Genomic DNA, 72,089 nt, shown 5'->3' on the forward strand with positions numbered 1-72,089 from the left:
AGCGGTCTAATGTTGTTGCGCGCAACATTGTTGCTCGGCAACATATCGCTGAGGTGGTCTATGAATGTTGCTGGCAACATTTTGCTTTGACATTGTTTAGCGTCAAAAAATTGCCTATTAACAGCTCAGAGTTTATTTTTTATCATTCACTTGTTGAATAAAGTGTTGAAAAAACAAAATATACATCAAAAAATTTATTATAAATGCTTAAAATCCAAATTTAGTGGATGTCAACAAAACGCACACTGCTGCTGTGTCATTTGATACACCCGATTACCATGACCAAGGTAAATAGAAAATGTTGCCAGACAAAAATCAAATTGGATTGAATTTGGCATGCAACAAAGTTGCGCTAGCTGTCAAAATCCATACATTTTGCCAGCAACAATGTTGCGCGCAACAAGATTAGACCAGTGCCTAACCAACAAATCGAACATGTCAAATCCCATACATTTTTCATGTGCGATGTCGTGTTCGATTGCTGCTAGAGCGCCGGGTAATATTGCGCATATATTCGTTTTATCGGTAAAAGTAAGGCTCAGCCCTCTACGTTACGCTAGCGTTACGCATAACGCCTGTTTATCACCAACCCAAGCAGCATTTTTGAACACCTGTTTTTACCGCCGTGGATGAGCAAATTAATAGATTATCATGTCTTATTATTGCTTATTTTTATATGATAATTAGAAAAGCAACAATTTTTGAACAATCATAAAAAAGAACGGCAATCGCTAATAAAGATAAAACTCATTGATACTTCATGAGTATAAATAAATTATAGTATTACTATTAGGCCATCATTTTTAACAGCAATCAGAGTTGTAATAACTTCAAGTATTATAATTAATAATAATATTATACATAAGAAAGGGTTACTTATAAAAAATGATTATTTATTTATTTTCCCAGCTGTTGATAAAGCAGGATAATGAAATACATACAAATATTTATTAACTTCATTAACCTAACTTTTAAAAAGAGCCCTTACATACTTACAAGTATTTATTAACTTCATTAACCTCATTTTAAAAAGAGCCCTTGCATCTAAAGTAATGTTTGTTCAAAATGGCCGGAACAATAGATTGAATAGGTTATAATTATATTTCATATATACAATTTATTTATAAATATTTTTAATATTTTATATTTTCTAATCATTGGATATGTTACTCCAATTGAAAGCTTTTGGGATGTTTATGAACTTCTTTCTTTCAGACTATTTTTCATAAATCATAAGTGAACAATGAAAAATATTGAACTTTTGATTTACTCGTTATTTAAAAATTAAATCTCGTAGAAATCGATTCATTTTAAAGCAATTATTTTTTTTATCGCAATTTAAAGTATTTTTTATTCAAATAATGTACACTGGTCAGTCGCCTGGATGACAAAACTGTAATAAAAATGCTGCTTGGGAATATTTCAAGGGATGTAACGCTTCTCCGATGTAACGTAGAGGGCTGAGCCTTACTTTGGTTAAAGTAAGGCTCAGCCCTGTACGTAACATTGGAGAAGCGTTACGTCCCTTAAAATATTCCCAAGCAACATTTTTATTACAGTTTTGTCATCCAAGCGACCGACCAATGTAAATTATTAGAATAAAAAACATTTTAAATTGCGATGAAAAAAAAGTTAATTGCTTTGAGATGAATCGATATCTAGGAGATTTAATTTTAAATAACAATTAAATAACAGGTTTAATATTTTTCATTGTTGCATTATGATTAATGAAAAAAAGTCTGAAAGAAGGAAGCTCATGACAACCCCAAAAGCTTTCACTTGGAGTAACATTTCCTATGATTAGAAAATATAAAATATTAAAATATTTTTAACTAAATTATATATTTATGAAATATAACTATTATCTTTTCAATCTATGTTTCTGGCCATTTTGAATAAAAATTACTTTAGATGCAAGGGCTCTTTTTAAAATGAGGTTAATGAAGTTAATAAATACTTGTAAGTATTTCATTATACTACGTTAATGAAATATTAACTGGGTAAATAAAAAAAAAACCATCTTTTTTAATATTTACATCTTTTATATATAAGATTGTTAAAATTATAATTCTTGAAGTTGTGACAACTTTTCTAATTATCAACAAAGCTTTTCTAATTATCATATAAAAGTAAACAATAATAAGACATGATTATCTATTAATTTGCTCATCCACGGCGGTTAAAACAAACGTTCAAAAATGTTGCTTGGGTTTGTGATTAACAGGCGTTACGCGTAAGGCTGGAAATAGACGAACCGAGATCATCGCGGTACCGCAAAAATCGCGTATGACTTGAGTTGTCAGTTATGTTATAAAATCTGACATATAGGCGAGATAATCGCGGTTCGTGTATGGAACCATCCGAGGTCTGGTGACGATTGAATGTGCCAAAAAGAAATATTTTTCTATCAATTTGCGAATCAAATTATTTATGTCACATAGTTTATCCAAATTAAAATACAAAACTCATTTCTCGACACAAGTTTTCACAAATATGCGCCAGAAAAAGTAAAAATAATCGGTTCGCGCTACCGCGAAAATCTCAGCAATACCGAAGATGGGTATCTCTGCGAAACAGCAGGCGCGATTGGAGGCGAGGCAGATTTGACAGCTCTACTGTTCTACAACTGTTATAAACAAGGCGCGAATTTCGCGGTACCGCGACGATCTCGGTTCGTCTATTTCCAGCCTAACGCTAGCGTAACGTAGAGGGCTGAGCCTTACTTTTACCCTTACTTTTACCGTTTTATCAAAACATATGGCATTTTGCGTAGCCAACCTTGAGCTATAAACGTCATTTCCATACAATTTCAGATTGCGCCAAGATTGCGCATAAATTTCAAGATTATATGTCCGAGATATATAAATTTTTTTTTGGCAGATAAATATATCAAACCGACCCGTTTGACAGATAATTATTTATTGATACGGTAAGATTGTAACCGTATTAATACACGATGCGCAATCTCAGATTGCGCATATATTCGTTTTATCAAAACATAAGTCATTTCGCGTAGCCAACCCTGAGCTATAAACGTCATTTCCATACATTTTCAGATTGCGCTAAGATTGCGCATAAATTTTCAAGATTATATGTCCGAGATATATATATATATTTTTTGACAGATAAATATATCAAACCGACCCGTTTGACAGATAAATATATGCGCAATCTGAGATTGCGCATCGTCTATTGCTACGGTAACTACCCGAATAACCAAGATACCTAAAACGCCACCAATTTCCTGTACTAAAAATCGATTTGCATCAAACAAAACCAAGGCACTGTCAGTTTGGTGAGTTAAACCACAGGGCCACAGATGCGGCCACTTCAATGTTGTTAAAGTAAGTTTTTATACACGGGTAATTCATTTGCTCAACATTGCTCACCCCAAAATGTGATGAATTGTGCAAGGGAAGCGATTAAACGTGTGGGTTTAAGTTCGTTTGTTGTAAAATATATTTATATGTGTTTGTTTACTTGCAAATGGACTCTTTCATTTCGCTGGTCAGTGAACAGTTTATAAATTAACAATATTGCCGAAGTTATGCTGTGATGTAAGTGAATGAGTTAAAGTAATCGATGTGTTAAAATTCTGTTAAGCATATTGACCCTAGCCCGCCCTTGATCCATCTTTTCCTTGTCAACATGTTTGGAAAAGGTGGGCCAGGCGCGGGCAAGGTCAATACATATGATCGGAACTGACAGCTCCGATTGTTCTAAAATTTGGTGGGTTAACCAAGGTGTATGGATATTAGGAGGTGAAGTGCTTCAGAGCAAATTGACATTTCACGACTTGACATAACAATACTGGGGGCTCCGGTATTAAAATCGGGGAGGGCTGGAGGGGGGTATAGAAAATTGTATGCGATTTGACAAAACAATACTCAATGATGGCGCCCGGAAAACGCGCTAACAATTCACCTCCTTAATAAAGACACCTTGGGGTTAACGACTGAATCGACCACCACTAACCCACGTGGGTTTGAAGTGGCTTTATACGGACGTCACACGAGGCGTTAACTCAAAAAGTTTACCCTTGATTCATGGACCGTAAAGATATCAGGTCAATTTATAAGTCCGTTTTGACAGCTAGGTGGAAGAAGAATCGACGAAGAAAACTGACAGTTAGTTTTCCGCTTTTGGCGAACGCTTCAAGTTCTCGAAGGAAAATTTCCATTTTAAATCACCGACTGTGTTCTAATAAACTAAAATATTCACCCAAATTGATCTCCACCAAATAGTGACCATGCAAAACGTAAACAATCCATCAATATATATACAAGCGGAAAACCATCTGTCAAAATCGGAGCCCAGGGGGGGGGGGGATCAAGGTGGATTAAAAATATCACCGTAGCAATAGACGATGCGCAATCTCAGATTGCGCATATATTTATCTGTCAAACGGGTCGGTTTGATATATTTATCGGTCAAAAAAAAAAAAATTATATATCTCGGACATATAATCTTGAAAATTTATGCGCAATCTTGGTGCAATCTGAAAATGTATGGAAATGACGTTTATAGCTCAGGGTTGGTTACGCGAAATGACTTATGTTTTGATAAAACGAATATATGCGCAATCTGAGATTGCGCATCGTGTATTAATACGGTGAACTATTTGTCGGCCATTATCATTTTTGCGCCAACACGGTCGCGTACCGGAGCTTTTTTGTCAGAAAAAGATAAACACACAAGGTGTCTTTATTAAGGAGGTGAATTGTTAGCGCGTTTTCCGGGCACCATCATTGAGTATTGTTATGTCAAATCGCATACAATTTTCTATACCCCCCCTCCAGCCCTCCCCGATTTTAATACCGGAGCCCCCAGTATTGTTATGTGAAGTCGTGAAATGTCAATTTGCTCTGAAGCACTTCACCTCCTAATATCCATACACCTTGATAAACACATACAGCGCGCTCTCTCGAACCCCGAGCAAAGCGATCGAAAACTTCTCAACCTCTCGCTCAATGTAGCTACACAGAAAACTTTTTTTACTGAACTTCAGTAAAATTTTACTGACATTTTTTTAACTGAAGTTTCAGTAATCCTTTCAGTAAAAATAATGTTTACTGAATCATTCAGTAATGTCCGGTGCTAACCAAAATGACAGGTCGTTTACTCACATCCCAGTAAAGCCATTCTCATATTACTGATTTTTCAGTAGTTGGTAGCGATTAAGAAATGACGAAATATTTCTTTTAAATTGAGATTTTACTGATGCGCAGATATTGCCATTCGCTCAGTTCATATTTATACTGTGTTCATATTTCATATTTTTTTGTTGTTCATATTTCATATTTTTTCAGTTTCAGTTCATATTTTTTGTGTTGTTTTATACAGTTTTTATACTGTATTTTGCCGCCGCAAGTGTAGATAGTTCAGTAAGCGCTCACAGACACCACGCAATTTCAGCAAGCACAGTGGATTGTAGCAAACATTTTACACACCAACACGGCTGCCAATTGTTTTAAATTAATCCCTGTCGTGATATCCACTACTCTCTTCGCCAATTACAACAATCGCCTTCTTCATTTTACCCTTCTTTTATTATCTCCTTTTTCTTTTTTTCCACTGCTGTCTCGTGCTTCAGACGCTTACGATGCTTGGTGTTATGACCGCTCTCGTCAACATTCGTCCAAAAACTGATCGCTGTGTCGTTCTCTCTCTCCGTCGTCCCCAAAGCTCTCTCCGATTTTCGTTCGTCTGTCGTGGTCATCGCTCCAATTCGTTTCTCTCCCGCTCTCGTTTCTCTGCACTTTGTGCTTCCTTTCTCTGGCTCCGTCTCTCGTCCTAGGTTGCTTATCATTTTGACACTTGCCTATACAGTAGAGCGTCGATTATCCGGGCAGCTCGGGACCGGACGATTGCCGGTTAATCGATTTGCACGGATAATGGTCCAAGAAATGTCAAACGCATATAAAACATATCAAATTCACTAGTTTTATTATTTATTCACCTAGAATCAATCGATTAATCGTTAGTAGAATATTATTTTAATCAATAACTGTAGGTTTAACAACTGTTCATGAACAAAAATGAATTTCGAAAATACCTCTAGACACTACAGAGCTGCACAAGAAACTGGTTACCCAATTGACTATCGCTGCAAACTTTCGCCGTACGTATGAATAGCTGTCAGATTTATGCGCACGGTTAAGCCGCCCGCCGGTTAATCCGTCCCCGGATAATCGACGTTCTACTGTACATTGATCTTCTATATTTTTATTATTTCTTATTCTATACTCTACATTCGCCTCTACTCCTACTCAATTGATCAATTTGATACAAAACCATATCCCTCAGCTTATTCGGCATCTTAATATCCCTTCTTGGTCTTTTTTGTGAAGCAAATTCTGGACTATCATCCGATATCTGTACTCGCCCCTCTCCAGAGTTATTTCTTTTCGAGAGTATGACCGTTGGATTTGTCTTAGGTAATGGTTGTCTTATTGCCTTCTTACAATCTGTCACGTTCCTGGTGTATTGTACGCCTCGATCGTTCTGTAGCACCACCATCGCACCCTGTCGAGCCAAAACTGTAAATTCTTCTAAGGAAAATGTAGCATCCGTCTTATTGTTCTTGGCAATTGAAATAAAAACCGTATCCCCTACGGAAATGTCAGAATCTTTTGCCCCTCGATGAGAGTCTGCATATTTTTTGCTAATCATTTTATAGAATTTATCCTGCTCACGTACGTTACATCTATCCACGTGGTTATCTAATTTGGATTCCCAAAGGCTCGGGAAGAATCCCCGATATCGCCATCCTACTAATAACTCGAAAGGTGTTATACCTAGACGGGCGTTTGGTTTCATGTTATTATGTACATGTACGTAAGAGTTTAGGGCTTCCTTCCAACTGCCTCCTTCATGTTTGGCTGCTGCAAGCGCTTTGATGATTCCGTGATTTTGTCTTTCGACGGCTCCGTTAGATTGTGGATTAAGGGGTATAGATTTGTAAACTTTTACGCCTTTCTCTTCCCAGTAAAGAGTAAATTCACTACTTTGGAACGGTGGTCCATTATCGCTCTGAATAGTTAGAGGTAAACCCCAGATAGTAAATATTTTGTTTAAGGCCATAATGGTACTCTTAGCGTCCATGTTATTCATCTCATTTACGGCTATATATCTTGAGTAAGTATCGACAACTACTAAAAACTCGCCTGTTCCACAACCAGGAATAGATAAAAAATCGATTTGGAGGACTTGCCAAGGGCCGTCAGGCAACGTACGATTCGTAAGAGGTACCGGTGGGTTCTTTCTTGATATTGCTAAACATGTGGTACATTTCTTCACAAAGATTTCAACGTCCATACTCATGTTAGGCCACAAATATTCTCTCAAAATGCGTTTCATAGCCGAGATACCTATATGACCTTTATGAGCAATTTGCAATATTTCTGATCTTAATTCAGTTGGTGGTATTACCTTATCGTCCTTGAAGATCAATGATCCCAGAGAACGAATGGATTTCCTTTCTGCTTCGTACCTTCGAATATTGTCAGGCCAACTTCCAGATCTAATAGCTATTCTTACTGCGTCAAGTTCCAAGTCCCTTTCTGACGCCTCCTCGATGTCCCTCCAAGAAACGCTAATGAGACCTCCCCCTAAAGTATACAGAACATGTTTTTCGTCATCTTCGTCGAATGGTTCATCTTCCTCTGTTTTGGCTAACAAACGCGATAAAGCATCTGCCATATTTAAGTGACCTGGAATACGCTTCACCGTAAAGTCGTAAGCTTGCAGTCTCAACGCCCAAGCTTCTGCCCTCGTAACCGCTCGCTTACTTTGCCTGCAACTTTCGCTAAAGATAAATTCATTTGCCTCGGAGTCCGTCCGAATGGTAAAAGTTTTGCTTGTTAAATAGAATGAGAATCGCTCTACTCCCCAAACTATCGCCAATGCCTCTCTCTGTGTCTGAGGATACTTTTGTTCGGTTCTAGTTAAAGCTTTTGATGCGCATGCAATTATTCGTGGCTTACTATCAGTATCGAATTGCACCAGGACCGCTCCTAAACCCACCGGAGAAGCGTCTACGTAGAGCTCAGTCTCATCTTTGTAGCTAAAGTATCCTAATCTAGAAATTGACTTCAACGCTTCGTGCTTGAGGTAAACAAATTCATCCTCCTCTGATTCTGTCCAGTAAAATGATTCCGACTTTGCTAGCTCGCGTATATGTTTCGTCTTGTCTGCTCGCATGTAAATGAAACGTTCTGAAAAAATTCATAAATCCTAAGAAACTTTTCACTTCGAGCACAGTCTCCGGTCGACGGAAGTTCCTAACTGCTTTTAGTTTTTCGTCTTCGACACGCATTCCCTTGTCTGACATAAAAAATCCTACAAACTTAACTTGGTTTTTTCCGAAGACGCATTTGTCGTTGTTAATACGTACATTATGATTTTGTAGTCGATCCAGAACTGCTTTCAGGTTTTTATCATGTTCTTCTTTCGTTTTACCGTGTATCAAAATATCATCCAAGTAACATTTTTGTCCCCTACAACCCAACAATATTTTTGTTTGTAATATTTCCTGAAAGATGTCAGGGGCGTTGCACAGACCAAATGGTAGACGTTTGAACCGGTAAGTAGCGTTTCCGGCAAAAAAATTTGTTAGATGCCGCGATTGTTTTGCGATTTCTACATGGAAGAACGCACTTGTAAGATCGATAGTAAAAAAATATTTGGCACCATGAAGGTCGGCCAGAATTTCCTCCAAATTTGGCATTCTAAAAGGTGTGCGTATAATACATTTATTAGGGCCCCTTAGATCCACTACTAGCCGAATATCGTCTTTACCTTTTGGGACGACTAGTAAAGAAGAGCAAAATGACCTATCCATTGAATCCGTAACGAGCTCTATAATCCCTGTATCTAAAAGATCCTGTAGCCTACGTTCGGTCTCCTCTCGAAATGGCAATGGAATGTTCGTAAATATTTGGCGAGATGGTGGCTTGGTAATGTCATATGACAAAATTACCTGGGGAACATTGAATTTTGGGAATTCTTTCTTTGTCGCTACTGCTAAAATTTCGCCTGGAAATCTACCAACACTACCTTGGTAATCGTCCCCACGATCGAATACGACGTTGAGTCCTAACTGCAACACACTGTACCGAAGGGCTGTATCCCTTCCAAGTAAAGGCTTGCCGCCCTTGATAATATAAAATTTTTCGAAAAAACACGGCCTTTCCTCGGAAATAAAAAGCTCTGTAACGAAAGTTCCTACAACGTTTATCTCGCCCGGGCTGGCGTACGCGCGAAGCGGTTTATCGATACCTTCCGATACACAATATATATGCTTCTTGGAAGTTTCATCATTATAAAGCTTATTAAAGATACTTTCGTTAACGGTGTTGACCTCTGCTCCTGAATCGATCAGAAAAACCACCGACGTAAAATTTGCTATACGACCGACGATGTATTTCCGTTTCGTTCCACTAGGTATTTCCGTTTCGTGACCACCATTTATAGTTACTGCCATCTGTTCGATAACCTGAACTAATAATCAAAATTATCAGATCCATGTCATAATTTCCATGTAATACACCTCTATTCAGAAATGTCATTATAGTTACTCTTGTAGATTATTCATCGAATTTATTTTATGCAAACAATTAGTAATTCAAAGAACATTAAAAACTGGAAAAAAATACGGACACCGTTTCAACTTTAATAATCACTTACGATATTTGTGTCATCTTTTCCGTCCTCCTCTTTTGCCAACGTGGCAATTCTGCCAGGTTTTGCCGAACTCTCGTCTTCTCGACTGATCAGACGCTTAAGTGTGTTAGGGATTGGCGTTACTCGACAAGCGCGTTCGATATGGCCCGTTTTATGGCAGTTACGACAAACCTTGTCCACAGCATGGCATTTAGACGACACGTGTAAACGGCTGGTGCATCTCCAACAAGGCACAATCTTTTTTACCGCCCTTGTACTAACCCGTTCATAGTTGTTTCCGTTATCTCTAAAATTTCTCCAATTTGGCCGTCCTTGGTATTCGATACTTTTTCCACGTAGACCTGCCGTGCGGAGGAAGCAGTTTCTACCCGTCCGCGTGTAACCGCCGCTACTATGGCTTCCGCTTCCGGTTGATGCGTCTTCTTGAAGATTTCTTCATTCGTTTTGTCCAACTCGTAACCTCTGATCTTATCCACAAGTGCCGTTAAAGAACCTCCCTTGCGCATAACCTTACGACCCGCTTCCCGGACTTTAGAGTTTAGTGCATGTAGTTGAAGAACTTCAGTCACGCTCTCCGTTAACTTTTATTCATCGAAATCGCACAGCTTGGCTGAAGCTATCACACGCTTTACGTATTTTAAGTCAGATTCATCTGCACCTTGAGTCAAGGATCTAAACTTTTGACGCTGTACTAGACGATATTCCCGGGATCCAAACAGATCTTTCAACCGTTTCATTGCGTTTGAGTATGGTGCAATAGCTACGTCGGGGGATGCTAGGGTTGGTGTTCCTCCCAAGGTTTCCAGTAGTAATGGTCCGGCCTTTACCTTAAAGACGTTGTTTTTGGTGTGTTCGTCTGTGATGCCGGCGAGCTCCACGGATGCCTCTAATAAATCTTTCCAAATTTTAAAAGATTTGCGATCGATCTCGTCCTTTATATCGAGCGGTTTACATTCCGGAATGCTTATAGATACCGCAGAGAGTGAGTTCATTGAAATAGCTAGTGTGGAGCTGTCATTGCTCGGTATGTCAATTGCGGTCGAGTGTCGTGGTTCCATGTCAATGCTTTCCTCAAACGGCATAGCTCTCTGCAGTCGATTGTTCTTAAACTTCATCTTCTGGAGTTTAGCGACTAGTAGCATATTTCTTTTTCTCTCCAACTTTAGCGCCTTCCGCAACTTGTTTCCTTTATTGGGCTTCCTAAAAAAAAAATTAATATTTTGTCCGTTCAATGTGTTATATATATTTTTGCAGCCCTCCCAGAGGCGTACATTTTTGAGTAGCCCTCCCGGAGGCGTCCTCATGTTACAAGTAACCCTCCTAGAGGCGTACCTTATTCTTTTGTTTTATTAGTATCATTATTACATATATGTATTTGATTTCTTCATTTTTTTTGCAGCCCTCCCAGAGGCGTACATTTTTCGAGTAACCCTCCCAGAGGCGTCCTCTTTTTACACTCGGCCCTCTCAGAGGCGTTCGTTATTATTATTATTTTTGCAGCCCTCCCAGAGGCGTACATTTTCGAGTAGCCCTCCCGGAGGCGTCCTCATGTTACAAGTAACCCTCCCAGAGGCGTACCTTATTCTTTTGTTTTATTAGTATCATTATTACATATATGTATTTGATTTCTTCATTTTTTTTGCAGCCCTCCCAGAGGCGTACATTTTTCGAGTAACCCTCCCAGAGGCGTCCTCTTTTTACACTCGGCCCTCTCAGAGGCGTTCGTTATTATTATTATTATTATTTTTTGTAGCCCTCCCAGAGGCGTACATTTTCGAGTAGCCCTCCCAGAGGCGTCCTCATGTTACAAGAAGCCCTCCCAGAGGCGTACCGTTTTTTTTAAATTATTATATATATATATTTGTCTTATTCTTCTTTCCTTTTCTTTTTTGCAGCCCTCCCAGAGGCGTACATTTTTCGAGTAGCCCTCCCAGAGGCGTCCTCTTTTTATGCTCGGCCCTCTCAGAAGCGTTCGTTGTTATTATTATTATTTTTTTGTAGCCCTCCCAGAGGCGTACATTTTCGAGTAGCCCTCCCGGAGGCGTCCTCATGTTACAAGTAGCCCTCCTAGAGATTTTTCTCCTTTATACATAGCCATCCCAGAGGCGTATTTTATATATGTATCAACGTTCTATAATTCCAGAGAACTGCCTCAATTTACCAACTACAATTTGAATTAGTTTGACTAAAATTGATAAAAAATTTCACATTCGTACCGAACCGTAAAACATACCCGTAAGATCACGCTTCATGCCCGCTGCGCAAATTCGAGCAGTTTCCAGCGCAGAAAATGTACCAAATTCTGCGCTGGCCAGCGCAGATTTGGCCTGGTCTCCAGCGCTGGACTTCAGCGATTCCCGCGCTGGGTCGAGCAAGTTTTGCGCCATCTGCTGGCGAAATGGACGAACTATTTATGGCGGCGGAGCAAAAAAAAACGATCAAAAAAATTTAAAAATATTGGCGCCCATTTTCTCGTCCGCTTCTTCTCCCTCCCTCACCCTGCCCCTGCCTTACTTGCGCTTCTGCCCGTGCCTTCCGCCGACCGCTGATTGGTTGCTGTGGTGTATGCGTTGGTTCATATATGTGCATTGCGGTTGTGTATTGTTATTGGTGGGTGTTAGCATTTATTAATTTGTGTGTGACTTTGAGACGCTGTAGGAGCAGCTGGATTGGGATTTGAAGTGTTGTCGGTGTATGAATGGTTTATTTTATTTCGTGCCGCTGCTGATGAGACCTGCCAGTTGAGGGTGATGAAGCCTATTTAAAACAAGCGTATCAGAACGTCTAACACTAATCTAATTTTTTTTTTAAATTTGAACATGTTTGATGCTTCAACGACCTTCTAAGCATCATGTAGCACAATGTATAGTGGCTATAATTTTTTTTTTGATGTGCCTAAATCTGTCTCGAGTTTTTGGGTCTCGTCACACACACACACACACACACACACACACACACACACAGCACGAGGATGCTACAAGAAAGCTGAACCAACCGTTCTACCGATAAGGTAGCCGTAATCGATCATGCGTGGAGGAGGGGGGGTGGTCTAGTTGGGGGGGGGGGGGGGGAGTGCGTGCTTGCGCGACTTCGGGGGTGCGTGCTCGCGAGCGCGCTTTCGTGGGTGCGTGCTGGCGTGCGCGCTTTTATGCTCGCAAGCGCGCGTACGTGCGTGTGTGTGTGCGTGCGTGCGTGCTGGCGTGCGCGCGTTCATGCATGTGTGCGTGCGTGCGTGCTGGCGTGCGCGCGTTCATGCATGTGCGCGCGCGCGCGTGTGTGTGTGTGTGTGTGTGTGTGTGTGTGTGTGTGAGTTTGCGCGCGCGTGTTTGTGTGTGAGTTTGCGCGCGCGTGTTTGTATGTGTGCGTGCGTTTTGAAACCCCAAAACTATTTGATTCTGATGGGTACATTTTCATCCGCTACGGCTACAAAGTCGGTGCATTTTCAATCGCGCTACCTGAGAGACAACACAACCATTGGCATTGGCATCTTTGCGATCGGCTCTGCTGTTGGGGGTATCAAAAAGACACATGATCAAAGCAAACGTGCGTGTGATATGTTGCACATTTATTTCTAATTCAGCTAGCGGACGCAAGTGGAAACAACATTTTGATTTGAATCCCTACAAAAGAGGATTCTGGTTTTGTTTTTTTACGGTGCGCGTATGGTGCTGCACCTGTCCGTCCAGAATCTGGTGGCTTGTTGGATTGGAGTAGTTATCATGACGCGGATTGACCGGCAATGCCTTGGAATGGGCTCGGATCGGTAGGTTCATGTTTTGGTCGAGTGCATTCCGTGCATTTGTCGCGTCACAGCGGTAGCCCGGCAGCAACAAAGTCAAGACAAACTATTACCCGGGTGTGGACTGCTACGCTAAGTTCTTTTTATTATTATTATTATTATTATTGGCGTAATAGCCAACGCGATCATGCCGGCCTTTTCAGGACTTGAGTACCACGTAGCCGGAGCCACTGACAAACCCCTTGCTACGGCGGACGGTTCATACGCGGTTAGAACCCACGACGGGCATGCAGATGTGCGGAATGATGGCGGTGCCGCGGGACCGCTCCTATCCACCGTGCAACTTGCATACTGCCACACTGTCTCCTGCCCGATGCATACGCAGCAGGCAGGGGGAAGGATGCACCTCCACGATAAAAAAAAACACCGTCATGAACCAGCGGTGGATCTAACGGTAGGCGGACTAGGCGGTCACCGAAGATCTCTAGTCTGTGATATGCCGTATGTCTACAAGTATTAGCGACAAAGGCCCCCGGAAAGATGATCGTTAGGGCTCCGTGGCTGGAGAACCATTTGCACCTCTCCTCCCCCCATGGCGACAAAAATTTTAGGGCCTGTGACCGATGATCGTAGGGGTCCCATGGCCACCCCCCCCCCATCCGACGGCAATTTAAGTATACCGTTCAATCTTCCAACAGCTGTGTGTCAGTACCCCCTCCTCAGGGGCCTCAATTCGTCTTTCCGCCTTTCATGAACACCTTCCTTTCTTTGACCGATGGATCATAACATTCCGGAAGAAATTACATTTGGCGACAGTTTTGCATACACACGCACACTCACAGTCATGCGCAGGATGCTTAGCATATCTATGTAATCCACAACAGACGAAAGCAAAAGCTTAGTGTTAGAAACGTGTTAGAGCGAATTAGGGTTCTGCGCGTTGCACAGCAAACCCTCCATCGTGCGCTAGAGATTCCGTAGTCATTTTTACATTGCATCGATTAAACTCATTGCGCTTTTTGGTTTTTTGGTTTGATTTGTAAAAATGCAACTTCATCGCCGCAATGTGTAAAAACGGTTTTTTGAGCGCCACAGCAACTCATGAGCATTGTCCACACGCGAGAAAGAGATAGCGCTATGGAGGGAAAAAGCACGGACGACGACTGACAGCGATTGGCCGTCTGACGCACCAACACATCCAAACCTTCGACAGCGCGCTCAGGCGAGGGGTATGAGGCGGAGCCAGGGACGGGCAGCTCGACGAGCTGCTCGACAAATTTGCCGTTGGAGAGAAAAGGAAGGCATGATAAAATTCTCAGAACGCCATAACGCCTTCCGTCGCTTTGCGCAGCGGGTGGTAAGCACCGTACTTTAGCGTGAATACCGACTTTCGAAACAATCCACGCATACATTTGAAGTCATAGCCTTTGGAATATTTCGCTTCTTTGTAAAAAAGAAAACGCCATTTTGATCCTTAATGAAAACGCGGGTTCTCTAGACGTAGTGCACAAACCTGCGCACACACACAATTCTGGCGGACATACACTCCTGTTTGAGCATGTGTGCCTTCTAGATCAGGTATGTCAAACCTCCTGTTCGGTAGAAAATTGGATGTGGATTTGCTTAGTCTAAGGAAATAATTATAATTATTGATATTTATCGTTCTTTTTTTTGTACCATAGTACATTGACTCTTTTTTTAATTTAAGAACTATTCTTTTCGGCTCGTGGGTTAAAAATTTAAAACATAAATGTAACACACTGATGAAAAGTGTTTGACACACCTGCTCCAGAATACGTACGCATACACTTAAAGTCGTGGCGCCCTAACGATCTTTTGTGTTATGTTAACAATAAGAACGCAATACCACCGGGCAAAAATTCTAAGAATTCGCGTGATTTGTGGATGTCATACACGCACAAACACACATGAACACACACTTCCACACCTCTGGTATCGTGCTCGAACAAGAATGCAAATTCCCGGGAAACGGTCATACAACTGTGGTAAGCATTGTTTCCACGTGAATAGGCCCGTTCTCCACACAATGCACGCACACTTGTCGGTATATATTTTTCTTTACAAATCCTCTGTCTTCGGTTAGAAACACCGATCCGTGTTCAATATCGCTTCTGTTCATTTCCCAATTCCCCAAATTTAATATCCCTCCGGTTGTCTTATCTTACGACATCACCAAACCACCATCACGTCGTATATTTACTAACATCCCTTTACCATTTCGCGAGGAGACCCAACGTAGACTGCAAAACCTTTTAGCAACTGGAATTATAGAGGTTGTCACAGACTCAATGGATAGATCATTTTGCTCGTCATTACTGGTCGTTCCAAAAGGGAAAGATGATATTCGCTTAGTAGTAGACCTAAGAGGGCCCAACAAATGCATTATTCGCACACCATTCAGGATGCCAACTTTGGAGGAGATTCTCTCCGACCTTCACGGCGCCAAATGGTTCTCCACTATCGACCTTACTAGTGCATTTTTTCATATAGAAATAGCGGAACAATCTCGGCACCTAACTAATTTTTTCGGAGGAAACGCTACGTATCGTTTTAAACGACTACCATTTGGTCTTTGCAATGCTCCAGACATATTTCAAGAGACATTACAAACTAAAATATTATCCGGGTGTCATGGCCAAAAATGTTACTTAGACGACATTTTAGTACACGGGCATACAAAAGAGGAACACGATAGTAATCTTAAAGCGGTTCTTCATCAACTTAAAGCTCATAACGTGCGCATTAATACTAACAAATGCGTGCTTGGTAAGAACAAAGTTAAATTCGTTGGTTATCTTATATCAGATGAGGGATTATGCGTTGAAAACGAAAAATTAAAAGCAGTCCAGAACTTCCGTCGTCCAGAAACCATAAACGAAGTAAAAAGTTTTTTGGGGTTTATGAATTTCTCGGAACGGTTTATTTACATGCGCGCGGATAAAACTAAGTATTTGAGAGAAGTAGCTAAATCTGAAGTTTTTTATTGGTCCGCCGCGGAAGAATCTGAGTTTAACTTTCTAAAAAACGAAGCTTTAAAATCTATAGCTACGTTAGGTTATTTTAGTTCCAAGGATGATACTGAATTGTACGTTGACGCGTCTCCCGTGGGCCTTGGTGCAGTATTGGTACAGTTCGATGTGGAATGTAAGCCACGGATAATAGCATGTGCTTCAAAAGCATTAACTAGTACAGAACAGAGATACCCACAGACACAGCGAGAAGCGCTAGCGATCGTGTGGGGAGTAGAAAGGTTTACTTTCTATTTGACAGGTAAATCATTCGCCATCCGCACAGATTCCGAAGCTAATGAGTTCATTTTTGGTGAGAGCTATAGACAAAGTAAACGGGCAGTTACACGGGCTGAGGCTTGGGCTCTAAGACTACAAACCTATGACTTTACTGTAAAGCGGATCCCAGGTCATTTAAATGTTGCAGATGCTCTATCAAGGTTGATTGCTCAAACACAAGAAGCAGAACCTTTTGATCAAGATGATGATAAACATCTACTATACACACTTGGCGGGGGAATTGTGAGTATCACGTGGAAGGACATCGAACAAGAGTCGGAAAATGACCCAGAGCTCGTAGCGGTGAGAACAGCTAGTAAATCGGGTCGCTGGCCAGATAACCTACGTAGATATGAAGCAGAACGCAGATCAATTCGTTCGTTAGGGTCAATAGTTTTCAAGGACGATAAAATTATTACCCCAACTAAACTGAGATCACAGATTATGTCGACCGCTCATCAAGGACACATAGGTGTTTCTGCAATGAAGCGTATAATGAGGGAATATTTTTGGTGGCCAAACATGAGCAAAGACGTTGAGGTGTTTGTGAAAAATTGCAACACGTGTTTAGTTATTGCAAGAAAAAATCCACCAGTGCCCTTGACTAATCGCACTTTGCCGGATGGACCATGGCAAGTGCTACAAATAGATTTTCTATCCATACCAGGTTGCGGGGCTGGAGAGTTTTTGGTTGTGGTCGATACCTATTCTAGATATTTAGCCGTTATCGAAATGCATAGTACAGACGCAAAAACTACTATTTTAGCACTAAGTAGAATTTTCTTTACCTGGGGATTGCCACTAACCATTCAGAGTGACAATGGCCCTCCTTTCCAGAGCAATGAGTTTATTACGTACTGGGAGGAAAAAGGCGTAAAAATTAATAAGTCAATACCCTTAAACCCTCAGTCAAATGGGGCTGTCGAAAGACAGAATCAAGGTATTAACAAAGCTTTAGCTGGAGCCAAGCAAGATGGAAATAATTGGAAAGACGCCCTTAGTGCTTACGTTCATGTACATAATAACATGAAACCACATTCCAGACTGGGAGTAACTCCGTTCGAATTATTGGTAGGATGGCGGTATAGAGGTTTCTTCCCAAGTCTGTGGGAATCAAAGGTAACAAAAGAGATAGATAGATCTAACGTACGCGAGCAGGATAATCTTTCCAAATTAGTAAGCAAAACTTACGCAGATACTCGTCGAGGAGCGAAGGATTCGGATATAACTGTAGGAGACAAGGTCCTACTCTCATTTCCTAAGAAAAACAAGACAGATAGTACATTTTCCTCTGACTCATACACAGTGTTAGTTAGAGAAGGATCAAAGGTTGTTGTTCAGAACGATCGAGGAGTTCAATATACCCGCAACGTGGGGGATTGTAAAAAAGCGTCGCAAAGAACGCAGTTAATAGAAGAAATAGGACCTAATAGCACATCATTGTCGACTCAGAAGGATTCCGAAAAGGAATCAGAACATCCTTCGGAAGATAGGTCAAGGAGAAGTCCAATTAAGCGATCACAAAGAGCAGTGAGAAAGCCTGAAAAACTAAAGGATATGTTTTTATATCGAATTTATAGCTAGAGTAGGAGAGGAGGCGAATGTAGAGAATAATAGTAATAATAATAACAATAATAATAATTCAGAAATTAAATTTAAAATAAAATGATTGTTACCATTAAAGTGAAGCTTAGAATTGATCGCGAGAGGGAAAGGAAAAGAGAGAAATAGCGATAGAACGAGAAGCGTATCGACAAGTGAGAGACTCGCGGCTTGCCGACAAGTGAACGTGAGTGACTGCACGGTGAGATGCTACACGGTGAGAAGAGTTCAACATAGAAACGCGTTTTCAAGAGAGGAGCAACTCGGTGAGATCGCATGTGAGAGCGGCAGGATGGAAACGAAACGCGAAAAGGCGATCAGTTTTTGGACAGACGTAGAAAAGACAAGTCGCAATAAAAAGAGTGTCCCAGCAGTAAAAAAAAAAAAAAAAAAAAAAAAAGTGTTAAAATGTATAACATCAATGATGACAAGGGCTGCGGTTACGACAGTTTGCTGGCGGGGGGGGGGGGGGTGCTCAGAATCCCTGTACTGGGTCCCTATAGTGTATGAGTCCCTTCATCCATGGGGCCCCTATCTAGCACAGAATATCTCGCTGAGACTACTGCACACACTCTTCTATATGCTGGAATTACCATACACGGGGCCCCTACATTGACGGCCCCCCCGCGGCCGCTCAGTCCGCGCACCGTTAAATCCGCCACTGTCTACAATCCCGTAAGCCGAAATATCACCTGAAATTTCATCAGGGTGCCTGTAAGCGCCTACAAAATCCACTTTTTGCACATCACGAGCAAGTAGGTAGCTTTTTTTATGTTCTGACTGACAGGTCGATTGGACAGAATGAATTGCTGCATTTTCAGCTCTTTGTTTTACTGATATCCAGTGAAACGACTAATTTGACACTTATTTTACTGATTTTCAGTAAAATGCGTATTACTGAAATGAATTCATGAATTGCTGAAAGTCAGTAGAAACATTACATTCATGCTGAAAATCAATAAAATATTCTATTACAAAAAATTTACTGAAGCAGGATGAGAAAATATGCTGTGTAGAGAGCAAGAACCAATAATGATAAAGCGAGATGAAAAGATGGAGAAGAAGGGAAAAAGGGGAGAAAGCGAACGTGGGCGTAAACTATTTTTCGACCATTATCATTTTTGCGTTAACACGGTCACTTTTTTGTCAGAAAGAGATAAACACATACAGCGCGCTTTCTCAAACGACCGTAAACGCTTAAATCGATCAAGAACATCGATCGGTTCTTCGGACGTTTCTGCTCGCTTTCTCGATCGGTTTCAGCGGAAAGCCTTCTAGAAACCGAGCTCAACAACTGCTCGATTTTGTTGTGCGGGACATACAATTATTCCTGCCGATATCTGAGGGGTAACTTCTTATTTCTTACTAGTTGTTGGAGATTGATCATTTGAATTTATTAGTTCGAATTCGAAATTCGAACTAAATTTAGAGATAGGATAGGAAATGAACTCATAGGCATAGATAAGGATAACAGAATGAACTCAAAATGAATTATGTAATGAACTCTTGACAATTGAATATACAGTAGCAAACGGACATTTGAACGAGTCGCATTCATTTTTCTAACCGGCACAAGTTTTTGGAATTATCGGGAAAGAAAACGAGTTGTACCACGTAGCCGAACATTCGTGAGGTTTTCTCACAATAGTCGATTTACTGGATGCTTCAAAACATGATAAAATTTTTGTTCTCGCTTTGGTGCTAGGGGTTTTGGTTTGTCGGATGTCAATGGCTTTTCTGGGTTATCTTGTTGAGGTCTGGGAAGTTTTGATGACGGAATATCGTTTTCAAATTGGGATGGGAAATTCCGTAGATGTGTTATTGAACGTCGATACCGTACCCCTGCTTCATTAGCAACGATGGTATCGTTTCCCTTCTTTTCTAGCACAGTAAATTTTTGGAGTTTGAACTTAGGTTCAAGTTTCCCAGTTGTTCGAGCAGCTACACGAATCGTGCAGATTTGAACTGCCGATCGGATCACATCCGTGCCCGTTCATGTACACATCTCTATCGATCTTCAATTAATAAATAGAGGGCGAAAAGGCTTTTTCCCTCTCTTCATCACCAGCAATTTCTTACGGTTTCGGTAATTATTAGCAGCAAAAACCAAAGAAAGAAAAGGAAACTTTATCCGAAAACTATTCGCGACGAAACATTGGTGCCGTGACCAGGATAGTGCCGATATCCTGAATATTCGCAATTTTTTCGATAAAGTGTTAAACATCTTTGCCTTTCACTGCCCGACCGTTACACTGCACTTTACACTACACTCGCGCACACGATAATCGCAGTTTTAGTAAGATGCCAGCTCAACTGCTTATTTTGTCGTCGAGACGAACGATTTTGATTGCCATTTTGGCCCGTTACGAAGAGTTTCTTCGTAAAACTACCAGCCCGATAGGGGTTCTATCGAGGTGGAAACTCGTATGGCCAAATTTGACCAAATATGCAAGGATTTGGAGAGCCTTCAACAGCAGCTGGAGGACAGTGCAACCGCTGCTGAAGAGGTGACACACAATGCCGCCCTTAGGGAGGATTTGATTCGCGCTTGATTCGCGTTCAATCGGCATTGAAAGCGAAATATAGAGAAATTCCGCGCAGCGAAGTGTTGCAGCAAGGAGCCGGTAGGAACCCGCTACAAGGCATAAAACTGCCCACCATCGCTAAGCCGGAGTTTGACGGCGATTATATTCAATGGCTGACCTTTAGGGATACCTTTAAGTGTTTGATTTACAATAATGTTGATTTGCCGCCAATACAAAAATTCCATTATCTACGCGCAGCCCTAAAAGGTGAAGCAGCGCAAGTGATCGACGCCATTACAATAAGCGCCTCCAGCTATGAATTAGCTTGGAAAACACTCGCTGAGCGATATTCGAATGAATATCTACTGAAAAAACGCCACTTACAAGCGATGTTCGGCATCACACCAGCGAAGAGGGAAAGTGCGACAATCCTGCACCAACTAGTGGACGAGTTCGAGCGTCACAAAAAAACTTTAAATCACTTGGAAGAGAAAACTGACGGCTGGAGTAGCATTTTAGAGCATTTACTTTGCACAAAATTGCCCTCTAACACATTGCGCGATTGGGAAGAGTTTGCTTCGACCAATGACAATCCGAGCTACGATTCGTTGATTGCCTTTTTGCACCGCCGTATGCGCGTACTCGAGACGCTATTAGTAAACAAACCCGAACCATCACCTATAGAAGCACCGATACCACCAAGACGCTCCATTTTTCCGCGCACTGCTAGTTTTGCTACCACTGACCGCGATGTTAATAAATGCCCGTTGTGCAATATGCCGCACACCATAACAAAATGCCAGCGTTTTAATGCCATGAATCCGGCCCAGCGGTACCGTAAGGTACTTGATGCCCGCTTGTGATTGAATTGTCTGCGAGACAATCACCGTGCCCGCGATTGCTCGTCACAGTACAAGTGTCGTCATTGCAACTTGGCGCATCACACAATGATTCACACTGAAAGCACTCCCAGCACATCTTCCACTACATTTCCAATGCTAGCTGCGCAAGATGAACCTTCACACACAACACACGCCACTGATGATCACACGGCTAGCATACAACGCAGCTACGCAGCTGCAATAAAACAATCACCTTCACAAATATTATTACAAACTGCACTTCTAAATGTAACCGATGCACACGGCATCCTGCATCCTGTGCGTGCACTCTTAGACAGCGCATCACAACCCAATTTGATGAGCAATCGCCTTGCTCAGAGGTTGGCTTTGAAAGGTAGCACGGTTAACATAACCCTCAAAGGAGCAGGACTATCCACCAGAACGGTGAGGAGGTCGGTTCGAGCTCAAATTGCTTCACGTGTTGAACATTTTGACTTGGATGTCGATTTTCTGGTAGTAGACAAGGTGATCGCTGATCTGCCGGCGCATGATGTTTCCACTCGCGGCTGGAACATTCCTTCGGAATTTGTTTTGGCTGACCCGCAGTTCGATAAATCAGCCCCGATTGATCTCATCCTTGGTGCCCGTCATTACGCTTCCTTCTTTACGAACGTAAAATCGCACGAGCTTGCTCCGAACCTTCCAACTATGCTGAACAGCGTGTTTGGGTGGGTCATGATTGGTCCCACCTCTCCTCAGAATCCAGCATCTCCGACCGATTGCACCGCCGCGTCCACAATCGTCTGCATGGCATCCCTGGAGGAGTCTCTCGAACGCTTTTGGAAGCTGGAAGAGTTAAGCGTCAATGATTCGTACTCACCTGATGAGCGGCGATGCGAAACATTGTATAAAGAAACCACTCAGCGCGACGAGTCGGGTCGCTATATTGTACGATTGCCCAAACAGACCGACTTCACGGAAAAGCTTGGCCTGTCTAAAACTACCGCTTTGAGACTCTTCGAGCTGCTGGAGAGGAGGCTAGAACGCAACCCACAGCTCAAGGAAGACTATCATGCCTTCATGAAGGAGTATTTGGAGCTGGGGCACATGTCGCTCATGAACAAAGATAGTGGGGATGAACGGGCGTACTACCTACCGTACCATCCCGTATTTAAAGCATCCAGTACCACCACGAAAGTAAGGGTCGCGTTCGACGGATCTGCAAAAACAAGCACCGGTTATTCCTTGAATGACATTCTATGTGTTGGTCCAATCGTGCAGGACGAGCTGCTTGATATTGTGTTGCGATTCCGCACCTACCAAATAGCACTTGTGGGAGATATAGCTAAAATGTACCGACAAATTCTCAATGGTAGGTTTGAGTTGCGCAAGTGGACCTCAAACAATCTGAGCGTGCTCTCCGGCTTAAGCACCGAGTATATCGGCACACACTCATCGCTGCATTTTATACCCAACGAGACGGTCAAAGCACTCGGCATCTCGTGGAAGCCTGAATCGGATGAGCTGTGTTTTGAATCCAACACTGAGGCTGATGAAGCCACGTCGACCAAGCGATCTATTTTGTCGAGCATTGCCAAAATGTACGATCCGCTCGGATTGATAGCACCGGTGATCGTGCGTGCTAAGATGCTGATCCAGGAGCTATGGCTACTCAAATCCGGCTGGGATGAACCTGTTCCTAATCACATCTGTAAAAAAATGGAAGGCGATTCAGAGCGACTGGAAAACGTTATCCGAGTACAGGACTAACCGTTACGCTTTCTTACCAGATGCAACAGTAGAATTTCACACATTTACCGATGCTTCGGAGGCCGCCTACGGAGCATGTGTCTACGCTCGTTGTGAAAACGCGGCGGGAGAAGTCCGCATCAGCCTATTAGCTTCGAAGTCTCGAGTGGCACCACTGAAGCGCGTCACGTTGCCGAGGCTTGAACTAAGCGCAGCTGTCCTGGGCGCCCATCTGCATCATCGCGTCAAGGAGGCAATGCAGATCGTGTGCGCCGAATCGGTTTTCTGGTCCGACTCAACAGTGACGCTAAAATGGATTGCGTCACCTCCCAACTCCTGGAAGACGTTCGTGGCAAATCGAGTAGCTGAGGTGCAACACTACTCTCATCCAAGGCAATGGAGGCACGTTTCTGGCACATCCAATCCTGCTGACTTGGTTTCCCGAGGCATGTCGGCAGCACACTTCACGCAGAATCAGCTTTGGAATAACGGTCCAGATTGGCTTGTGCAACCTGTAGGGATTGAAATAGGACAGGGAAATAATAATAAAAAAAAAAATAAAAAAGGAAGCAAGTGATGAACTAACATATCAGTTGAATGAGAAGGAGTAATACGGATAGGAACGGTTAATAATAATATTCAAAACAAAAATTGAATTACCCTTGCAAGAAAATATTTAATCAAGCAATTTGCTTGAAAGGGCGAAAGAGCGTCAAGCGCAAAACAGGCCGGGCAAAACTGGAAAGTAAAGGAAGTTGGGGAAGACGGACGTCAGTCTTGTGGTTGATCAATAGAAGCAAGGTTGTGGGGAGGTTTAAAGCGAGGAAATAAAGAAAAAGTTTGATAAAAGTAAAAAAAATAGATAAAAGTGAAGAAAAATGTCCATCGATCACGACAATGGCGCAAGTCGGTGAGTTGTGAGTAAAGAAGCTCTCGACAAGAATGTAGCGCGTTGAATTCAAGTGAAGATTGTCATAAAAATACGACGCACGCGACACAGAAAATGGCGGTGCCCTGTCAAGCGGATAAAATTTTGTACAGTTTCATCCACAATACTTTTTATATAAAGACCCCGTACGATTTTAGTTAACACTTTAAAATTCTTTAATGATCATAAATAAGATATTACGGATTAAATATATACTCGTGTGTGAGCGTCGATATATACGATATACGACGATATTATATACATATATATGTATGTACAAGTATGTCTTTGCCGAAGTAAAGGCGGAAAGAAAGTGTTTCAATATGGCGACGTGTGGTTTCCAGTGCAGAGAAATAATAAGTCGCGATTTTTCTTTTCGAAAATTGCGCAACTGTTTTCTATTATTTTTTAGAGAAGGAACTGTAATTTCAAAGACATACTTATAGAATTATAATATAGTATGAAGCTCGCGCGTGTGTGTCTGTGCGTGTGCACGTGTGTAGGTATATGTGTGTCCCGGTAATAAAAAAAAAAACCACACGATCACGTAAATAAAATGGAGGGTTCAAATTTTAAAACAGAAAAAAAAGTTTTACAACGAACCATCTTCTTTATATAGACGTTTTTTTCACATTGTTTTACTATTAGTTATTTACATCGGTTTTTTTTAACAAAAATATATTAAATTTTAATAGCTTAAAGTAATACATATGATAACTGTGTAATATATACGCGCGTACCTGTGCGCACCGGGCACTTGTGTGCATGTACATACTCATGTGCATATGCAAGCAATAATACGCTTATTAAAAAAAAAAAACAATACCTAGACTAGCAAATCCTGAGTGATTTGGCAATATTGAAAATTCAAGAATACAGCCAGCTCCCTGAGAGGACGGTGCTTCCCTGAGAGGAATTTCTTGAAAAATTAACCATGTATCCCTGAGAGGACACTGTTTCCCTGAGAGGAATTTCCAGAAAAATTAACCATGTATCCCTGAGAGGACACTGTTTCCCTGAGAGGAATTTTCCGAAAAATATATATTAAAAATGCATGACATAGACACATCTTGTTTCCGAGACACGTGAACCCGAGATAAATAGTATAATTTTAAATCAATTTACAAACAACAAATAGTTTTATCTCTTTTCACGGATATGTACCCAAAAATAATTTAAGTTTAAAAAATAATAATAAAAAAATACTTTATGCATCACAAATTATCCCCATTTAAATATTATACTTAAATACTCAACCGTACGTCTCGGGAACGCGTAAACTCGCACCTTATGAACAGGCTGTGTACTTCTAGTATTAACTTCTGACGCGAACGATACGGTCTCAGCACCTCTATCAGCATTCCATAATACTTAACAGAACTATATTTTGGTTTGTCTTCATAGTTAATTTATTTATGGTGGTATTGTTTTCGCGTTTTGTTAATATTTTATCATAGCATGACACAGGCCAACATTGATGCATTAACGGAAGCTTTATTAGCAGAAAAAAACAAGAATGCCCTCTTGGAGCCTTTCTACATACAGCGAGAATGCTGCTGAGAAAATAACTGACAGCATGCTTTGACAGCGACTGACAGCATTTTCGGTGAGAGAATTCTCCTCGGCATGCAAAGAACGATGGAGCTGAGAAAAATTGAATTGGCAGTTTATAGCGATCGATCAATTATAGTTTGCATTTTGCCGTCTAATAATCGTAGATATATTATTAAAAAGTAAAAGAAACTTTTTTTATTTCATTTTAGCGATTAAAATGGAATTTTTCAACATCATTTTAAAAGTCTCATCTCGGCGCTTTTCAGAGCTTCTACACACACCAGCGTGAGAAACCGGTTGTCAATTCTCTCACAGCCATCTCTCAGCTGCAGTCTCGGTGTATGTAGAAACGCTCTTGGAGAAAGAACTTAAGGAAACTCGTAAAAAGATCCGGCATAACACCTGGATAGAAGAACCTTCGGAAAATCAACCGTTTGACCCCGAACCATACGGGTCCTCGACAATGATCCAAACACCAGTACAGTCTACTAACGAACTTTATGTTGACGCGTCCCCAACAGGACTAGGCGCAGTACTTGTACAATTTAACGACGCAAAAACACCACGTATAATAGCTTGCGCTTCCAAATCACTCACATCATCAGAAAAAAGATACCCTCATACGCAGAAAGAAGCTTTGGCAATAGTATGGAGTGTAGAAAGGTTTACCTATTACTTGATAAACAAATTCTTCACAATTAGAAAAGACTCTGAGGCTAATGAGTTTATATTCGGCAGCTGCCAACGTACGGGTAAAAGAGCGATTACAAGGGCAGAAGCATGGGCTCTTCGTCTTCTTCCATATCAATTTAATGTAGCTAGAATACCCGGAGATTTGAACGTTGCCGACGCACTTTCACGATTGATCGGTAAGTCTCAAACAGACGACGCGTTCGATGAAGATAACGAAAAACATTTGCTATATGCACTGGACGCTGGCGATATGAATATCTCATGGACAGATATACAAACATCATCCGAATCAGACGAAGAACTGCTAGCTGTTAGAACGGCAATTCAAAACGGGAAGTGGATAAAATCCCTCCGGCGATATGAGGCAGAAAGCAAAAACCTCGAAACATTAGGACCTACCGTTTTCAAGGGCGACCTTATAGTACTACCTACAAATCTTCGAGCTAGAGCACTAGAAGCGGCCCATCGAGGTCACGTCGGTTGTGGGGCTACAAAGAAGATACTGCGAGAATTCTTTTGGTGGCCGAATATGTCGAGGGAAGCAGCGGATTACGTGAGTAATTGTGAGACCTGTATCGTAGTCTCGAAAAGGAACCCACCTATACCCTTATCATGTAGAGAATTACCTAACGGACCATGGGAGATTTTACAGATCGATTTCCTATCCCTACAGGGTTTTGGATCGGGGGAGTTTCTGCTGATCGTAGATACGTATTCTCGTTATTTACACGTGTCAGAAATGAGACTGACAAATGCTAAGAGTACCAACGCAGCCCTATCTAAAGTCTTTTCAATATGGGGGTTGCCTTTAATTGTCCAAAGCGATAATGGGCCTCCTTTTCAGAGTTCGGAATTTATTCAATATTGGGAAGCTAAAGGGGTTAGGGTTAGAAAATCAATACCCCTAAGCGCACAGTCGAACGGAGCGGTAGAACGACAGAACCAAGGTGTCATTAAGGCGGTAGCAGCAGCAAAAGCAGAAGGAAGGAACTGGAGAATAGCATTGGACGAGTACGTCCATACTCATAACACACGAAAACATCACTCGCGTTTGGGAATAACACCCTTTGAACTGCTGGTGGGATGGCGGTATCGAGGCACCTTTCCTTGCTTGTGGAGGTCCAAGTATGAACCGGATAGAGACGAGGTACGGGAAAATGACAACTTATCAAAACTAATAAGTAAACAGTACGCAGACAAACATCGAGGAGCAAAAGAAAATGACATCGCAACCGGCGACATAGTTTTAACAGTTACTTCTCAAAGAACAAAAACCGATCCTACCTTTTCCAACGAAAGGTACACGGTATTAACGAGAGAAGGCGCCAAGGTTGTTATCGTAGACGGGTTCGGGAATAAGCTAACTAGAAATGTCCGAGATGTCAAGCGCGTTCCAAATATTAGTGATAACTCTTCAGTCGAGGATCAGGGATTAACAGAGGAAGATTGTTTTACAACGCTACCAATGTCTGTTTCATAACAAGTTACCGATAATAGAAACAATGTAGAAGCTAGACCTAAGAGAGACATTCGCATACCGGAAAGATTCAAAAATACACTAATGTACCATATTTGTTGATTAAGAGTAGAGGTGACGTAGGATGTAGGGATTGAGATAGGACAGCGAAATAACAATAAAAAAAAATAAAAAAAGGAAGCAGGCGATAAACTAATATATCAGTTGAATGAGAAGGAGTAATACAGATAGGAACGGTTAATAATAATATTCAAAACAAAAATTGAATTACCCTTGCAAGAAAATATTTAGTCAAGCAATTTGCTTGAAAGGGCGAAAGAGCGTCAAGCGCAAAACAGGCCGGGCGAAACTGGAAAGTAAAGGAAGTTGGGGAAGACGGACGTCAGTCTTGTGGTTGATCAATAGAAGCAAGGTTGTGGGGAGGTTTAAAGCGAGGAAATAAAGAAAAAGTTTGATAAAAGTAAAAAAAATAGATAAAAGTGAAGAAAAATGTCCATCGATCACGACACAACCTTCGTCCCATTGGCCCAGCTCAGATCCAGAACCAAGCGATGAGGCGGACCTAGAAACACGCCAGGTGAGTGCCGCTTTAGTTTGTACACCAACTCATCCATGGTTTGGCATTTCTTCATCCTTCACCAGAATGGTACGCATCATTGCATACTGCATACGGTTTGTGCGCAACATCAAGCAGAAGGCGCGATCCCAGCGACCGATACCGCACACCAATGCATCTAAGACGATCACGCCCGAGTACGTGGATGCTGCAAAAACTGTTCTTTACCGAATAGCCCAGCATGATTCATTTTCCGCGGAAATCAAGCAGCTAAAAAAGGGAGAAGCATTGATGAAACAATCACCTTTACGAAAACTTACCCCATTCCTGGATACAGAAGAAGTAATACGGGTGAGAGGACGAATGAACTTGTCGCAACCAGTGTTGCGAACGGTGACGTTCATCGACATAAAATTGTAAACATTCATTCGATTTGAAGCTTCCCATTCCCATCTCTCTCTGTCATTTGACATTCCCGTCAAAAAATGTCATTTGACATGAAGACATTTTCAAGATACATTCATTTGACATTCGCCAACCTGTATGAATCGTGAACTGTGTCGTATTGCAAACGGCCGTATTCATGTCAAACTACAACAGAGCGTGCGGTGCAAAGGCTTTCATTTCACTAGTTTTTGCTATTTCACTAGAATTCAGCGACGATACACTTCATAATCCTCCGATCGTATCGATTTGTGTTGTTCAAAAAATGTCAAATGACATTCAGACTACATTGTTTACATTTCATGTCATTGCATCAGCCCTGACGGTAGCGACACGAATGAATTTCGTTTAATGACAGTCGTGTCGTGGAAGCATTGAATGTCATCAGCCAAAAATTATTTTGACCGGCTGTTTACGGTGACTATCATGAAAAATGTCAACAGTTAACAACACTGGTCGCAACTACCGTATCAGGCCAAGCATCCAGCTGTTCTGCAGAAGAACCACAAATTCACCCGTCTGCTTGCGGAAGATTACCACGAAGAGCTGAAACATGCTAGTGGAAGGCTATTGCTATCTCGCATTAGAGATCTGTATTGGCCACTGGACGGACGTCGCTTGGTGAAAAGCATCTCAAGGAACTCGCACGGCAGCCGGTTGGCCAGCTTCCACCATCCCGCATCACACCGATCCGACCGTTTTCTGTAACCGGAGTGGACTACGCCGGTCCATTCTATTTGAAGCCAGCGCACCGGAAGGCAGCAGCTACTAAGAGCTATCTGTGCGTTTTCGTGTGTTTCGCTACGAAAGCTGTGCATTTGGAACTCGTAGGAGACCTCACAACGGCGGGATTCTTAGCAGCGCTACGCCAATTCACATCACGACGCGGATTGCCAGCCCACATCCATTCTGATAATGGGAAAAACTTCGAAGGCACAGAACGTGAACTGAAGGAGCTTTTTGAGCTGTTCAACGACGAACAACACCGCAACACCGTGGCTACCAGATGCGCTGACCGGGGAATCACTTGGCATTTCAACCCACCAAAGGCTCCACACTTCGGCGGATTATGGGAAGCAGTAGTAAAGACGGCGAAGCGACACCTCTATCGTCACCTGGGCAATACGCGGCTGTCGTACGAAGGCTACTGCACTGTGCTCCACCAAATCGAGACAGCGATGAATTCCCGTCCGCTGTTGCCTTTGTCCGACGATCCCAACGAGCTAGCTGCACTCACACCGGCACACTTCCTTATTGGCACATCGATGTTCGCCGTGCCTGAACCGGACTACACCCAGCTGAAATCCTGCACGCTAGATGATCTTCAGAAGTGGCAGCTTTTGGTTCAGCGTTTTTGGAAGCATTGGGCCACTGAGTATCTACAAGAAATGCAAAAAAGTTATGCAAGTGGTGGCAGCAACAACAGCAACATACTTCCCGGCAGGTTAGTGATCCTCATGGACGAATCGTTACCCACCACTCGTTGGCCTCTCGCGCGTATCGTTGAAATCCATCCCGGTGAAGACAAGATGGTACGCGTCGTTACGCTCAAGACCGCTAAGGGAATAATTACGCCCGATCACGAACGAATTACCGAATTACCGATCACGAAAATATGCGTTTTACCGCTCAGCACTGATAGCGAAAACCCCGTGTAATGTAGGAAACAACTTTTTGTTGACATTCGTCAAGGTGGGGAGGATGTTCGAGCTGCTACGCGAATCGTGCAGATTTGAACTGCGGATCGGATCACATCCGTGCCCGTTCATGTACACATCTCTATCGATCTTCAAGGGCAAACAAGAGCGGAAGGAGGAGCGGAAAGGGTGATTATCGCAGAGGTGAGATGAGAAGATGAAAGCGGGGATTGCGTGTAGTAGCGTTTACTGTTCCGAAGCGACGATGGGTTCTAAACAATGGGGGACGAGAGCGAAGCGAGCTGAAGGGAGCAGATAGGAACGGGAAGGACATACAGGAAGGGAACAACATGCATTTTTTGTAGGTCGATGTTCTTCCTTCCAGTCACACTTTGGAAACAATTTTCTGTCAAAAATGAAATTGAAAGTATGGTCCATATCATCTTATGAGCGAAGGATCGTAGAAAAAGTTTCTTTATCTTTATCTTATTTGACACAACAACCATTGCTTTGCTACCTGCCTCAATCACTCTTGGGCGTGAATCTCCTGTTTTTCTTTTTCTTTGCGTAACACCCTGCGCGGGGCTGCCGGTCTACGCCGACTGCCGGATGTTTAGCCCTTGCTACGAGAGACGGTTCTCACGAGGATTGAACCGGATACGAGCATGTTGTTAATTCGTGCGAGTTGACTTTACCTGTTACTAATTGGTTTTCCGGGACAGCGGAATAGCCAGTCCTGGGCCACTTGGACCATACGGGGCTTGAACCTAGGACGGGTATGTTGTTGTGTTGTGTTCGAGTAGCACGAGAACGAGGGGCAGCCAAAACCAATCAAGCCATCCATATAATGCGGGGACGCGTGGCGTAATGGAGCAGCTTGACGCGTGGCTCCGGCTGCATCACCGACATTAGGGGGAAGGGAGGGGGCAGGGGGGAGGTCGGTACAGCCAATTCCCGAGCGCAGTCGCAGCGCCATCGACAATGCATACAGCATAAACGTCACTTACGCATGCTGCGTCAATGGCGAGTGCAGCGACGGGCTAGAACACATCTCTCTATGCCACCCTCCAGATATCGATATGGCCGCGCAGCACCATCCGCAACGATGATGCGTTTCCAAAAAAAGCGAGAGAAGATGCAAGCTAAGCAACGCGAGCGAGAGAAGCGTGCGCCACCTAAGCCGAGGCGGGCCCTGCTCGCTTACAGCATTGAGCGAGAGGCAGGGGAGACGTGCCTTTTTCTCTTCCGGAGAGGAGCCCCCGTTAATTAGGAAGAAGACGGTACAATATGGTTGTTAAATCCTTACCTGTATTCCCGATTGTGTGGGAAGGAAAGAGAGGAGAGGGGGGGGGGGATTGGAGGAATTGTGCATTGTTGAATAAAAACAATAAAAAAATGAAGAGAAAAATGTGTTCAAAGACATCATCCCTCATTTGAATATTTGACAATGTTAAGCATTGGTTGGCTTCACATGATATGTTGTGTGTGCTAGTGCATTGATGATCGTCCATTGATTGATTATTATTTTTTTTACAAGTGCAACTAACTGCATTAAGAAACAATATAAAACCCGTACGCAGCATGCAATCAATCGATCCGATAAATAGCTCCAACGGTAAATCTATTCATACATCCACGCGACAACTTGCACGCTGATCAAATCCAGATTCGAACGACGGCTCTAGCCAACGCGCAATGCATCAAGCAGCCAAAACAAAACGGGAAGGAAAAAAACAATAACCAAGTCAAGCACACAAGGCAAGGTCAAGCATTCGCCAATAACTGCTGGGAGAGAAAGGTGGGAATGAAGGAGGTGAGGAAGCAACGTCACTCAAAACGAATATGATCTGGGTGAACGGATAAAGAAGACAGCAGATAAGCGATATCACTCCCGCTACCATGTGAGAATAGCGAGATGGATCGTACGGTACCCATAGAGAAAGAGTGAGGGGGAGAGAGGGTATCGACTTTTTGAACCACCTTTTTATGGCCATTGTCCTAGACAAAAACCACGAGCGAAATACTCCAGAAAATCTGCTATAATTGTGGCGTTTTTCGTTTAAAAAAATTTCGCATCGTCGTATATTGACTTAACTGCGACGACTACCCGACGTCGGGTGAACGTTCACACGACGTACACACGACGTCGAAAATATTTGAATTTGTCGGTTGGGTGGTTTTGCCTCTCAACCAAGCCATTCATTTGGGGCCAATACCCAAGCGAGTCAACACGCTCGAAAGTAGCAAGGAAAGTAGAAATGAAGTAGCCTTCTACTTCCCCTTCTACTTTTGTTGCTTAAAATCAGAAGAATGTAGAAACATGTGGTTTCCAGGAAAGAGCAAAAAATGAGTTCTTGAGTGTACACACACGCACACGCGACGACTCACGCTTACACGTTCTTGTTCTACGCCCCTCCCCCTTCTCACTCGCCCCACAGATCTATTTTTAGATCATCACACTTCCATCGACGGCGGTCGATGTGACGATGTGTGTCGTCGCGTGTGTGTTGTCGATTTGGTCAGAAAAACTTTTTCTTCACACCAATCTCTGACATGGAGCGTCGGCGTACCGATTGAACCATCGCGACTTTGATCAGTGCGCGCGGTTAAAACGACCTTTTGTATTGTGTTGTACGTAGCGTGCGCGCCAAAATTTTAAGAGTGCGCGGAGAGTGAATGTGGTTTTTGGGGGTGGGGGAATGAGATACAGAGACAAATTTCGCTGTACATTAACACATACATTCTCACTGCATGGGTTGAACTGCGAATGCTCAGTTCTGAGAGAATATACTCGAGCGCTCGCGCATGAGTGCAAGCAAGCGCGGTATAGAGGATAGAGGGAGACAAACGATTATTTTGCTCCAAGCTTTCTACTTTTGTCCCGTTGGGTAGGGGATGGTGCGTATGTGTTTGATGTTTTTGCTCTTACAGTATTCGGCAAACTCTTCGCTCGCAAATGGTGGGCCATTGTCAGAGCGAATGGATTCGGGATAAGTCTGTTCGCAAAAAAAACATTTCCAGAGCTTCGATTGTTTTGGTTGCGTTCGTATTTTTCATTTCTATTACTTTTATAAACCGACTATAATAATCAACTATGACAAGAAATGTGGCGCATTCTTTGGCAGAGAAAAAGTCAATTCCAATTTCTTGCCATGCACGTTCAGGCATCTCTTTACGTATCATCGGCTCCGGAGGGTGTTCCTTTCTAACGGCCGTGCAGCCAACACACTCTTCGACTGCGTCTGTCACATCTCGGTCCATACATGGCCACCAAATCTTTTCTCTTAAGTTCCTTCGCATCGCAACAATTCCAGGATGTCCCCGATGCGCAAAGGTTAATGCTCTCTTTCGCAACTTCAATGGTAGTACTATGCGATCTTCTCTCACTACAACCCCGCTGCGCAAATTCGAGCAGTTTCCAGCGCAGGAAATGTACCAAAGCCTGCGCTGGCCAGCGCAGATTTTAGCTGGTCTCCCGCGCTGGACTTCAGCGATTCCTGCGCTGGGTCGAGCAAGTTTAGCGCCATCTGTTGGTGAAATGGATGAACTATTAATGGCGGCGGAGCAAAAAAAACGATCAAAAAATTTAAAATGATTGGCGCCCATTTTCTCATCCGCTTCTTCTCCCTCCTCCCTCACCCTGCCCTGCCTTACTTGCGCTTCTGCCCGTGCCTTCCGCCGCCAGCTGATTGGCTGTTGTGGTGTATGCGTTGATACTCATGTGTGCATTACGGTTGCGTATTGTTATTGGTGGGTGTTAGCATTTATTAATTTGTGTGTGACTTTGAGACGCTGTAGGAGCAGCTGGATTGGGATTTGAAGTGTTGTCGGTGTATGAATGGTTTATTTTATTTCGTGCCGCTGCTGATGAGACCTGCCAGTTGAGGGTGATGCCTATTTAAAACAAGCGTATCAGAACGTCTAACACTAATCTAATATTTTTTTAAAATTTGAACATGTTTGATGCTTCAACGACCTTCTAAGCATCATGTAGCACAGTATATAGTGGTTATAATTTTTTTTTAATTTGCCGAAATCTGTCTCGCGTTTTCGGGTCTCGTCACACACATGCACACACACAGCGCGGGGAAAGTGATCGTTCACTCTATCATGTCGCGATTCCCCACCCCGCCCGGCGCTAGGAATGAGGATGCTACAAGAAAGCTGAACCAACCGTTCTACCGATAAGGTAGCCGTAATCGATCATGCGTGGAGAGGGGGGGGGGGATGAGTGCGTGCTTGCGCGACTTCGGGGGTGCGTGCTCGCGAGCGCGCTTTCGTGGGTGCGTGCTGGCGTGCGCGCTTTTATGCTCGCGGGCGCGCGTACGTGCGTGTGTGTGTGCGTGCGTGTGTGCTGGCTTGCGCGCGTTCGTGCATGTGTGCGCGCGCGCGCGTGTGTGTGTGTGTGTGTGTGTGTGTGTGTGTGTGTGTGTGCGAGTTTGCGCGCGCGTGTTTGTGTGTGAGTTTGCGCGCGCGTGTTTGTGTGTTTGTGTGTGTGCGTGCGTTTGGAAACCCCAAAACTATTTGATTCTGATGCGTACATTTTCATCCGCTGCGGCTACAAAATACCACGCATTTTCGATCTCGCTACCTGAGAGACAACACAACCATTGGCATTGGCATCTTTGCGATCGGCTCTGCTGTTGGGGGTTTTAAAAAGACACACGATGTAAGCAACGATGCAAGTGAAAACAACATTTTGAATTGAATCCATTCAAAAGAGGATTCTGGATTTGTTTTTTACGGTGCGCATATGGTGCTGCACCTGTCCGTCCAGAATTTGGTGGCTCGTTGTTTTGGAGTAGTTATCATGACGCCGATTGACCGGCAATGCCTTGGAATGGGTTCGGATCGGTAGGTTCAAGTTTTGGTCGAGTGCATTCCGTGCATTTGTCGCGCCACAGCGGTAGACTCGGCAGCAACAAAGTCAAAACAAAAACTTTTCCCGAGTGTGGACTGTTATGCTAAGTTTTTCTTCTTCTTATTATTATTATTATTGGCGTAATGGCCTACGCGATCATGCCGGCCTTTTCAGGACTTGAGTACCGCGTAGCCGGATAGTCACCCCTTGCTACGGCGGACGGTTCATACGCGGTTAGAACCCACGACGGGAATGCAGATGTGCGGAATGATTGCGGTGCCGCGGGACCGCTCCTATTCAACGTGCAACTTGCATACTGCCTCACTGTCTCCTGCTCGATGCATACTTTGCAGGCAGGGGGAAGAATGCACCTACACGATAAAAAACACGGCCATGAACCAGCGGCGGACCTAACGATAGGCGGACTAGGCGGTCGCCGAAGATCTCTAGTCTGTAGTATCCCGTATGTCTACAAGTGGACAGAATATTAGCGACAAGGGCCCCCGGAAAGATGGTCGTTGGGGTTCCGTGGCTAGAGATGGCGCTATGGAGGGAAAAATCACGGACGACGGTTGACAGCGATTGGCCGTCTGACGCACCAACACATCCAAACCTTCGACAGCGCGCTCAGGCGAGGGGTATGAGGCGGAGCCAGGGACGGGCAGCTCGACGAGCTGCTCGACAAATTTGCCGTTGGAGAGAAAAGGAAGGCATGATAAAATTCTCAGAACGCCTTGATTTCTTCCGTCGCTTTGCGCAGCGGGATGCCATCAATTACCGAAAGCTCCTTTTCAAACGCCTGGTACAGTATCGGACAAAATGATAGGGCATTGGTTTTTTCAACGCACCATGCACCCGTTGGGACAGGTTTATGTGTGATTTGTATTTGTTTGTGTTGTGGACAGACCGCTGCCTCATCCTGAAGGCTCACTGTTGACAGCACGGCTGTCATCCTGTGACGTCCTCAGAGAGGATCGCGGCGCGAGCAGGACCAGTCGTCCTCTCCCCGCATTGCGTGTGTGTGTGTGCGTTTTATTTATATACGTGTTTATTTATTACCATACCAAAGAGTAGAATAAATCACATATTCTGTTTGTGCCGTACATCGTTTATGTTCATTTGTGCGGACACAACAGTGGCGACGAGGATGGGATCCTCCTCGCGTAGGGGGGGATCCTACAAAGGACCGACGCAGCACGGAAGTCACCATCGCGGTTCCACCATCGCGCAACCGCCATCGCGCAGGATGGGCACGCTTGGGTTTGCGCGAAGCCCCGAAGGGATCCTCACTCCGCTGCAGCACTATACCGGACAAAGCGAGGGGACATTCCGCTTTGGACCGTCGTCACACGGCATCACCGCCGCCCGCTGCAGCGTCATCGGACACACTGGTGCAGTATTGTCGTGCGCGGTATCACGGCCGCCCTTGCTGCACCAGCATCATCGTCAAGCCCGGTGAGCAGGCACAGTGCTGAGGCATATCGGCTGCCCCCTGTCCATCTTCATCGCCGGCGCTCCAGCTGCACAGGTGCATCTCGACGGCGGCACCACTGTCGCCCCTGTGCAGCAACATCGTATGTGTCCCGGGTCACAGTCGTCGTGCGCGGCATCTTGGTCGCCCTCTGTGTACCCTCATCATCATCGTCAACGTCATCATCATCCTGCGCGCCCTGCACAGCAGTTCACCGGCAGCGACATCACGGTCGCCCCTGTGCAGCGGTTCCGGCTGAGCGGTCCAAGCGCGCGCGGCACCACGGTCGCCCCCTGCTCAGCCGCACATCGACGCCCCAACGGCCATTTGTGCGGATACAACAGTTTGTGTTTGTGTGTGTATGTGTGCATGTATGTGTGTGTTTGTGTGTGTGCATGTGGGTGTGTATATATGTTTGAGTGCGTATTGGTGTGTGTGTCACAAGTATGTCGTTTCGTATAGATTTGTTTGTAGTTTTTTTGGGTTAGGTTTTTGTTGTAATTAGCAGGACCACCGCCCTCGCGAGCAGTGATCCCTATTCAAAAATACAATAAGCTCAATTCTTGATCTTATTGCCGTCGCCCACGATGACATTTATCATACGTTGACGCATCGACATCACTAGATTCTGGATCGTTTTCGGTGGAATTTTGCTCCACACCTCTTGCATGTGGTCGAAGAGTTGATCCAGATCTTCCGGTATATTTTTACCCAGCCTCTTCTTGAAAATTGCCAGAGGTTCTCAATGGGATTGAGATCCGGGCTAAGGGCAGGCCACTTCATTGTTTTGACATTGTTGTCAGCAAGCCAAGTTTGGACAGTCCCGGAAGTATGCTTCTAATCGTTGTCTTGCATAAACATCCAAGACTGAGGAAGGTTTTTCCTAGCGTGTGATAGCAAATGAGTATCAAGAATATCTCAAGAATATCTCGCATCCCCACACCATGAGACTACCACCGCCATGCTTAAAAGTTTTGAAGCAGTATTTCGGATCAAGAGCACAATTAACAGGGCGCCGAACCAACCTGCGTCCGTCCGACCCCTGTCGATTGAATTTCGACTCGTCTGACCAAAAAACCCTGCGCCAATCCTCTTCATCGAAGAACATGTGCTCAATTGCAAACAACACCCGTGCGTTTTAATGCGCAGGTGTTAAATTTGGCACTTTGCGTGGCACTCGCGCGAGTAGCCCGGCACTGACCAATCTTCGCTGCACTGTTCTCGGTGTCACCGCCAATTTCAGTCTGCCTCGGATCTCTGGTGCCGAGCTAAACGGATGTTTCTTCGATATATTAACAATCTTACGGTCTTCCTCCGCCGTGGTCTTCCGAGGACGTCCGGGTGACTTGCGCGTTTCGGTTGTCCGAAGCGCGTTCGCCACAAAAGTGCGCGATCGTTCCATCACGAACTCGATCGTTCTGCGCTTAATGCCAGCAGCCGCCATTCGCTTAATGGTATGGCGCTGATAATCGGTACAATGTTTACCTCGACCCATTGTAATAAAAATTGCTTGCTTAGACCGTCAAGAACACACTGGTTAAAAACTTGGACACGACTGATGCCGTGCACTGCCTGTGTTCTGCTTTTATACGCCATGAATCACATCGTTGTCGAGCAGCAAAAAAAAACTATCAATGAGTAAGGCAGCGGTCTAATGTTGTTGCGCGCAACATTGTTGCTCGGCAACATATCGCTGAGGTGGTCTATGAATGTTGCTGGCAACATTTTGCTTTGACATTGTTTAGCGTCAAAAAATTGCCTATTAACAGCTCAGAGTTTATTTTTTATCATTCGCTTGTTGAATAAAGTGTTGAAAAAACAAACTATACATCAAAAAATTTATTATAAATGCTTAAAATCCAAATTTAGTGGATGTCAACAAAACGCACACTGCTGCTGTGTCATTTGATACACCCGATTACCATGACCAAGGTAAATAGAAAATGTTGCCAGACAAAAATCAAATTGGATTGAATTTGGCATGCAACAAAGTTGCGCTAGCTGTCAAAATCCATACATTTTGCCAGCAACAATGTTGCGCGCAACAAGATTAGACCAGTGCCTAAGCGAGTGATCATCTACCCATTCAAAACGAGAACAGAATACTGCCGCGCTCATGAAACAATGCGCGCAGACCTTTCAATGGTGTGCACTGGCGAGACACCTGTGAGGGAATGCCGAGTTCATTGCTCTTGTGCGCATTCACATTCATGAAACAGCACACCTGCGTTCTCGTCCGAGGAACAAGCGCTGCTGTTGATGCAATCGTTAGCTTTTATCCAAGTGTGAACGCACGCTGTTTCACATGATAACACACAAAATCAGAATACTTTCAACGCAATATGACATCATGTAACGCTACGTTTCTTCAGACACAAACCCGCGCACACAAACACACACACACACACATACACACACACACACACACACACACACACACACACACACACACACACACACACACACACACACACACACACACACACACACACACACACACACACACACACACACACAAACACAAGTAACGTGATAAAACAAGTGCGCGGTGCGATGAAAAAAACAGGCCCCATCTTATTGTCCGATACTGTATCTAAATAATTCCGGGGACCATTGTTTTGACTTTAATGCTTCAATTAAAGCCGTAGGTGTTTCGTCATAGACAGTCTCCTTTTTTATTTCGTCCATTCTGATGGCCTAGTCTCCTGGATTTATCGCAAAGAGAAAATGTTCCGTATTTTCCTCAAATGATTTACCTGGCTCAGATACCAGACGAGACATTGTGTCTGATATATTTGTTGACCCAGGAATGTATTTTTTTTTTAAATCATATGGTTGCAAGTGGAGAGCCCAGCCCTCTGCCCTTGAACCGGCTCGTCGTCCATCACGATGCTTACCCCCGTGTATAAACTCTAGGGTTTTGTGATTCGTGAAGATTTTGAATTTAATTCCGAAGAGATATAAGTACCATTTTTCTACAGCCCACACAACTGCGAGTGCTTCGCGCTGTGTTGCGGGAATACACGTTCAGCTGGAGATAGGCTTTTGGAAGCGAAGCTTATAATTCTTGCCTTATTCGTATGCCGATCATTTTGTGTTAAAACTGCCCCAAGGCCAACAGGCGATGCATCCACGTATAAGGCTGTAGGGTCTTTAGGGTCAAAGAACCCCAGTTATCTTACATTATTACACAGTTCGAGACGTAAATCATTAAAAGCTCTCATCTGTTCTTCACCGAATACTGTTACTTCATCACGAATAAACTTTCTTAGTGGTTCTGTCCTAGAGAATAGGTTTGGAACGAAGTGACCCACAAAGTTAAGAAGTCATAGAAAACTACGTACTTCTCCTTTTGATGAGGGGGTACGAACATTTTTAATCGCCTCCACTTTCTTTTCAGACGAACTGATGCCTTGGGTGCTTACTTCGAATCCAAGTATTTCCAGTTTTTCCACTCCAAACACGCATTTACTCTTGTTTAACATGGCATTATTGTTTTCCAGTACTATAAGAACATGCTGCAATCTCTTGTCATGTTTTTCTTTAGTGCGACCCGAAACAACGATATCGACCTCTTCAATGGCATCAAGCATGTTTGCCATTATTCGCTGAAAAATTTCGGGGGCACAATTAATGCCAAACATAAGCCGCTTACAGCGCATTAACCCCATGCTTGTCATAAATGTTGTGACACTTCTAGAATCCGGATGAAGTTCGACATGATGATATGCTGAAGTTATATCTATCCGTGAAAAGAATTTACATCCCCTGAGCTTATTCAAAAATGTATCAATGACTTCTTCTTCTTCTGTTCTTCTTCTTCTTCTTTGGCTCAACAACCGATGTCGGTCAAGGTCTGCCTGTACCCACTTGTGGGCTTTGACTTTCAGTGACTAATTGATTCCCCCCCATAGCAGGATAGTCAGTCCTACGTATGGCGGCGCGGTCTATTTGGGGATTGAACCCATGACGGGCATGTTGTTAAGTCGTACGAGTTGACGACTGTACTACGAGACCGGCTTCAGTATCAATGACAGGCAAAGGAAAATGTTCTCGTTTAATTGCCTCATTTGGGTGTTTCATGTTAATACATATTTTAATGTCATCCTTGGCCTTTGGGACTACCACCATAGGGGATATCCAATCAGCTGGCCCTTCAACTTTTTCTATCACATCACTCTGGAGCATTTCCTGTATCTTTTGGTCTACCTTTTGTTCCATTGCGGCTAGGATTCTTAAATACGCCAGTTTCTTTGGTGGAATTGTCCGATCGATCGACAGTTTTACTTGTACTCCAGGAAATTTGGGAAAATGGACAAGCTACTTGTTCCAACCCATTTACATGAAAAACATCAAGATCAATTTTTAACAGTTTTAGTTTCTCAGAAGTACGTTTACTGAGAAGGCACCTATGAGCATCGTTAGTCACAAAATATTCCTCATAACTCGTGGGTTTGGATGAATTTACTGATATCCATGCTTCAAAAATTGCTTTCACAGTCAACGGAATTCGGTTTGCATATGCGTAGAATTTACGATCGCACTGGAGTTTTTTGTTAAATATGTGTGCTTTCCCAGCAATCAATTTGTGCCAAACAGCTTCTGTCACAGTGTTAATAGAAGATCCGGAATCTATAACAAAATCCACTGGAATCTCATCGATACGACAAATTACTGAATTACTGTCTGAACCAACTGCTGCAACCTAATGTAAAAACAGAATTATATTTACGAAGTTTTTTTAATATACAGTTCACAAAATATAATTGGAATTCAAGAGATAAACAAAATAACACGTCCGATTTACACCACCTTAGAGTTTGTTCAGTTGTGCCCTTACTGAGTTTGCTTCACGCCCAAACCTACGACTAAAATCTCGGTTAAATTCACGACTGGGTTCGCGTCCCGAAAATCGATTTGTCTGCTGAGCTTTTCTACTTGCGCACTTCCTACCGTAATGACCGCATTCACCACAATTATTACATCGAGCATTTCTAGCAAAACATTCTTGTGAGTGCTCCGAATGACGAGATGGATCACAACGCTTACAGTCGCCATAGGAGCTTTGACCTGATGAATATTTCCGACGAGGTGATTGACGCCTTTCATACGGATGATTTCGTCCATTTGGGCGGCTTGTATCTCGACGGTTTGAATTAACACTGTTAACGCTTGAATCTTCCAGAAATGGTTTATGCTTCTCCCGTTGCTGCTGAAGAATCTCTCGGTTCATGGCGTATACCATGACCTCATTCAGACTCAGCACATTTTCCAGTCCTTGGTCTCGTACCTCGAGCACCAATCGTGATTTGCTGGAGAAGTTCAGTATCTTCACGCGTGGAAAATTCGCATCTAGCAGCTTGATCCCGGAGTCTAAGCATGAAGTTGTTACAGGGTTTCACACTTTATCTCAAGACCGCGGGACCCCTTCCCAAATCTGTCTTAGCCAAAGCCAAGACTGCGGTATGATGCTTGAAAACGTTGATGATACCTGAAAACGTTGATGATACCTGAATTCATCGGATGCAATGCTGAATCTGTTTTCAAACAATTTAATAAAATGAGTGAATGCATATTTGTTTAATTAAAATATTTACAAGTGTTAAGAAAGTAGTTTGAACTGTTTAAATAATCTTTTCTGGTAAAAACACGAAAAAATAATTCACTGTTTTCAGTACACTGATGTACACAAAGGTTATCCGTATAAAAAAATATTCGACTGCATGTCCTCGGCGCGGACCAGTGTGTTTCGAGAAATGTGCTGCAAATTCAGCATTGCATCCGATGAATTCAGGTATCATCAACGTTTTCAAGCATCATACCGCAGTCTTGGCTTTGGCTTTGGCTTTCGGGAAGGGGTCCCGCGGTCTTGAGATAAAGTGTGAAACCCTGTAATCTGAGTTTGAGTAAATAATATGAGTTTGTGGGATTGAGACTCAACATTTTCCATTTGCATCAACAGCTCGAGGGCGCGATGCTACTCTTTCCATTCACGACGTAAATTATTGGCATCCGCTTTGTCGTTCAACGCTCCGGACTAGCTTTGCCAATAGTTAATACAAATCCTTCGGGTTAATAACAATATTACACCCATCACGATTATTATTCAGGACCAAAACAAATCCTCCGACCTCACTCTCGCCAAGCAAACCAAGCAAACAAAAAAGTGGTTTTCCTAACCTCACATTTGTTTTCCATCTTCCTGTTACGTTCTTAAACTAAATCACATGGAAAATTTACCCACACTTTCAGTATGTCTATGTATACGTTATTAAGCAAATGATTATGGCCATTGAAAATATAACCAAATGTTAATTATTTTTTTCTTTTTTTGTAGTACACAGTAGTTTCTTATTTTACAGTGAGGTAATTCAACTATGCGTCACCATCACGTTGCACAACTCAATTTATCTCTTTTGATATGTTGTGAACTGCTCTTTGCACTTATTATTTTATTTAAAACATATAAAATAAATAATAAAACACAATGAACAAATGATTAACACTTTAAAATATACAAGTACGGTGGCCGCGCACCAGCCGCACCGAGCGCCCCTGCCGAGGGCTCCTGCTCGATCGGCTCGCTAACACACTCTAATCGTGCGCTCGGCACACACTAAGCCTTGCGCTAACGTATACATAGACGTTATTAAGCAAATGATTATGGCCATTGAAAATATAACCAAATATTAATTATTTTTTTCTTTTTTTGTAGTACACAGTAGTTTCTTATTTTACAGTGAGGTAATTCAACTATGCGTCACCATCACGTTGCACAACTCAATTTATCTCTTTTGATATGTTGTGAACTGCTCTTTGCACTTATTATTTTATTTAAAACATATAAAATAAATAATAAAACACAATGAACAAATGATTAACACTTTAAAATATACAAGTACGGTGGCCGCGCACCAGCCGCACCGAGCGCCCCTGCCGAGGGCTCCTGCTCGATCGGCTCGCTAACACACTCTAATCGTGCGCTCGGCACACACTAAGCCTTGCGCTGCTTAGTGTGTGCGACAGTGTGCGTGACACACTGTCGTCCTCCTGGACGTTGACCGGTGGCAGCGCAACTGCCACGGCAAGTCCAGGGGTCGGCACGGCTGCCCACAACATGATATTTTGTCAATTTTCTTACTGGTTCTGTAACTGTCCATGGATTCTCTATTTCTTCAATTACTATACAGTAAACTCACCATAAAAATCCTACCGGCTGCCCCAAAATTGTTGGGTTCTCTAGATTTCCAAATCACTCCACCTCAGTGTAGGAGTTGAGAGGCGTATAGCAGGAATTAAATATCCAAGCGTCGCGGAAAGGTCAGAAAATAGGAGACGGGAGGAAACTGTATTACCTAACGGGCAGCGCATAGAAATTTGAAATAAGGCGAAAGACGGAGAGAGACAGAGAGAGAGACCAAACAAAAGGAAAGAGAGCGAGAGAGAAGCGAGCGAAAACAAAAAAGCGCGGCATGCGGAATCTGACAGGAGGAGTTCAGGCAGTTGTGATTAATTGCGTAGAGGAAAGATCGGCAAGTGCAAACGAAAAAAAATAAAATTGTAAAAATGAGCGAAAATCACGACACTCAGTTACTTGCCGGCATTCGAATGGCGTCCCCTTAATTCCCCGTCCTTGGCGTTGTCAATCTAGTTACTTTTGATAACTCCCGACTAAGGTTTATCTCAGTGTATCGGTGGGCGTCCAATACACTGGAAGACGCGACACACCAACCAAACTCTACCGATGTGAAACATAGCGAACTCTACAATATGTATGTCATTTCTCCTTTTATTAGATTTATCGAAATGAGTTTGATATATTAACTCCTTTCAACGGGTTGGTCTTTAACAATCGAATAATGCAGACCATTTTTAATAAAGTAAAATAACTCAGAACTTGTATGGTTTGCAATGTTAATACTTATTACTTATTTATTTTTACAAATTATAAAATATACACGTTCACGAGACACGCACTGTACAAGATAAACGGGACGAGCACGCACTACGTCCGTCCGGGTCGGCGGATGAAAGATGAAGAGGCCCTTCATTCCCGAACTTAGCGGAGCAGCGCCGAGCTTAGCCGAACGCGTACGTCAAGCCCAGTGGCGGATCAAGCCTCTCCGAGGCCCTAGGCGTTATGGTAGACGGGGCCCCTTCACCAAATTACTCGATAGGGGGGGGGGGGCATTTCTGCAAGCCGTAGACTTATTTTAGGCAGCTTGAGGCGAGCGCCAAAATTAAAATCTATTTACTCAGAGATTCGATCCGAAAAGAACGTTCGTATAGCATTCGCTCCTATTTATAATCTTTCGGTTTACCGCCATTCCGTTTCCATCAAACCTTTTTCTATCGTTTTGGCCGATTATCCTTCGCTAATATTTCACGCTTCCGATCTCTCAAACCTATGGCATAGCTCTAGCCATCCTACACTGTCAGTGCCGCTCAACTCTGTTCGTAACACTGCAGTTACATCTTTTACTGAAAGCTATTGAATAATACATGGTTTTGTCGTTTCACTGAATATCAGTAAAACAAATTACTGTAAAAGCAGCCTTTTATTCTGTCAGTAGTAGTAGTAGTATTTGTTTATTGAATGTAATTATTGCGCGTATCGCATTTTTCCTATAATTTTTAATGGGTCGTCAATTTAGACTGTCCTCATTGTTCTTTAATATTCGTTATATATAACATTGTTGGAGTTCTATTTTGCTAATTCTAGGAATGGTTTTTGGGTGATAGTGGGAAAATTATCACAAAAACCCACTGAAAAGTTTTATGTAAGAGCTAACCTATAACTATCTATGGCCTAAAGTAACCTATCTAATCCTACGTAATAACTAACTAAGAATCATAGCACTAGCTGTTGTATTAAGCTGTTGGAACTATTACGGCATTAGTTTGTATAATTGTTGTATAGCTTTTCAATATGGACATTTATATATTCATTGTTCAGCCTACTGTGTAAGGAAGCTGTTCTATACCATGGAGGAACGTTAATGATAATTTTTAGAATCTTATTCTGTAATACTTGTAATCTCTTTTTATGGGTGGATGGGCAAAATGTCCATATGGGGGTAGTTTTATTCTGTCATAACGACATGCCTGAGCCTCAAAAGAAAACATAATGCGATGCCCGCTTGCTCGTGATGAACAAAAATTTGATTTGGTAACCGCTTACAGACACCCCGATAAAATTTTAGGTGAGTATTCGGCTTGCGGGATAGTTTTGGTTGAGAAAAATCTTCACACCACTTTGCTGTTCTTGCTGAAATTTTGTGGTAACCGTGAGTGCATACCAAATCAACAAACTTGTTTCGACAAAATACAGTGCACATCTGTATAAAACTTTATGAAATAGAAATTAACATGAGCAGAATGGACTGCCACCCTGCGCATCAATAAAAACCCCAATTTAAACACTTTTTTTTCGCCAATTTTTAATCGATATCAATGACTAAACAATCAGTAATATCAGAAAGGCTTTGTGGTATTTTCAAATTGTGGGTACTATGGATACAGCTTCGAAGCGGACTTTCGACACTTGATCGTCTAGGCGATCATGAAAACCTTTAGGACGTTGGAGTTTAGAGGGCTTGCCTTGGGTAATTATATTCCTGCAGTGCAGGCTTACCTTGGGTAATAATAACATAAGTGAACTCCTTAAATGAGAAGTCGATAGATGATGGATGGGCTTAGTCCTATCCTGACAATCCGAACAAATCTGACTTGTCATGATCGGAGTTGGTTATATTTATACTCAAAAGAAGTTAAAGGTCGGAAAGTTGTCGTTTTCGCTAAGCTAGTTACGTGTGTCTTTTATTGACAAGAACGATGGTTCTAAACGATATTTTCTTTCCTACTTTACAGTTTCCAGCTCGTGTTTCATAGTACGGACGATTTGATTTAAAATCGTCATCGTGAGCATAACATGAAAACAATATTTTGCTTTTACGTTGGTGTTTACCTTTACAATGAATACTGAAGTACTGTTTTGCTTCGAGTTACGGCCACTTCATTTTCAATCGGGCAGAGCGATAACTTCTTGCACGCGGGAAAAACAATATTTTCATTCGAAAGTAACTGGAAATACCCTGTATTGCAGTATGTTTGTCTCAAGTGATCCGCGGACCACAGGTTGGAGACAACTGTTTTGAATCAGCTGCTTTCTAAATGATCGAGCGTTGAGGGCCAGGAGAATGCATTTTTTTACACATATTATTATTACAGTTAATACACAAAATAACTGGTTTATGATATTAAACAATGTGATTGGTTATATTGTTGTTTTTCTTAAATTATTATATCATCCAAGCAAGTTTCAAATTCATTTTATTAAATTACAATAACTAAAATTGATTGTAAATATTCTTCAATTAAGAGTCAGCAGCATAGTGTGTAAAAGTCATAAAAAGTTCCAAACAATTAAGCAAAATCGCAATATCGCTTCTTAATGTACCCTTCCTTCCATGTTGCAAATTGTTTTCAGGATATATCTGAAGATGGTACAAAAACCTTAACAGCTGAAAAATTATCGAGACAAACGTACAATCGTTCAGTACTATTATGAGGCCACGGACAAGTAAGGCCAGGTCAGACAAATTGATAGCGCATTTCCTTAAAAAAAACTCCCATGTGTGTAACCATTGTTCTCGTAAAATCAACAGTCAGGTTTTTATGGAATTATTCGTTTCTATTTTCTAATTTCTCCTCAAATTTGACCATATTGATTGGTCGACAATCCATGTTATGGTGATCAAATTTGGAGGAGTTCAACGATATGAATTGTCATATTAAAATATGTTCAGTTAATTTGTAATGAATAGGATCTTCCTATCTTTCAAAATCGCGCAAATATTTTCTCGGGCCTGACTGCATATTGTGGCGGGCAGGACTTTGCCGATCGCTGCCGACAGCCTAATTAGTTCAAATTTTACGCGATCATTCATATCGGTATTTCTTTTCCGTCGACCCTTCCAAATTTGACCCAAACCCTTCAACAGCTTGCCTTTCCACCATCACTTTGTCCAGTCCACAATTTTGACTGGGGCCCCAAAAGTAAGCCGGGCACGAGTTCCTAGTTTTTGCGTGATAACATAGAGACAGGCCAACTTAAAGAGCGCACACATCGACATCGGAATCGATTCTTGAATGAAATCTCCACAGACAAAAACAGCGTGCTTGGTGTCAGCCAATTTTTCTTGCTAATTCCTACGGCTACGAACCGTTGTGAGATCGGGTTCGGAGCCTTTTATTGTCGTATGTGTTGTGTAGGTAGCGCAGGTGTAGCCGCGACTCAATGCTGTCACGTAACTGACAGCATGTGATGTCAAAAAGGCCGGGAAGGACTTCGGCAGCGATCGGGTGATCGATCGCTGCGACTCGGTATCAGGCTGCGGACTAGGATGGTCGTTGTTTTATAAATGTTGTAAATAGAGTATAAGTTTTATAAAGAGCCCGAGTGTGCCGTTTTATTTAAGTGTGTCAAATGTACGTCCCGTTCCGAAACACAACAGTATGTGCATGTAGTTTACGTGAGGCATCTCTTGTAACGAATTTTCGCTTCATCCAACTCGTGCGTAGCGTTCAATGCATCTGATAAATAAAATAAATATGCTTCTAATTGGTCTGGTAGTAATAGTAAATATGATTGTACACATAAACCCCGGGGGGGAGGGGGGGGGGGGGGGTAATGGGGGTATATTGGGTTGACAACACCAAATGGAAGGGGCCCCTCAATCGACGGGATCATCAACAGCCCCAAATGGCCGAGGCAATGGAGATTGTTCTTCGTATTATGGCTGTGTATGGCTTTATGTAGACCCGACAGACAAATAGAACGAAATTTTCAGGCGAGGGGTAGGTAGAAACACGCGGTGGGAGCCCGGCCCTAGATCGGATCCAAAGTCCGTTGTTTTGGGCTCGAAATTAAAAATGGCGGATGGAGCGCTCCCTGGGAGAGGAGTGCGCTCTCTCGTTTGCATTCAAAATACACGGTACGCTCTCTCGAATTCGCGAGGTTGTTTTCTTTCATTGTGTGAGTGAAACATCGCGGATCTTGCAATGGTGTGCGTGTCGTAGCTTACTGCGTTTATTCAAAGCTGTCAAATCAAACTTTGTTTACAATTTCATATCGGCCAAATAGTTGAACGCGTCGGAGTTATTTGAATAGTGGAACTGGAAAAGGAAACAAAAGTTAGTGAAAAACATTACAAATTACTTTTAGTTTAATGGTTTAAATGGAAGAATGTTGACTAACCTCTAATGTAGTATTTTACAGCCGTGCATCGTTTGTGTGTTTGCAAAACAGTGATATTGTCCTGGAAAGTAAGAAGAAGTAAAAGTGAGTAATTTTATTTGTTACTATTAGAAGGAAGGAAATGAGTTAAATATGTTAATTAAACATTCATTTACTACAGATGTCGACACCCGCAAAGCATTTGTTTTGTGACCAAAATATGGTGGAAGCGCAAAATGAACCGCTGGAACCTGCTGTGCCAGTTATAGTGCATGAACCAACTGTTATGCCCTTATCGAGCGTACCAACTGGCCGACCAAGATGCAAAGTGAATCGAGCTAATCGAGAATCATCCGTAACAAGTGTTGCTGAAGTTGTGTCTCCTGTTACTACGCATTCTATCGGTAACATATACGGAATGCAGCCATCGACGTCGGCAATCACAGCGGCGGGTCAAGCCTCTCCGAGGCCCTAGGCGTTATGGTAGACGGGGCCCCTTCACCAAATCCATCGACGGGGGGGGGGGGGGGGGGGGGGGGGGGGTTTGGTGTACGAATCATACACTGCAAATTTTATAAGTTTGCTGCAGTTACATTTTTTACTGAAAGCTATTGAGTAATACATGGTTTTCTCGTTTCACTGAATATCAGTAAAACAAATTACTGAAAATGCAGCTATTTATTCTGTCAAAACGACATTTCTGAGCTTCAAAAGAAAACATAATGCGATGCCCATTTGCTCGTGATGAACAAAAATTTGATTTGGTAACCGCTTACACCCCGATAAATTTTAGGTGCGTATTCGGCTTGCGGAATTAACGTTTTGGTTGAGAAAAATCTTCACACCACTTTGCTGTTCTTGCTGAAATTTCATGATAACCGTGAGTGCGTACCAAATCAACAAACTTGTTTCGACAAAATACAGTTCACATCTGTATAAATCTTTATGAAACAGAGATGAACAAGAGCAGCATGGACTGCCACCCGCGCATCAATAAAAACTCCAATTTCAATACTTTTTTTCGCCAATTTTTAATCGATATCAATGACTAAACAATCAGTAATATCAGAAAGGCTTTGTAGTATGTTCAAATTTTGGGTACTGTGGATACTGTTTCGAAGCGGACTTTCGACACTTGATCGTCTAGGCGATCATAAAAACCTTTCGGACGTTGGAGTTTAGAGGGATTACCTTGGGTAGGAGGACATAACTAAACTCCTTAAATGAGAAGTCGATAGATGATGGATGGGCTTAGTCCTATCCTGACAATCCGAACAAATCTGACCTGCCATGATCGGAGTTGGTTTTATCTATACTCAAAAGAAGTTAAAGGTCGGAAAGTTATCGTTTTCGCTAAGCTAGTTACATTTGTCTTTTATTGACAAGAACGATGGTTCTAAACGATATATTCTTTCCTACTTTACAGTTTCTAGCTCGTGTTTCATAATACGGACGATTTGATTTAAAATCGCCATCGTGAGCATAACATGAAAACAATATTTTGCTTTTACGTTGGTGTTTACCTTTACAATGAATACTGAAGTACCGTCTTGCTTCGAATTACGGCCACTTCATTTTCAATCGGTCAGAGCGATAACTTGTTGCACGCGGGAAAAACAATATTTTCATTCGAAAGTAACTGGAAATACCTTGTATTGCAGTATGTTTGTCTCAAGTAATCCACGGACCACAGGTCGAGCGGTGAGGGCCAGGAGAATGCATTTTTTTACACATATATTATTATATTATTACAGTTAATACCCAAATAACTGGTTTATGATATTAAACAATGCGATTGGTTATTGGTTTTCTTAAATTATTATATCATCCAAGCAAGTTTCAAATTCATTTTATTAAATAACTAAAATTGATTGTAAAGATTCTTCAATTAAGAGTCAGCAGCATAGTGTGTAAAAGTCATAAAAAGTTCCAAACAATTAAGCAAAATCGCAATATCGCTTCTGAATGTACCCTTCCTTCCATGTTGCAAAATGTTTTCAGGATATATCTGAAGATGGTACAAAAACCTTAACAGCTGAAAAATTATCGAGACAAAAGTACAATCGTTCAGTACTATTATGAGGCCACGGACAAGTAAGGCCAGGTCAGACCAATTGATAGTGCATTTCTTTAAAAAAAAAGCTCCAAGAAAATCGTTGCATCCTTAAAAAGTAATAGTGTGTAACCATTGTTCTCGTAAAATCAACAGTCAGGTTTTTATGGAATTATTCGTTTCTATTTTCTAATTTCTCCTCAAATTTGACCATATTAATTGGTCCGACAATCCATGTTATGGTGATCAAATTTGGAATAGTTCAACGATATGAATTGTCATATTAAAATATGTTCAGTTAATTTGTAATGAATAGGATCTTCCTATCTTTCAAAATCGCGCAAATATTTTCTCGGGCCTGACTGCATATTGTGGCGGGCCGGACTTTGCCCACCGCTGGCGTCAAATTTTACGCGATCATTCATATCGATATTTCCTTTCCGCCGACCCTTCCAAATTTGACCCAAACCCTTCAACAGCTTGCTTTTCCACCATCACTTCGTCCAGTCCCCAAAAGATAGCAGGGGCACGAGTTCTTAGTTTTTGCGTGATAACATAGAAACAGGCCAAATTAAAAAGCGCACACATCGACATCGGAATCGATTCTTGAATGAAACCTCAACAGATAAAAAGAGCGTGCTTGGTGTCAGCCAATTTTTCTTGCTAATTTTCTCCGGCTACGAACCGTTGTGTTGAGATCGGTTTCGGAGCCTTTTAATGTCGTATGTGCAAGTAGTTTGCGTGAGGCATCTCTTGTAACGGATTTCGCTTTACCCAACTCGCGCGTAACGTTCAATGCATTGGGCCAACGATGATGAAATGATATTGTTTTGAGCTGTGGGCATGTATCGCAGCGTTCTACGCTTCCAAATAAGGTGCACGTGTTAAACAAAAATATTGCACATGTTAAAAAGGCAAATGTTTTCTGCTTCTGATAGTAAAATGCTTATGATAAATAAAATAAATATGCTTCTGATAGGTCTGGTAGTAATAATAAATCTGATTGTAAACATAACCCCCGGGGGGAAAATGGAGGTATATTGGGTTGACAACACCAAATAGAAGGGGCCCCTCAATCGACGGGATCATCAACGGGGCCCCAAATGGACGCGGCAATGGAGATTGTTCTTCGTATTATGGCTGTGTATGGCTGTATGTAGATGCATCTGTAACGGTTTTTGGTCTTGTTGTATTCGCAAAACTTGCAATAGTCGATAAAAACCATATATAAATGAACATGTTCCATAGGTTCCTTGAGTATTTTTATACCCCTCCCCCCTTTCTTCTAACTGAAACCTTTCCCATTTCCCCTTCTCTTCGGTCCACAAACTGGATGTGTTCGATTAGGGCCAAGAATGAAAATTTTAGTTTTTGCATTAAAAGACACACACAATCCACTATCCCAGGCCAGGAATGTGAATACCATTTTTCGTGTGAAACAGCTGTCTGCTTTCGGCACAGAATCGCAAAGCGGTAGCAGGGGCCCCGTATACAGTATCGGACAGAAAGATAGGGCATTGGGGTTTTAACGCACCGTGCACCCGTTGGGCCAAGTTTATGAGTGGTTTGTATGTGTTTGTGTTTGTGTGTGTGTGTATGTGTGTGTATGTGTGTGTGTGTATGTGTGTGTGCATGTGTGTGTGTGTGTGTGTGGATGTATGTTTGAATGTGTATTGGTGTGTGTGTTTGTTTCACAAGTATGTCGTTTCGTATAGATTTGTTAGTAGCTTTTCTGTGTTTTGGGTAAGGTTCTAGATGTAATAAGCAGAACCACCGCCCTCGCGATCAGTGTGTTTTCGATGTATTAACAATGTTACGGTCTTCTTTCGCCGTGGTCTTCTGAGGACGTCCGGTTGACTTGCGCGTTTCGGTCGTCCAAACGCGTTTCAGTTGTCTAAGCACGTTTCGGTTGTCCGAAGCGCGTTTGCCACAAAAGTGCGCGATCGTTCCATTACGAACTCGATCCTTTTGCGCTTAATGCCAGCAGCAGCCATTCGCTTTTACATATGGCGCTGATAATCGGTACAACGTTTACCTCGACCCATTGTTACTAACATTGCTTGCTTGGACCGTCAAGAACGCGCTGGTTAAAAACTTGGACACGGCTGATCCCGTGCTCTGCCTGCGTTCTACTTCTATACGCGATGAATAACATCGTTGTCGAGCAGCGAAAACATCGCATGGATAAAAACTATCAACGAGTACGCGAGTAAGCGTCTTCCCTTCAAAATCGAGAACAGAATACTGCCGCGCTCATGAAACAAAACGCCCATTGAAAAGAACAACTGCGCGCCAGCTCAATGCACGCACAAAGTTTACCATTCGCACACAACGTGCAACGCAGAGATGCACGAAGGCCTTTCAATGGCGTGCACTGGAGAAACACCTGTGAGAGAATGCCGAGTTCATTGCTATTGTGCGTGTGTCCATTTCGCACCGGTGTCGCATTCACATTCATGAAACAGCAGACCTGCGTTTTCGTCCGAGGAACAAGGGCTGCTGTCGATGCAAACTTTAGTTTTTATCCAAGTGTAAACGCACAATGTTTCACATGATATCACACATAATAAGAATAATTTCAACGCAATATGACATCATGGCAAGCTATGTTTTTCAGACACAAACCCGCGCACTTGCAAATACATATTAAAAAGCACACTCACTTTCTACTACTACACACACACACATGCACACACACACACAAACACACACACAAACACACACACACACACACACACACACACTCACACACATACACACACACATACACACATACACACACACAAACACGAGTAACGTGGCAAAACAAGTGCACGGTGCATTGAAAAAAAAGGGTCCTATCTTAATGTCCGATACTGTACAACAACAGGACGGTTCATCCCAGCCAAGAGCGCACACAATGACATCGATTTAACCATTCCTCGAATGAAACCTCAACCCACTGAACCCACCGTTGACCAAACGACCTTCCTAGGCTTTTTAAAGCGACGCGAGCTTGGTGTCATTTTTTCCTGCTAATTTCTCCGGCTACGAGCCGGTGTATTGAAATTTTGTTTAGGGGCCTTTAATCTTTTGTCTGTGTATGATGTGTGCTTGTGGCTGTTGAAACGGGTTTTCTTTGTGGTTAAACGCAGCGTTCTGTTCTGTGTGCTGTGCATTGGATTTTAGCAGCAAGTGTCTCCGCGTTTTTTTTTTTTTTTGGTGAGCTCGTGCATCGACCATCCACACCAAGACACCAAATGGACGGGCCCTTCATTGACGGGGCCCCTTATAGACGGGGCCCCTTATCGACGGGGCCTCCTTACCGACGGGGGCCCTTACCGAAGGGGCCCCTTCATCGAAGAGTCCACATAATAGTTGGGGCCTCGTAAACCACCTTTGAGTTTTAGTTTCAGCATAGCTGTAACGGTTTTTTATCTTGTCTTCACGCAAAAAGTTGTATGTAAATAGTGATTAAACATCATTTTAATATTAACATGGCACAGTTTCTTTTTGGACATAGAAATACCACCCCTTCCCGATTTCCCCTAGTTGTCAGTTGACCACAAAAGTTGAGTAGGGCCCCGCGTGAAAATTTAAGGTTTTGCGTTAAAAGCAGGCACGCTCCACGATCTCAGGCTTGAGATGTGAATACCATTTTTCGCGTGAAAACAGCTGTCTGTTTTCGGCACACATCTGCAAAACAAGTATAGGGGCCCCTAGACAAGCGCAGGCACGTTTCATCCCAGCCAAATTGAAAAGCGCACACATCGATATCGATGGAATCGTTTCTCGAATGAAACCTCTACCCACTGGAGCACCGTTGCTTGCTTGATGTTAGTCAATTTTTCCTGCTAATTTTACCGGCTACGAGCCGGTGTATTGATATTGTGTTTCGGGGCCTTTAAACTTTTGTTTGGGTGTGTTGTATGCTTGTGTTGTGTAACGGGTTTTCGGTGGTAGTTAAGCGCAGCGTTCTGTGCATTCCATTTTAGCAGCAAGTTGCTCTGCGTGGTTGTGGGTTTGGGTGTCTCGTGCACAGGCCACCCACACCAGCAAAAATTGACGGTTTCTCGCTCTGTCCAATACTTTGCGCCAACGATGATGAGGTATTGATTTGAGCTGTGCGCGCGTGTCGCAGCGTTCTTCGCTTGCGACATTGATGCCAGTATTGGCAGATTTCTTAGAACATTTAATGTGCTGCTTTGAGTAGTATGGGCCCCGGTTTTCTGCAGTTCGGGGCCCTCGACAAAATACAGTGAGTAAAGCGATGGGAAAAATGAATTAATTAAAAATGTGTCTTTTTGAAATAGATGGTAAAAGTCCCATCCAGAGGGGGGGGGGGGGGGGGGTAGAATCAGTACGAAGTCGAACATCACAATGACGGGGCCCCCTAGATCGACGGGGCCCCTGGCGGCCGCCCAGTCCGCCCACCGTTTAACGCGCCACTGGGCAATCAATGTGAATTCTGCTGCCTCATCCGTTGTTCCTTCGATTAATTTGAATACGGCAGCTTTGCTTCCTTTTGGGACCGTGATCCGGACCATTGCACCATCCCTGCTGTGGAATGCTGCTGTAACATCCGTTACACATGCTGTAACATCCGTAGTAGCATCGACGGGAAAAACACCAACGTCAGCCACGTATAGCGGAGGAATATATGGCTTGCAGCCTTCGTCGTATGCTGCTGTACCTTCAAGTATCTCGTCGGTTAGAATGCCTAGGGCATTTATGTTTCCATCAGGAAACATGATCCGTTTCCCTGCACCAACGGTATCTGTGCACGGTTCAGCAGCAGTGCCTACGTCGGGAACAAGTACGGCATGGCATATGCAGCCATCGACGACTACTACAACAGTAACATCATACTCTGAGCCTACGGTAGGAATGCCGACCTTAGCTAGGCTTCCTTCTGGAACCATGGTTCGGATCGTGACACCGTCGATGTCTGCGCATAGTGCATCCACTGTGGTTAAATCGGGAACGACAATGGCTTGGCGTATGCAGCCATCGACAACTGCTGCTACAGTATATGTCCCATCATACGCTGGCTACAAAGTGAAAGTGGCTACAACGGATGCATTCCATACTGGAACCGAGGTTAAGCCCTTTTTGAAATCGGTGTCTACGCATGATGCGTCGGTAACGCCTGCGCCTGAAACACGATCCACGTCCAGTTATGTGGGGTCTGAGCCTTCAGTGTATATAAAAACACCATGTGTGCTTCCTTCAGGAACCATTATAAGGCAGATTGTACCATCGGTATCAGCGCAAAGTGTGTCTGTTGGGCTATTGCCTCGATCAACTTCATCAACGCCAGCCACTTTTCACTATACCGCTGCAGTTTCTAACAAGCAAATGTCGCCCGCTGCAGAAGTTTCATTTCTTTCTTCCGCCATGCCTTCTATACAAATTATCTCTTCGGAAACCGAGATTCAGACCATACCACCAGCAGCGCCTACACAAGAAACACCGGTATTGGCTTCGAAGGGTGCGGCACCAGAAACCATTGCAGCTTTAAATTATCCCGATTATTTAATGCCGCCATTGGCGACGTCTAGCATCCGATGAGTCTACGGTGAAAAAAATTTCATTAACAGAAACAGTAAAATTACCTCTTGTTACTGGGTCGCCATCGGACTTGAAAACTGCGTTTCCTTCGTCGAAAACAGCCACAGTAAAAACAACCACATTGCCCATTGTTTCGCCGACCCAGCATGATTCCGTTGATATGGTTGATCGAACAAATTCTAATGATGAACCGATAGAATATGATGATACAGTGGAGCACAGCAACATAACAGAACCAGTTGGTGAAAATGAGAAGCAGTGCGAACGAGTACACACATGCTGTTCCTTGTGTCGTGCGAATCGTAAAAAAACAGAAACAAGAAATTCACAAATGTTTGTAATGATTAGTGATATGTTCAATATCTTAAAACCTATGGCAAATGCACGGCTTAACGCGCTTTCGCTTGACATAGAAAAAATCAAAAGTATTGATTAAATGACAAGCATTTTTTCTATGCAACAACTCAGCGCATAGATGCTGATATAAATGCTGAAGATGCAAATAGTAGGATACACCAAGCTCTTGATAGACCCCAAATAACCAAATCGGCCTTAACCCACTGTAAAGCCACTTCAAACCCACGTGGGTTTGTGGTGGTCGATTCAGTCGTTAACCCACCAAATTTTAGAACAATCGGAGCTGCCAGTTCCGATCCGATGTATTTATCTTGCCCACCCTTAACCCACCTTTTCCAAAAATGCTTTGAGGAAAAGTTTGGTCAAGGGTTGGCTAAGGTCAATATGCTGAACAGGATTTTAACTCTTCGATTGATTATATTCATTCACTTACATCACTGCACTTAAACTTCCGCAATATTATTAGTCTATAAACTGTGCACTGACCAGCGAAATGGATGAGTCCATTTGCAAGTAAACAAACACACGCATCCACATCTTACACAAATATGTTTCACAACAAATGAACTTAAACATTCAAGTTTTATTGCTTCCTTTGCACAATTAAACACATTTTTGGGTGATACATGTTGAGTAAATGAATTACCCGGCATAAAAAACTAACTTAAACAAACTTTGAAGTGACCACTTCTGTAGATGTGTGGTTTAACCCACCAAACCGACAGTTTTTTGGCTTTGTTCGATGCAACTGGATTTTTAGTACAGGAAATTGGTGGCGTTTTCGGTATCTTGGTTATTTGGGACTTTTCGACAGAAATTTTTTTGCTACATGCAGTTGGTCGGGAAGAGGTAACCCAGACCCGAAACACAAATTTAGTGAATTTAAAAATGTGTTACGGCTTTTTCAATCAATAGCAACAAATCACTTTGGCATAGAGGTCGATTATGCTTATGTTGAGACCTACATTCAAGGTAAATTGAAACATGCACCGGCAAGAACGAACTTAAATGAATTTAAAACAACTGCAACGAAACGCAAGCGAAATTAACCATTAACCGAAATTAACATTAAGGTGAAGTCAACTGAACGGACTGTGATGTACATACAAATATTATCTTCCAAGTCATTAAAGCTAAATTTTAGACAATAGAGAATTAGAACAAGAAGATGAAGTCAACTGAACGAACTGTGATGTATATACAAATATTATCATTTAATCTATTTAAGGTAAATATTAGACAATAGAGAATTAGTACAATAAGATGAAGTAAACTGAACGAACTGTGATGTATATACAAATATTAGCCTTTGAACTATGTTAGCGAAATCTTAAAAAAGGCTGTATGTTTAACATTTCTCTTGTTGAACAACAATAATGATTTATTTTCCAATAGGCTAAGAAAAGTTAAATAGCCGTAGAAAGACTGAATATTAATGATGGAAACTGCGATATTTGTTAAAGCTATGAGCTATGATTAAATGAATTACTATTTTATTATATAAGTGAATTCAACGGATACGGGTAACATATAGAAATAAAATTATCAAACAAACATCATAATGCGTGTAAGCTTTTGGGTTCGAGCTTAACTTTATTACTTTATTATTGCTTTATGCTTTATTGATCCGAACTGGCCAATGGTTGCGAGAGAAGTGGCCGAGCGATCGGCGCATCCGATCGCTGCTTCCTCATTCGTCCTGCACTAAACTAATCTAATTCTAATTTTATATACATACAAATACGCTCTGTCTATTTACTCTATACCACAAGGTGATATCCACTTTAGGTGGTGTATATGAGAGTGGCATTGAGATTGCGGCATCTGATCAGAAAAAATCTCCCTTCAAGTTAAATATCAAAACAAAGGTTAGCTGAACAATAAATAGTTGTAAATAGTTATTTATTTATGTTTTTACAATAAAGTATGGAGCATAGGTACAAACATTAATCTATTATCACTTATATTAATTGCTACCATTTTACATTTTATATCTGATTGTAAAAATACCATTTCATTTGTGGAAAGATGGCACATGTTCGCTTCAAACATATCTATCATCCACCTAGAGGAGTGGTATGTGGTACTTTCATCTATTTCACTAAAAGCCTTGCCGCTAATGTACATAACTGATCCTTCCATTTTTGCACTGGTATATTGAACTATATAATCATCGTGAGCTAAAAACCAATTGGATTGCTTACTGGGATAAAGAGTAATAATCGAATTAACGTGTGCAACTACACCATTACTTTTAGATTCAATGTAAGGAAAAGGTTAATGTTCACTGCTTGACGAGCGTGTTGGAATCTGTTCAGATATCCTGTTCGCCGTCTGCACCAAAACCTTATGTCCATTTCGTAGGGTTTTACCCACATCCTGTAATTTAGCTTCATAGCGATACGAAGAAAATTTAGGAAGTGGTCCAAATTTGTTCACATCTTCGAAAACATGGAATAAATTATGCACATTACTGGTTATCCGATGTTCCCCGTAAATAGTACCATACTGTACAACAAACTGTTTAAGCATAATATGTGCAGCTGGCCAATGTTCTTTGTAAGAATCAGAAGAGAACAGTCTTATCGCACTAAAGTATAACATAAAATGTTTATACTGTTCTTTTGTTAACACCTCCTTCAACACTATGAAACTAGCATAGTTCAAAAACATATTGACATATTGACATATTGGCTTTCCAAAAACCGGTATCTTCAATACTACGCAATTTGCGGCGAAACTCTACAGGAATTTCCACCTTGTCAAGAATGTTATTGTTCCTATCAATTGTTTCTTTACTCCATTTCGGACCACTACCTAACTTGCCGGATTTCCAGCCGTTTATTGACGTTCGTGTAACTCCGAAGTCAATCAGATGCAACAGATCTGCAATAATAACATTCTTGATGATATCGAAATGGAGAAGCTTAATAAGTGGCGTTGTTTCCCTGTGATGTTCGCCGTAGTTACAGTTCCTAAAGTTTTCGTGCGTTCTCGGCGGTGCGTCTATGTCGGGAAAACACATCACTCTTGCAGTTTTGTTGAATTTTCCTTAAACGGTACATTTCTGGCAACCATTTTTGTGATTGAAGTATGCTACTCCTGAAATTTTTTTTTTTTTTTAAATAAACATGTTGTCGTTTGAACTAGATTTTAAACAACCTACCTTTAATAAAAGCTCGTGCAGGTGAGTCAGCGATGAAAGCCCAAACGCGTACTGTGATCAGCTTATTGGCTATTACAATGCCAGTCTCCATTAATTCGTTGAGCTCATTTACTAGAGGTTCAAGGTATTCCTTCAGGCTTGCGGGTTTTGATTCTCCCAAAAAATTTCCAACCATTAATACTGGAACCTCGGGCATCTCTTCAATGCTCATTAATATTGGCCAAAACTGCTTACGAGAACTTTTGTGTAATGGCAGTCCATCGATGGAGAAGTTTAATGAAAATTTGTTGACTCTTGGTTGAACATTACCAAATTGTTTCACAAGAGCTGCTTTTATTCCTGGATACCAAAATTCTCCTCCTGCTATTTGCTTTATTTTTCGTCCACATTGCTTTGTTCTAAGCAGTGTTCGTGCATCTTTGGGCAGCTTATAACTTGTTGTATCGCGTAATATTTCTGACAGTCCGTTGAGAGTCGTATGCGTCTGATACGTTTTCAAAGCCCAAATTCTGAGTCGTTCCGCCATCGCCTCACTGTTAGTTGGTACGGTTTGCTGTGCACTATCGGAGCCTATCTCTTCTATGTTTTCGGTGTCGTCTATATTTTTATAACTTTCTATATTGTCACTCTCGTCGAAAATTATCCAATCACCAATGTATTCTTCTTCAACGATCTGCTCTTCAACTGGGTAGCTGATACATTCTTGGTCACTTGTTGACGGAATATTTGAAACACTAGGGATCTCTGCATCCGGCGATGCCATATTTTGGCTCTGTAGGTCATCGGACCTACTGCTGCTACTATCATCAAACGTTTCTGCTTCGTATCGCTTGTTCATATTTTTGATTATTTTATACATCGAACCCGTTTCGCGCATTCTTTTATCTGAACCTTTTTCACCCATCCTGTTTTCCGAACATGTTCCACGCTTCCTTTTTCCAGAATCACGATTTTCACTATTTTCACTGTTCTCAGTTTCACGGTTATCAATTGCACGATTCTCCATAGTTAAAATCCAGGCAAAATACAGTATTCGTAAGCTCGCAAAATATATCTTCAGTCTGACTTATTACAATTTGACTGCACAAAAATGTTTAAAGGGAATACGAATGTTCAACTCCTAATGAAGTGACTGCCCGAATACAATTGACAGAAGTACAGTATGTGTTTGTTTTTATAAGCACGATAAAAGGTAAAACAATCGATATATCGATACTGTGTAGGATTGCGCCCTACACTAGATTACCTTAAACTCGCGATTCGAGTTTCAAAGGGAGCAAAAATCAGCACGATACCAAATACACCAGAGAGCGCTGACAAGTGTCAAGTAAGAGCTACCCGCCAAGGACTCTGTACAAGATTTGCCAGCTGGGTGATTTGAAGATATAGAACAATAAATTCTGACTCCACAATCTGTGCTGTTAACTGAATTCTGCATGTATTTCTTCGGGTACTTATTACACAGTGCTGTGTTCCGTTAGCGATGTTTACTTTTTGGGGTTTGTACGCTGGCTTAATTTCCCCTCTTTCCGTTAACATACAAATGTTTCCTAGTTATTAGCCAATACACCACTCTTTGACCCCATAGTTTGCATAATTAACTATGTAGATGGCGCTACTGTGAAGTGTGGAATAGTTGTGTTATTGCCTCGAGATGGCGCTGCTCTTGGTTTTACGGCTTACTTTGCGTATACAACAAATTGCCTATATGGCGCATTTAAATCCTAAACAGATACTTTGACAGGTATTTTTTATGACAAGGTAAGGATAATAACCGATACTTTGTTAGGTAAAATGTATAACTAAGGAAAAATAAACATCGTACCCTTATTCGTGTACCAGAGTTTTTATATGATACGACAAACCAGGTACCAGAAGGGTACAAATAACACGTTTTTAACAACAACAACAAACAATATGTAATGTACTACAAGTAACAAACAAAAACTCACGTTACTTTTTTTTACCTTTGTTCACAAACACTGCACTTTCTTAAAACGTAGTTGCACACTCCTTAAAGCATTTCACATATTTCACAAAATATTGTATAACTAGCAAAACTTTAAATATCGAATGCTAAAATAAACACTATTGAAAACACTTGTTTCACGCAGACGCTAGTGGATTAACCGTAGAGTTGGCAACCAGATTTACACACGTAAGTTGGCAACCGGCATACCCGGGTATTCCACACGTTTTGATGCAAAAAATTAACGATTTTCATAGGTAACCAATGTTTTCTATATTTTAATGCTGTAAGCAAGTAATGCCGACCATATATTCTCTTCTATTTCATTTATTCATGAAGTTTTTTTCATTTTATTATAAAAATAACGGTCAAATTGAAATTTGGAATCGCTTGAATTTGACTCGAAAATAAGCACAATACGAAAAGAGGAAGAAGAGAAACGTCATTCTCCATACAGAATGTATGGAATACCCGGGTATGCTGGTTGCTAACTTACGTGGTAAAGTTAAAAAAATTCAAAATAAAATACTTACAGACTGTTTAAAATTACAATTTATGCATCAAAAAATCAGAAATTAAAAGTTGGTAAATTTCAGGTCAATAAAAGCAATGAATCAAAAGTTATTTCAGTTTAAAGTTTAAAAAAATACCCGGGTATCCGGTTGCCAACTTAAAGGTTAAAGATAGAAAATTTTCGAAGTGTCAACTTGTCTGCGTCGCTGAAAATTTATTCACGTAAGTCAGAGTGAGAAAGCTCGGAGTACTGCGATCAAAAGTTGTAAAAGCGGGACGGAGGAACGCACATGCAACGACGAGCACACCAAACTGAGCGCGCAGGCTGAAAGTGAACGCACACATTCACACATGTGTAGTTGTGTGAGTGCAAAAACTGTGTAGAAACCAAAACACGCTCTCGCCTCCGAGCAATTCCGCGTATTTCCAGCCGTCTCCCCCTGCTTCTACATGCCTCTCGCCTGAAAGACGCACACTTTTACATTCTCTTTGCTAGTAGGGGATGCAGCTGCAACGGTTTTTGGTCTTGTTGTGTTAGCAAAAATTGAAATAGTCGATAAAAACCATGTATAAATGAACATGGTCCATAGGTTCGTTGAGTATTTTTATACCATTCCCCCCTTCCTTCTAACTGAAACCTTTCCCATTTCCCCTTCTCTTCGGTTACAAACTCGATGTGTTCGATTAGGGCCAAGAATGAAAATTTTAGTTTTTGTATTAAAAGACACACATAATCCACTATCCCAGGCCAGGAATGTGAATACCATTTTTCGTGTGAAACAGCTGTCTGCTTTCGGCACACAATCGCAAAACGGTAGCAGGGGCCCCATATACAAGTACAGGACGGTTCATCCCAGTTTTTTTTTTTTTTTTTAAAGAGCAAAATATGATTGTGTTTATTCATACACTAGAATACATCGATTGATTCAGTTCAGTTGACGAAATCTTAACTAGGTTTCCTGCCTGGTGGTGTTTACGCTAGGGGTTTGAACTTACAGCTCAAGCTTTTCTTTTGTTTGAGGAAGAAAATGAATGTTTTCCTTAATAACAGCACAGAGTGGCTATGTAAATGAAGCGTTTAGCTACTGTGAGGATAAAATCCATAATGAAATTGATAGGAGAAGAATATTTACAAAAGCTTACTACACTAACTACCCTAGCTTAACCTAACTTAATTGCGAACTAGAGTACTAAAATAAGTTCCTTATACTATCCGAATCCGAATTTATACAGGTCTGTCGAAGTCGATCTAGGATATCCTGGATCTTCTCCGTTAAAATGGGCAAACCAGTTTGTGCATGCAGATCTGTGGTGGGGTACCGATTTGGAAAGTTCATTATTAATTTCAAAAACCTGTTTTGAATGGTTTGTAACGATTTAAAATTGGAATTTGAACATTTATGCCAAACGTTACATGCATAGGTTATTGATGGAAAAACAATCTGACTGTAAATAATCTTTTTGTTTCCAGTGACAAACTTGATTTGCGCTTGATGAGAGGGTATAGACTCTTTAGCATCCAGGTTGTCTTGACTTTGATGTTTTGGACATGATGTTTAAAACAGAGCCGCTGATCAAAAACTACACCTAGATATCGTGCGGTGCTTGTCCATGGAATGTTAATGGGACCCAATTTAATATTTCCAGCCTTACGCTCTATTGTGGAAGTTCTAGTGCCAGTTCTGTATGGGACTAATAGCATTTGAGTTTTGTTGGAGTTTATGTTAATTTTCCAGTCGTTCAGATACTTGACAAACGTGTCAAGGCCTCTCTGAAGTCCGGTACCAACGTGTCGTAAGGTCCTGCTTGAGCACAAGATGGCAGTGTCATCCGCATACAAGGCCAGATCCGTGCCTGACCTCAGTGAAGGAACATCGGCCGTGTAGCAATTGTACAACAGAGGACCGATAACACTCCCCTGTGGTACACCCGCACAATTGGAATATGATTCGGATTTTTCCGAATTCACGTAAACAGCCGATGTTCGTTCACTGAGGTAGTTTTGGACCAAATGAACCAAGTAGGAAGGAAAACCCTGCAGTCTGAGTTTGTAAATGAGACCATTATGCCAAACGCTATCGAACGCCTTCTCCACGTCTAGAAGGGCTATGCCAGTGGATTTTCCACTTATTTTGGCATTGCTAACAATCTGCATCACTCGCTGTAACTGCATGGCAGCCGACCGCTGCCTCCTGAACCCAAACTGTACGTCCGGTAGGATGTTGTTAGCAGACACGTGGGTCTCCAACCTCGTGTGAATTATCCTTTCGAATATTTTGCTAATGGCACTCAATAAAGAAATAGGACGATAACTCGATCCCGAGCATGGGTCCTTTCCAGGTTTCAGCACTGGCACTACTTTAGCAAGTTTCCACACTTTTGGAAAATATCCCAATTCAAGGCACCTGTTAAACACCCTAGTAAGCAAGATGGCAGTGCTGTAACTAACGTGTTTGAGCATAACATTGAATATGCCATCCGGTCCCGGAGCCTTGTAGCTAACACTGTATTTAATGGTTTTTAGAACTTCCCCGCAGGTGACACGGTCAATCTCTGTGGTATCCACAGGTACAGAACTTAACTCCCTGATGCTAGAATGAACAGCATCCTCAAACGGGCTTGTGAGTGGATCACTAAGCCTGTGGGCTAGCGCGAAATGAGAAGCCAAAGTTTCAGCTTTTTCGCTAGGAGTGAAAGCGGAAGTAGAAGTGTTTTTAAGAATGGGGATGGGCTTCCTTTTTTCTTTCAAAACCTTTGTCATACGCCAGAAGGGCCTCGAGCATTTTGGGAAGGTACGTACCCTGTTCGCAAACTGGTTGTTCCTAACTTCAATGAGTCTGGCCGCAACCAGTTTAGCTGCTTGTCGGAATGCAGAGTAGAAGGCCTTATCTCCTGTCCTTTGAAACCTACGCCTGAAAGAGTTTTTAACGCGTATAAAACGCTTTGTCACCGCATCCAGTTCTAGAACTTTATCTCGGATGTGTACCAAGGGGACCGCGCATATCTCGGCCTCCCTCATACAATCAACGATGCTGGAGATTGCTGCGTCGATATCCTCAACCGTAACGAGAGAGGGGGAGGCATCGATGTGCTCCCCCATGTGGTGTTCAAAACGAAGCCAGTCCGCTTCCCGATAATTTCGCTGCTGTCGTCTGATTTGTGACCCCGAAGCACTGATACCCATCGTCACCGGTAGGTGATCAGATGAAAGTCCCGTGATAGTGGTCGGAACATCAATGCGGTTGGATATATTTGTTAAAAATATATCTATCGTTGAACTGGAATTACCTGTGTGGTACGTCGGACGAAATGGGAAAGCCACAGTGTAGGACCCCACTTGTGAGTCCTCCCACAATAGCCGCCCGTTTTTGTTGGCGCGGACGTTGCCCCATTCCTGATGACGCGCGTTCAGATCTCCAGCTATGATGAATCTAGCTGATCTACGTGTGAGGATACGGAGATCACGTTGCAGCATTTGTGTTGAACCATCAGCGTCGCGAGCCTGCTTCGGGCAGTAGACTGAGATGAAATCAATGTTGCCCTCAGCTGATGGCACTTGAATCCCAACTGCCTCAATAAGCTGTGTCAGGTAGGGAGAGTGTTTTGAATGCTAAAGATCGTCGGATAGCAATCAACACTCCTCCTTTAGTTTGATCCAGGCGGTCAAGGCGTACTACTGTATGCTCTGGCAGAAAGAAGGATTTTTCTGGTTTCAGATGCGTTTCTGTCAGCGCAAGCAAGTCGACAGCCTCATTTCGGAGGAAGTCTATTAGCTCTAATCGTTTAGGTAGGACAGAGCAAGCATTCCATGTTGCGCACTTGATCATCTTAAAGATGGACGGTTCATCCCAGCCAAGAGCGCACACAATGACATCGATTTAATCGTTTCTCGAATGAAACCTCTACCCACTGAATCACCGTTGACCAAACGACCTTCCTAAGCTTTTTAAAGCGACGCGTGCTTGGTGTCATTTTTACCTGCTAATTTCTCCGGCTACGAGCCGGTGTATTGAAATTTTGTGTAGGGGCCTTTAAATTTTTGTCTGTGTATGATGTGTGCTTGTGTCTGTTATAACGGCTTTTCTTTGGTGGTTATACGTAGAGTGATGTTCTGTGTTCTGTGGATTGGATTTTAGCAGCAAGTGTCTCTGCGTTTTTTCGGTGAGCTCGTGCACCGACCATCCACACCAAGACATCAAATGGACGGGGCCCCTTATTGACGGGGCCTCCTTACCGACGGGGGCCCTTACCGACGGGGCCTCCTTACCGACAGGGGCCCTTACCGACAGGACCCCTTCATCGAAGAATCCACATAATCGTTGGGGCCCCGTAAACCACCTTTGAGTTTTGGCTTCAGTATAGCTGTAACGGTTGTTTACTTTGTCTTCACGCAAAAAGTTGTATGTAAATAGTGACAAAACATTTTAATATTAACATGGCCCAGATCCCCTTTGGACATATGAATACCACCCCGTGCCGATTTCCCCTTTAGTCAGTTGACCACAAAAGTTGAGAAGGGCCCTGCGTGAAAATTGAAGGTTTTGCGTTAAAAGCAGGCACACTCCACGATCTCAGGCTTGAGATGTGAATACCATTTTTCGCGTGAAAACAGCTGTCTGTTTTCGGCACCATCTGCAAAAAGTATAGGGGCCCCAGACAAGCTCAGGCACGTTTCATCCAAGCCAAATTGAAAAGCGCACACATCGATATCGATGGAATCGTTTCTCGAATGAAACCTCTACCCACTGGAGCACCGTTGCTTGCTTGATGTTAGTTAGTGTTGGGTAAAATAGCACAATTGAGTGTGCTGTGCGTACACTCACGCACATCTCAGTGTGCGGTGCACATTTCGCACTGTGCGCGCTCTCCGCACTGTGCGCGCACTCCGCACTGTGCGCGCACTTCGCTCAGTGCGCGCACTTCGCACTGTGCGCGCACGTCGCACTTTTCGCACAGTACGAGCGCACTCCGCACTTTACGCACACTTCGCACAGTGCGAGCGCACTCCGCACTTTACGCACACTTCGCACAGTGCGCGCACTTTTCGCACACTCCGCACAGTGCGCGCACTTTTCGCACAGTGCGCGCACTTTTCGCACAGTGCGAGCACACTTCATGCTGTGCGAGCACACTCCGCATAGTGCGCACACTTTACGCACAGTGCAAGCACAGTCCGGACGTTTCGCACACTTCGCACAGTACGAGCACACTTCGCACAATGCGAGCACACTTCGCACAGTGCAAGCATATTTTGCAAATATTGTGCAGTGCTTCACTTTGTTCTGTGCGAGCACACTTCGTACCATGTTAAAGGAAGTCAGGTGGTGTAGTACTGAGCATATTTTGACAAACCGCCTTTTAGCATTAGCATCAGTTAGCATTAGCGACTCCGATCTGTTGGTGCAACGAGTTCAAGTCGGGGCGAATCAAAGGTCCATAAATCGCTTGCACACATTCATACTACACACATGCCCATCGCTCCCCCCTCTCGCCCTGTCCCATGTCCAAGTTAATTACAAAATTTGACTAGAGCTCCGAGTGAAAATTGTAATTTTTGCATTAAAACATGCCCTGCTATCGCAAGCCTGCGACGCGAATAGCAGTTTTCGCGTGAAACCAGCTGTCTGTTTTATTGCACAATCGCAAAGCGGTGGCTCCGAGTACAAATTCAAGAGAAACCTCAACCCACTGGAGCGTCGTTTACCTACGACCTTCACAGTTCATAGTTGTTTTAAAGAGACGCGTGCGTGGTGTCAGATGATTTTTCCTGATAATTTCTCCGGCTACGGACCGCTGAGTTGATATTGTGTTTTCGGGGCCTTTAAATTTTTGTGTGGATGTGTTGTATACTTGTGGTTGTGTAACGGGTTTTCGATGGTGGTCAAGCGCAGCGTTCTGTTCATTCGATTCTCGCAGAAAATGTCTCCGCGCAGTTTCGGTGTGCTCGTGCACCGGCCATCCACAGAATTATGTTTCTCGCTCTACCCAATGCCATGTGTTGGGACCGCGAAAAATAATACCGAATGATTTGATGTTTCGAAATTGATCGCGTTGATCTCGTGTAGATAGGGCCTAAAAAAGGTGACGTGAAACCTTACGAAGTTTCCACCGTTGTAAGGCTTTGCCATCGTGAAAGAAGATATAAAGGAGCGGAAGGAGGCAAACTATCCCTTTGCTTGAACAACTATTACCACTGAAGAAAGTTACTATATAAAAGGATAGTCAACGAAAAATTAATCGTTCTTGATTTTTTTGTGACCTTTAAATTACGAAAGAAACGAGTGCGGCGGGGCCGCAACAAAACTTTTATATATACTTTGATAAGTGGCGCGTGTTTAAGTGAGCATTACTTGCGAGCAAAGTGTTAGCGTGGACAATCTGGCGAATTCTAGTCGTGGACTATACAGATTCCTAGAAAGTGTCGCACGTGCATAGGTACCGCGAGTGCTAGGAACAATTCGTCGAACGTAATCAAGGATTACACAGATTCACGAATAGTGTTCGGAACGTTTGAGTGAACAATATTGCGAGTGCAAATCTGATGGTTTAGCACGGTAAATGTCGCGAAAAGGTTCACACAAATTTCTGCGAAGGTGTTAGTTACCGTATGCGGTAAAAGGTGGCCAGGCAAATTCCCAGTGAATAACCCAGCACGCACGTGTGTAAGAAATTCGGTGACGTTTTTAGCGTGATTAGCGAATTGTTTGAAGTGTGCGCGTGTGCGTGAAGTTCAAAGGGACACGTTTCGCAGGGACTGTTCGCGTCGGTGGTCCGATCGTGGACAAGCGTCAACGTGAGTGTGTGAGTTGGAAAGCTAGGTAAACGTTTCTAGGAGCAGTTCACGTCGGTGGCCCGATCGTGGACGAGCGTAAATGTGTCAGTGTGTGCACAATCGGTCAGCACGCTGCTGCACGAGAAATTCGGTAAATTTCATTGTAAGCTGTTCGCTAAGCAGTGCACCTGCTCATGTGTGTATGCGTATTAGATAGGGAATTGCGTTGCGATCCGTTAGTGCGGTACACAGGAGCACGTTGCCTCCAGGACAGTGTCGGTGGTCCGATCGTGGACACGTGTTAACGCATACGTGTGTGTGGGTGTAGGTGTTCAACGTACAACACATTAGTTGAGTTAAACGATCCTCTCTCAGAAGTGTAGTTGTGCTCAAGCAAATGAGCGCCATTTGTATTCTCTTAGAATAGGCTATAAAGCATTTGTCCTAGTTTGTCGTTGCCAAGTCGAGTCAGAGACAAAGGATTGAGTGAGTGTGAGTGTAGCCGATAGAGAAATATTCAGTATTGTCTTAGGATACAAAGTAACTAGAACAGTGTGCTGCGACGGTTTCGATTGTATAAGTATGCGTGAGTGTTTCTCGCAAATAACGAATTGAGTGTCAAATCAGGGTGCAAAGACCTTCCCGGGATAGTGATAGATTGGTGTTCGATCGTTTTCGGTTGTGTTCGATCGTGTTGAACTTGTTCGAGAGTGCGCGTGTGTCTAGGAGAGCAACGACCTTCGGACAATTAGACTATGGTGATGAGTTCCTGAAATCAGCTAGCAATTGCAATTGTGTTAGGACAATAGCAAAAAGACATTGGTACCCGGTTCAACGAAACATCGACGTACAGCAGAGCCACGTGGTCGAGCATCGGGTGTGGCGCATGAGCTTCTGGTGGAACGGCAGCGATAAGTCAAACAAGCTTGGTTCGTAGACTTATTATATTGTTCGATTATTATACCCTATTAATATTTTAGCATGCCGAAAACACGAAGTGAAAAGGGAATGGAAGTCGTGGAAGCTGGGACCAGCAAGGGTACGACGACCCCCTCAAATGAAAGCAGCGAGGCGGAAGACGCCGGTTTAAATCGGACGATTCTAGAGAACACCGAAGAAGAAATGTCACGACTAATCGCAGAGGAAATTGCTCGTCACACCAGAGAGATGTCACTTCGAAAGCAACTTTTAGAGCTGAAAATAAAGCACCAGAAGGAGTTGGAAGAGATGGAACGATCACATCAGCAGCTAAACATCAGCCTTCCTGTTGTGGAAACCAAGCCATGTGTAGCAACAGTATCGAGTATTACACCCGAGCAGCGCTTAGCACGGAAATCAGTGAATACCAGCTTGGCGAAGTTTAACGGTAATATAGAAGAATGGCCTCTATTCATCAGTAGCTACAAGTATACGACCGAGTCCTGCGGATTTTCCAACATGGAAAATCTTAAACGTCTACAAGATTGCCTAACTGGAGAAGCTCTGGAACAGGTTAGAGGGTCACTAGTAACGCCAGAAACAGTTCCAAGTTTAATTGAAGACTTGAAAAATCTTTTTGGACGACCACAGAAGCTTCTAAAAATGATGCTACGGAAAGTTCGTGAAACGAAGGCGCCTACCGAAGATCAGATCAAGACTTTCATAGTATTCGGGATGAAAGTAAAGCAGCTTAATGAACATCTAGTAGCGTGCGAAATGACAGACCATCTAGGCAATCCACTACTGGTCGACGAATTAGTAGGAAAGCTTCCCACGAGCTATAAACGAGAATGGGTCCAATTCATGAAAGGCAAAGCTGGGAAAGCCCTTTGTTTGTTTAACAAGTTTATCCAATTAGTGGTGAGCGAGCTAGCAGAAGTTGATGAGTATGACTTAGAGCCTTCAAAGCGACGTGACAGAAAGGATGGAAATTTTCAATCAGAATTCCACAAGAAGCCATCGTCCACAAGCCGATTCAAAAAGGAATACACCAATGTTCACCATTCTAAAGAAGATGCTTCTCCGAAAAGAAGCCCAAATTGCTGGATATGCAAGCAAACAGGACACACGTTAAATAATTGCAATCAATTCCAACAGATGACGGTAGCTGAGAGAATAGCTGCAGCAGAGAAAGCGAAGCTTTGTAAAACATGTTTGAGCAAATTCTGCCATGGCGTATGTCTTAGATCGTTGCGGTGCGAAGTGAATGGCTGCGGAAAACAACATCATACGCTGGTGCATCGAACCGAGGAACACGTTCAGCTACAGAGAGCTGATTCAAGCGGAGATGCGCTGCGAACACAAGTAGTGATTTATCGAACGATACCCATCACTCTTCATTACGGCGAAAATAGTATTGATACTATAGCATTTGTTGACGAAGGCTCGTCAGCAACTTTAATAGACGAGTGCGTTGCTGAAC

At 42.7% G+C, this 72,089-nt stretch overlaps 1 protein-coding gene across 1 annotated transcript; it reads left to right on the top strand.

The window, feature by feature from the left end:
• The first annotated feature begins 22,408 nt into the window (after positions 1-22,408).
• On the top strand, positions 22,409-30,759 carry LOC120948080 (uncharacterized). Its single transcript, XM_040364063.2, has 4 exons — positions 22,409-23,411; positions 23,491-23,842; positions 28,744-29,008; positions 29,689-30,759. Exons 1-4 carry the CDS (start codon positions 22,409-22,411, stop codon positions 30,757-30,759), a joined length of 2,691 nt encoding a protein of 896 aa, XP_040219997.2.
• Positions 30,760-72,089: the final 41,330 nt, after the last annotated feature.

Source organism: Anopheles coluzzii, chromosome X, assembly GCF_943734685.1.
Source record: "Anopheles coluzzii chromosome X, AcolN3, whole genome shotgun sequence".
Lineage (NCBI taxonomy): Eukaryota > Metazoa > Arthropoda > Insecta > Diptera > Culicidae > Anopheles > Anopheles coluzzii.

What these genes read in the sequence shown, in the direction of transcription:
- LOC120948080 (XM_040364063.2), top strand. Translation starts at nt 22,409, where the DNA reads ATGCTGAACAGCGTGTTTGGGTGGGTCATGATTGGTCCCACCTCTCCT. An exon ending in CAACACTACTCTCATCCAAG is followed by an intron (nt 23,843 to 28,743) that starts GCAATGGAGGCA and finishes ATCCTTCACCAG; the next exon opens with AATGGTACGCATCATTGCAT. An exon ending in ATACAGAAGAAGTAATACGG is followed by an intron (nt 29,009 to 29,688) that starts GTGAGAGGACGA and finishes ATCTCGCATTAG; the next exon opens with AGATCTGTATTGGCCACTGG.